This window comes from Lycium barbarum, chromosome 8 (assembly GCF_019175385.1).
Source record: "Lycium barbarum isolate Lr01 chromosome 8, ASM1917538v2, whole genome shotgun sequence".
In the NCBI taxonomy this organism is placed as follows: domain Eukaryota; kingdom Viridiplantae; phylum Streptophyta; class Magnoliopsida; order Solanales; family Solanaceae; genus Lycium; species Lycium barbarum.
The window spans coordinates 47681886-47753974 of record NC_083344.1 but is presented as its reverse complement, the minus strand read 5'-3'; positions in this window follow the sequence as shown (position 1 = coordinate 47753974).

Here is a 72089-nt window from a genome sequence, read left to right as displayed (position 1 = left end):
TTGTCTCATAAATTCTGTTCGGTTAATGTTTTCCATATATTACAACAATGGCTATTAGGGTTCGCCACTCAATCGACACGGTCATAAATGGGGGCCCTACACATACATATATATATCACTACCATTGCTTTTACAATACATCTTCAATCACTTATTCATTCTTACCCTAGTTGCGGAGTTGTGCTGCTTTTCCTTCCCTTTTTAGCAATCTAACCCGTCTCAGCTCGTGTGGCCCCTATAAGGTTTCTAGCCATATCACACATCCTAATTCCCTTTTGGTTACCCAGAATTTCCTATTCGTCTCTCATATCTAAGTTTGCGAAAAATTTTGTACATTTCCCAGGGGGTCACCCATCCCAGAATTGCTCTGGCCCCGGCACGCTTAACCTTACAACTTTAATGAATTTAGGCACGTTAAGGCCGGTATAATTGCACCGATTGCCCCACACAGCCTTTGTCACGTAATTTAAGACAAATCGGGGCCTTAACAACTTTTCAAAATGTCCTCGTAGCGGGTCCCACCCCGGCCTAACGAGAATTCTATTACTTTTCTGACTTTATGATTACCGTGTCGCCCCTTGTAAATCCTCAATATTTACCTTCATGCGTATATATATAATTTCAGACAGCCCACAAGTTTAAATTCATATTCCACAAATTCCATCTCCAATTAGTCGAGAAAAAGCTAATAAAATATTACTGTAGGATATCTTCCGACCACCAGCAAAAGAAAGCTAGAGTCCGACGAACCTCGCGGAATCTTTTAGTACTTAATTCACATAATTACCTCCACGTTTATATATATACATATATATATATATATATATACATCCATATATATATATATATATACATATATATATATATATATACATCCATATATTGGAGTCGAGAGCGAACCGCTCAGTTCCCGACTGCTTGTCATACGCTTTGTATTCTTTCAATTAGAGGAAACTTGGTCGTCGGACATTTTTGCTCTTCACATGGGCTGTGCTAAAACAAAATGGGTTGGAACATATTTCTGGTCCCTCCAAATAAGTTACGAATTTGCTACTCGTATATGCTTCCCCGAGATAGAATTTTTTCCCGATAAGGGTAATACTTCTTACAAATAACATGGAGGGTACCTCTTAAACTTTTAATCCACCATAATAGATTTATCATATCGGTATCGACCTTCAAGACAGGTTAAGAATTTATATCTCATTTCCCTTTTCGTATTTCTAGAAAAATTTGGGCAGAGGTTCCTCTGTATTTCTTACTATCCCAAAACCTGTACACAGGAAATACCAACCATGCCTCACAGGGCCAACATATATACGTACATACATATCATATCATATCGCATCATAGCCACACGGGGCTAACAATTACAGATAGAAGTATACAGATGTCGAGGCTTACCTCACATGCCCAATTCAAACTGCACCTGCTACACTTTCCCGTTTATTTCTCTTTTCAATGTCCGACTTTATGTTTTAATCGTACTTCAGAATACCTTACCCAGCATACGTCTTTCATACCATTGCTTACCTGAGTACTGTGTAGCTTCCAATATCAGCAGTCGTTGTCTTACGTCGATACCGCTGTCCAGCTGCAATCAAGGGTTAGAAAGAAAGGAATTCATTTCCTACAGCTGGCTCTATCGCACGATCTAAGAATCAAAGAAAGACAACACCCTAAATGTCTTGTAGCCTCCTGTTTATAGATGTGGTGCACAACACACCAATAAACAAGACTCTACTAGACACGGCCTGTAGACATTCCGAGGACAAACCGCTCTGATACCACTTTTGTCACGACCCAACCCCGTGGGCCACGACTGGCACCCTACTTGGGCACCCAGCCAGACTTACATATCCAATTATCATATCCAAACTTAGCTCAGAGTTCACAATAGTTATGCTAAACATAATTTAAATCAAAACTGGTCTTAAGCGGTCGTGCATACCAAAATATCATATCGGAACAGATAGAAGCGGCGGAATGCACATCGCCGATCATATGTACAAATATAGACATAAGGGCCATTTTGGCCACCATAACAGACGGACCGCATTAAGACACAGATCGTAATCAAACAGACACATACAGGACCCTCGACCCACAAATATGACTACAGGCCTCTACAAATACAAAACGAAAACATGGGACGAGACAGGGCCCCGCCGTACCCCAAATAGTCAAATATACAGATACATATACATCACAAAAGATATATACCGACATATGGGCTCCGAATCGAAAGGAGTACTCTGTAATAGCAGGACGGGGAGCTTACAGTGGTGGATCACCGGCGTCTGTACCTGCGGGCATGAAACGCAGCCCCCGAAGAAAGGGGGTCAGTACGAAAGATGTACTGAGTATGTAAAGCATAGAGTGCAGAAGTGTAAACCATAACTGAAAACAAACAGGATACAAAAAGGGGAATACTGACCAGTATATCAAAATCTGTACCAAAAACATATGTACATAATGCAGATAAAAATCATGCAAAGCTCAGGAACGTGGTCACCCCTCCGACGCAGGTGCCACACACAGCATAACACCAGAAGGTTCAAATCTCAGTACATCCCCGAACACACATATCATCATAACATATCACCAGCCATATCACAGCATAACTCCAAACGGAACCTGGCCCTATGGCGAGGCCTCGGGAACCGTAACACAGCATACGACCGAATTTATCATAGGGCGCACGAACCATAACCGGCCCGGGAACCGGTGGACGAAATCATAATAAGGGCACGAGCGGAGTCGTGAGCAAACAGTGCAATTTATATATCAAAATACTCTTGCAAACTTGATAAAATCATATGTTGACTCATTAGTCAAAATAGTTCGAACAATTAATCAAAACGGGGTTCATTTCACAAAAGTATTTCCAAAATGGTAATTATGGTTCAAAATATAATTTAGGATATCGTGGCAATCAAAATATTATTTTTCGATAGCCAAATTCACAAACGAAAATCCTTTGCCGACATTATACAAAAATGAGACTAATAGAACAAACAAAAGAGTCTCGGAGTTAGCGGGCCCTCCTCGGGTCAAGTCGAGGTGGCGGACATGAATCGCAGACATTTGGGGTCTATGGAATCATACATGGAGGTTTCGGAGCAAATCGATTACATTTACAAAGGTTTTGAACATATGGTCACTTTCCAACAAAATATGAGTTTTATAGTTCAATTCAATTGAATGAAGAGTACTCGATTTCCATTTCGGATTTCAAGGAACAGAATTGCCCCCGGGGCTCCAATATCGACCTAGTATACCAAGGACATGCCAAAATAAGGAAAGAGGTAGCCTTACATACCTTTCTCACTTCTTACGCTCGTTCAAACTCGATTCCCGTTTCGTCCAAAATCTGCAATTGGTCATTGTTACCAATTAGGAATTGCAAAACTTAAGAATTCACTTAACTTCATGTTTGTCTGCCGAAATTTCGGCAGCACCTCCCCTATACATATAACATCCCCGAGGCTTAGCTCGACTCAATAAATATCAACAACACAACCCACAATACCAAAGTTATCACGAATCACATCAAAATGGTTCTAACGTCAATATTCTTCTTTTCTACATAAAGCAATACTTCCATTTCAAATTTCAAATTTCCAAACAAGTCTCAAGGATTTCACATTCATCATTAACCAAAATCATCACAATATAATTTGGAAACACTTCATATCATTTGTACGAAATATTCATTCGATATACAAAATATACAACTTTCCACCAAAGTCATAATTCATTCAAAACTTCTAATCTTTAACATACTTATTCATAACATGCTTCCATATCCCAAATTCATCAACAATCATCATAATTTGCACCTTAACAACTCCATTTTCATAATGTCATAAAATCATACTAAAACGACATAAACTTCTACATTCCATTTCAATGAAAACTTATATCATTTCATCTTCATTTGCATTGCAAGCATCACAATAACACAACTAACATGTCAAGCCAAATTAATTCATTCTCATTCCAAACCTCAAACATCACACGGCCACATATACATTTTCCATCTTCCATCAAATTCGTTCAACTTTCATTCTCAATATGGATTCCATCATACACACAACTAGAATACAATATAAACTTCAACTCATCATATGCATACAACACATATACACACGGCCACATACTACACTTTATACCCACTTTGCAAACTTCCATGTTTTCATGAATTCTACTCATTTCCATATACTATAACACAAACAAACCTTCATAACACAATAACATGGAATAAATTCTTACCTTTTTCTCCAATCTTCTTCACCCAAACATGTTGTCATTTTGAAGGAACTAGTGCTCTATTCTCCCAAACAATTGCCCCATGTTGTAGAGGGACCTTGAATTAGTATAAATACCACAAGAAAACAATTTTGGAAGCAAGATTTCAAGGGGGTAAAATGGAGGGGTATGGCCGAATGCCTCCCTCTTGCTCTTCTTATCTTCTTTGTTTTTCTCCTTCTATTCTTTCTCTTGAAACTTCTATTATTTAAGACCAATTTAAGCACATGGAAATTATTAAGGGACCATGGGTTGGGCTAGCCATATGGCCGGCCACCCATGCTCCCTTTGGGCCTCATTCTTTTCTTTTTAATTATTTGGCCCAATGGATTAAAATCCTTGTTTTATAATTCCCGAAACTAATTTCCAAAATTCCAATTTTTGCCCTTGGCCTCCCTCGGAGTTTCTACACCAATATTTTTCATGAAAAACACACACATTTATTAATTCAAACCAACATATGACCTTATTCCTTACAAATCAAAATTATTCTGAATTTTCCCGAATACACGAAAATACGGGATATAACATCCGGCTGCCGACCCGGATGGCTGGTTCCTACCTCTACCCTGTACTGAGGGGCAATCACGCATGATATGGCCTGGTTGACCACATGAATAGCAACCATCCGAGCCCAATCGGCATCAACCCCAATGCAACTTCCCACACTGGGAACATCGTGGTACAGGTGGCCTTGACTGGCCTGAATCATCTTTGAACTGAGGTCCTGAAAAACTGGGACTCGGACCTGAACGAGCAGATCTATCGAGGCTCTAGCTTGGAAACCGAGGAGATGCACTGGTCATAGAATAGCCTGAATGTCTAGGGAACTGCTGCCTGTGTCCGCCTCTAAACTCGCTTGTCGGACCTGAAGATCTAGCTTTCTTGCTATGTCCCCGATCTTGCTCACGCTCACTCCTCCGCTGTTGTAGGCTTTCTTCTAAGTTCTGAGCATGTCCCTGAATGCGTGCAATATCCATACCGTCCTGAAGGGACGCAATCAAGCATTTATCCATCAAGTGTGGCCCTAGGCCCTTTACGAATCGGTGTACCCTGTCGCCCATATTTGCCACCATGGCCGAAGCATACCTGGCCAAAGAGTTAAAGTGGAGGCTATACTCTAGGGCACTCATACTACCTTGCCTCAAATTTAAGAATTTCTCGGGCCTTGCTCGCCGAACTTCTGGAGGCATATAGTGACGGAGAAAAGCATCAACAAACTCTTGCCATACCGGGGGAGGTGCATTGGCCCCCCGTGAAGCCATCCACACCGTATACCACTGGATCGAGACATCTCTCAATCTATATGACGCTAGCTCTACCGACTCGGTGTCTGAAGCATGTATCAACCGGAGCGTCCTTAGCATACCATCAATAAAGTCCTGGGGATCCTCCTCCGGTTTTGACCCAAAGAATTCCGGAGGGTTCAAAGTAATGAAATCACGGGCTCTTGCACTAACAGCCCTATCACCATACCCTGAACTTTGCCTCTGAGCCTGGGCCGCAACCAACTGGGTCAACAAATTAATGGCCTCTTTCACATCTTGGCCCGAAGCATCTGGTGGAGGAGCTGGAGGTGCTGGAGCTGGGGCTGAGGCTCCCTCACGTTCCTCAGTAATAGGCACTGTCTGGGAGGACTGAGATTGAGCCGCACTCTGGGACTCACTTTCCTCTACTACTGGTGGCGGTGCTTTCTTAGCCCGCTTCTCTGCCACCGTCTTGCCCTTTTGGGCTGCCGTAGCCTTTCCCTTTTTAGGCATCTCTGAAATACACAACACACAATTTAGGAGCAATAATTTCCTACATCATAGCTCTATCACACGATTCTTATGAAGAAAGAAGGTCATTTATTCCTAAAATGTCCGCAGCTTCTTGTTTATAAGTGTGGCGCGCATCACACCCATAACCAAGACCCTACTAGACACGGCTCGTAGACACACCCTAGGACTGAACTGCTCTGATACCACTTTTGTCACGACCCGACTCGGGGCCGCGACGAGCACTCGGTGCTAGCCCACCCGAGCACCCTCTTAGCTTACTCTTATACTTACATCTAGGTGAGCCACATGATTATACATACATTTCCATTCATTCGTCAACGAGTCCCAATTGGACAACAGTACATTTATATCACCATAGGCATCTATGCCACATCAATGTACATGGGCCAACGTGGCCGACAAATGATACACAAAACATAGGCCGACAAGGCCGGACATGTCTAACCATATACACATGACTACGAGCCTCTAGGAAGAGTATAACACATCACATGAGCGGGACAGGACCCCGCTATGCCCATAAATATATACACAAAAGAATAAGTACCCAAAAGCTATGGCTCCGAAGGAAATGGAGCTCCGCTATGTAATATCTGAATAAGCAGCTATGGATCAAGTCTGTCTCCCTGTGCACCTGCGGGCATGACGCAGCGTCCACAAACAAAAGGACGTCAGTACGAAGAATGTACTGAGTATGTAAAGAATGATCAACATCAATATAGAAGCGTCATAGACAATATATGAAGTGGCATAGGAGGGAAGACAATAATATCATCATCATGGCACTTACCTGCCTTTCATAGGAACTTTCCATTTCTCATGCGTATTTCATAATAGTGCTCGTATTCGTATACATGCCCCTATTCGCATTCATATACATAGTCTTTTCACATTCATATTCATATTATATACATAGCCATACACTTATATACATACATAGCGTACCCGACCATAAGGTTCGATGTTTCATACATACTTGGCCAACCAAGGCTTAATGTTATTTTTACCTGGCCCTACCAAGCCTTCAGGGTTATCCGTACCATCTGCACTGTGTGCGCGCGTTATGTAATCATATACATACATATATATATATATATATATATATATATACGTCCATATACATATATTCTACCCGGCATTATAAGCTCGGGGTGTCATTATAGCCCTTCATAGCCACATGTGAATATAATAGCCCGTAGGCACCTTTAGCATCATTATTATTATCATCATCATCACTAACATCGTCGTTTTCGCTACATCTCTGTCTTGTGCTTACTCGTCAAATGGGGTGCGTAGTACATTCGTAGCACTTATCGAGGATCGTGAGCTTATGGACTCGGAGTGTTAATCGTTTGAATACAACATACTCATATAGAGGGTTCAAGAGTTTGGCCAAGGAACCATGCCTTATGAAAAAAAAGGGTTAGCCTTACATACCTTTTCGTCGGACTATTCTACACTTGCACGCTTCCTTCCAATGCTAGCGTCTATACCTTCATTAATATCATAACAATGGCCATTAGTCATCCACGTTATCCACATTATTTAGATTCCTTAATTTGCCTTTAATTCACCCATATTCATGGTCATAACATCCAACTTCGTCCATTCATCTAAAGTGTCTAGTTCATGATCTTAGTACCATTTATAATGTTTTCATATCACAACACAACAACATTCATGATTCAATTCAAACTATTCCTCAAAATGTCACTATTCATCATTCATGACCTACTTGACCATATTTTCTACAATCCATGTATTTTAACTCTTAAATACCTTAAACATCATGTAAAAATCATGAATCTTACCTTAGAAGTTGTAGGAACAAGCTTTGGTTAATAACACTCCACCTTGAGCAAAACCCTAGTTTTTCTCCATTTGCATTTCTTGACTTGAATGGTATTTAATGGCTTGCTTACACTTGCTTCACTTGTTTATGTTGTTGGTGACTTATAATCCTTGAAAACTTATGAAATAAATGTAGAGAGATGATTCTAGAGAGAAATGGTGTAATGTAGAAATGAAATAAAACAAGTCTTGGTCCTCATATTTAATGAATTGAAATTCTGTGCTGAGGTGTACAGTGGTCGTCCATGGAGGTTTACGGTCCGTATTCCAGTTTACGGACCGTCCCTCGTGGTCGTCTTTAACCTTAAGCAGAACCAGAAACTTTGGCTGCATGCATGGTGATTTACGACCATGGTTTACGGGCCGTAAATCACATTACGGTCCGTCCACCTGGTCGTATTTTACCACTTCTCAATTGGGCAGAAAGTTGAAACCTTGCATGGCAATTTACGACTGCCAGTTTACGGACCGTATTCCATTTTACGGTCCGTATTTTGCACTTTACGACCACTGGGCAGTTTTGTCAACTTTCAACATTTCAAATTTCTCGACTTTTCATTCTAATCATTCTCGTCCATATACGCACATTGCTCATGAAACATTATACACTCGCACTCCTCGCACACATCACTAGTTCGTTTACTTGCGTACCATCGGGAAATTTTCCGAGGTGCAACAGGTTTAGTATGAGAATGTTATGGACACTTTTACCACAGAACCTCTATGAATGTTTCCAAGCAATCCAAGACTGTGTACAAAAGTTAGAGGCATTAATACTTACAGAACCCTTTCGGGGACATGAACTCTTTATGCTTTACTCGTTGTTCAACCATACAATAAGCTGAACTATATCGAGCGTACTCATGTCAGAAATAAATAAGAATCATAGACAAACTCGGAAACATATCAAATAGAGCTTCGGAAATCATAGATACGTATCAAAACCATATGAAATAGCTCATGGAAATCAAAAATATTAGCCATCCTAGTGGCTCTAAGAATAGGAGTTTCTTTGAAATCATACATATACTTTGTATGTTCGTTTCACAAGGATCATGCCATAAGAAAGAAAGGGTATGCCTTACATACCTGTCCCACGTCCTATTAGCTATGCTTATTTATCCAAGCTTGCTAGTCTACATTCAAAATAATTCACACAATCATTAGATTCGTCGTCATACACTTGCTTTAGTTCTTCAAATGGATTCATTTATAATCTGCCGATATTTCGGCAGCGTTTCCCCTGTAAATACACCATCCCCGAGAATTCAACTCGGCCAATTTATCAACAACAATACCGGCAATAATATCTCCAACTTCAACAATTATTTCAAATGCATTCTAACACTAGCAATCCTTTCTACACAATTTGACGGCATTTCATTTAAATTCAATTCAATCACATATAATCAAGCCAACATCAATGCTTACATGTTCAAATACTTGCCTAAGACCTTACAAACAAAATTAAGAACACTTCAAACAATTCACACAATATTCAAAACAACCCAACCAACATACTACTTCACCCGAATCCTTCAAATTCAACAAGAACAATTACAACATATTTCCTTCTTTCAAATTCATAAACTACACCAACAATCTATACATCAACATCTTCATTCTCATAATTATGAGAAACCATACTAATGTCACATTAACTTCTTCAACAATCCCACAACAATTACAACTTCATTTCAAGCCATCAAATATTCATTTTTATCATGGAATTCACAACAACAACAATCAAATTACTAAATAAAATCAATTCATCACATCTACACAACACTACCTCTATGTACATTTTCGGTATTTTTTCATGATGTATATGCTTTGATTGATCCGGGCTCCACATTGGCATACATTACTCCATATATTTCGGGTCGATTTAGAGTCGAACCGGAGTCGATCAAACCTTTTGAGGTGTCCACACCCGTTGGTGAATCGGTAATAGCTAGCCGAGTATATAGAAATTGTGTATTGTGATTTGTGATTGTCGTACCATGATTGGTTGGCTTATTGCTATGCCAATGTTGATTGTAGAATGAAAGTGGTTCGTTTCCAATTTTCGGGAGAACCAGTTCTAGAATGGAAAGGGAATACGGCGTCACCAAAGGGTAGGTTTATTTCCTATCTAAAGGCAAGGAAAATGATCACAAAAGGTTGCATTTATCACCTAGTTCGGGTTCAAGATGTAGAAGCTGAATCGACAACTCTTCAGTCAGTTCCCGTGGTAAATGAATTCCCGAATGTGTTTTTGGAAGAGCTTCCAGGCCTTCCTCCCGAGCGGGAGATCGATTTTGCCATTGATGTATTGCCAGGCACTAAGCTTATATCTATTCCTCCGTATAGAATGGCACCCGCAGAATTGAAAGAGTTGAAGGAGCAATTGAAAGACTTGCTTGAGAAAGGCTTTATTAGGCCTAGTTCATCCCTGTGGGGAGCACCTGTATTGTTTGTCCAAAAGAAAGATGGCTCCTTGAGAATGTGCATTGATTATCGACAATTGAATAAGGTGATGATTAAGAACAAATATCCTCTTCCGAGGATTGATGACTTATTTGATCAATTGCAAGGTGCCATATGGTTATCAAAGTTCGATTTGAGGTCCGGGTATCATCAGGTGAGAGTTAGGGAGAAATATATCCCTAAAACAGCCTTCAGAACAAGATATGACCATTTTGAGTTCCGGGTAATGTCATTTGGGCTAACTAACGCACCGGCAGTATTTATGGATTTGATGAACAATGTGTTCAGACCCTTCCTGGATTTGTTTGTGATTGTATTCATCGACGATATCTTGGTGTATTCTAGATCCGAGACGGAACATGTGCAACATTTGCGTACTGTCCTCAGAGTTCTTCAAACTCGAGAGTTGTTTGCAAAATTTTCTATGTGTGAGTTTTGGTTGAACTCAGTGACGTTTTTGGGGCACATTGTTGCAGCCGATGGTATTCGAGTGGATAGCCAAAATATTGAGACCGTGAAGACCTGGCCAAGACCCACAACTTCTACGGAGGTTCGTAGCTTTTTGGGCTTAGCGGGATATTACAGGAGATTTGTTGAAGGTTTCTCTTCTATTTCGGCACCACTCACAAAGATGACCCAGAAATCATCTAAGTTTCAATGGACAGATGCTTGTGAACGTAGTTTCCAAGAGTTGAAAGATAGATTGACTTCTGCCCCAGTCCTGACACTTCCAGAGGGATTGGAAGGATATGTTGTTTATTGCGATGCTTCAAGCGGTTGGGCTAGGATGTGTATTGATGCAACATGGCAAGGTGATTGCGTATGCTTCAAGACAATTACGAAAACATGAGAAAAATTATCCAACCCATGATCTAGAATTGGCTGCAGTGGTTCATGCATTAAAGATATGGAGACATTATTTATATGGTGTCCATGTGGAAATTTTTACAGATCATAACAGTCTTCAGTATATCTTCAAGCAGAAAGATTTGAATTTGCGGCAACGACGATGGTTGGAATTGCTAAAAGATTATGATGTTGATATCTTGTGTCACCCCGGAAAGGCAAATGTTGTGGCTGATGCTCTTAGCCGCAGATCTATGGGAAGTGTGTATGATGTACGACCAGAGAAGAGAGAAATGGCTCATGAGCTCCAGCATTAGCTAGCCTAGGAGTTCGAGTACTGGACTCAGGTAGCAGGGGAACTACCATTCAGGATTCAGCAGTCTCGTCGCTAGTAGTGGAAGTAAAAGAGCGACAATACGAAGATCCCATGCTAATGCATTACAGAGATACACTCCCTCAGAAAGAGGAGTCATCATTTGAGATTGCAGGAGATGCAGTTCTACGATGTCAAGGCAGATTATGTGTTCCGGATGTGGAAGGTCTACGCAACAAAATTTTGAGAGAAGATCATTATTCCCGTTATTCTATCCACCCTGGAGCAACGAAAATGTATCATGATCTGAAGTCTATATACTGGTGGAATGGGATGAAGAAGGATATAGCAGAATTTGTAGCTCAATGTCCCAACTGCCAATAAGTAAGAATCGAGCACCAAAAGCCGGGCGGATTGTTGCAACTATAGAAATCCCAACTTGGAAGTGGGAAGTGATTAACATGGACTTCATTACAGGCTTACCCCGTTCTCGACGTAAGTATGATTCCATATGGGTAATTATGGATAGACTCACTAAGTCAGCTCATTTTTTACCAGTCAGAATGACGTATGTGGCAGAATACTATGCAAAGCTCTATGTTAAAGAGATAGTGCGACTTCACGGTGTTCCAGTATCTATTATCTCAGACAGAGGAACCCAGTTTATGGCTAATTTCTGGAGGTCCTTCCAAGAGGGTTTGACGACTCAGGTAAGCCTTAGCACGACATTTCACCCGCAGACTGATGGACAAGCCGAACGTACCATTCAGACCCTTGAGGATATGTTACGGGCATGTATGCTAGATTTTGGAGGTAACTGGGATGATCACGTACCACTCATTGAATTTTCTTACAATAATAGTTATCATTCTAGCATTCAAATGGCACCGTATGAAGTGTTATATGGGCAAAAGTGTAGATCCCCAATTGGGTGGTTTGAAACAGGAGAGGCTAAATGTTATATCCCGTGTTTTTGCGCACTTGAAAAATTTGGAGCAATCTTGTCTTGTAGGAAATAAGACTATGTTTTTATTTTATTTAACATATGTGTGATATTCATGGAAATTATCGAAGCGAAAGTGCGGAATAAGGCCAAGGGCAAAATTGGAATTTCCGGAAATTAGTTCCGTGAATTATAAAATAAGATCTTCAATGATTTGGGCTCAAATAAAAAAAGGAGAAATTGAGGCCCAAGTACAAGGGGTGGCCGGCCAAGAGGCCTTTGGCCCAAGCCCAGCATTAAATGGTCCATGTGATTAATTAATATAAGGGGTCCTTAGTCATCTTCTAGTAGAAGATTCAAGAAACAAAAAAAAAAAAGATAAGACCATTGAGAGCTCAAGGAGACTCTCGGCCAAACCCCAAAAGAATAAATAAATAAATTCCTAGCCTCTAAACTTGATCCAAAAATCTTGGTTTTCTTGAAATATTGATAAGTTTAAGACGCTCTCCAACGCGGTATAATTAGTTAAGTGAGAGAACAACGTTTGCGGCAAGTCGAAGTTTGAAGAAAGAGGTAAGAAATCTATTCTTTTATATTATGGAATAAGTATATATGTTGTAAGGATTGGAATTAGATGAGAATTATGGAGTTATGATGTGTGTGTGCATAGTCGTGTGTGTGTGAATTGGTGTGTGTGGCCGTGAGCCATTGTGGGGTGAAGGAGAGGTGAAGTGAAGTTCATTTAGTTGGTTAGTTATGTCGTTGTGACCTTTGTGACGTAAATAAGGGTTTAACGATTTGAGTTAGCATTGAAATTGGTTGTATGTTATTATGGGAAATTATGTGATTTTTATATAATTGTGAGAGTGAGATTCTAAATGTGAATTATGGTTGTTGTTAATGAATTTGGAAGAAAACAATGCGAGTTGATAGTGTTGTTGCATTCGTTGAAGTTTCGGATAGAATATGGAATTGGCGGAATTGTTTAAATCCTTGGGTATTGATTGGAGTGGTATTGAATTATGTTGGAATAACCTTGAGTTAGTAAATGAATATGAGAATGTTGATATTAGCTTGATATTGTGAACTTGGAATGGAAATTGTCGCTTTAGGTAGAAAAGAGGACTATTTATGTTATAGTGCGTTTTGTGACGATTTTTGATGTTGTTGGCATTGTTGGGTTGTTGTTGTTGATATATTATGGCCGAGTAACCCTCGGGGATGTTGAATTTATAGGGGAAATGCTGCCGAAATTTCGGTAGACAATATGAATTTAAGACTTGAAATTCTTAAAAGCTTGCAACTCATATTTGGCAACTATGACCAATTGTAGATTTTGGGCGAAACGGGGATTGAGCTTGGACGAGCGTAAGGCGCAAGTGAGGTATGTAAAGCTATCCCTTTTCTTCTCTTGGCATGTCCTAGATGTACTAGGTTCGAGTTTGAGCCTCGGGGATTATTCTACTCATAGAAATTCGAGTTTACTTTTAGTACTATTCCATTCAGTGAAGTTGAATTAGAAACTTATGCTTTGTTGAAAAGAAATGTTCAAACTTTCGTAACTTTCGTAAACATGATCGAATCACCCCTAAGCTTTCATGGTTGATTCCATAAGGTTAAATGTCTGAAAAAGTTGTACGCCGCCTCGACTTGGACCGAGGTGGGCCCTCTAGCCCCGAGTCTCCTTCGTTGCCCTAGTTAACTTAACTCTGTACGATATCGGAAAGAGACATTTTCTTATGACTCTAGTTATTAAAGAATGATGTTTTGATTACTCCATGATATTCTGATTTACATTTTGAACTATGAATACGATTTCAGAAGTACTTTTGTGAGATAAACTCCGTATTGATCAGTTGTCCGGACTAGTTTGCCTAATGGGTTGTCATATGATTATATCAAGTTTTATAAATGTTTTGATATGTAAATTGCATTAGTTTCCGCACTACTCTGCTCGTGACCATTATTATGATATCGTTCGCCGGTTCCCGGGCCGGTTTTGTGATCGTGCGCACAATGATATATTCGGCAGTATGCTGTGTTACGGTTCTCGAGACCTCGCCATAGGGCCGGGTTCCGTTTATGGAGTTATGCTATGATATGGCTTATGATTTGTTGTGATGATGTGTTATGTACGGGGTTGTACGGAGATTTGAAACCTTCTGGAGTTATGCTGTGTTGTGGCACCAGCGTCGGAGTGGTGACCACGTTCCTGAGTCTTATGCATGATTTTGATTTGCATTACTTATACATATGATTTTCGTACCGGTTTTGATATACTGATTCGGTATTCCCTTCTGTACCTTATGCTTCAGTTATGGTTGGATTTCTGTATCTTATGCTTTGCATACTCAGTACATATTTCGTACTGACCCCCTTTCTTCGGGGGGGCTGCGTTTCATGCCCGCAGGTACAGACGCACAGTTTGGTGATCCACTAGTTTAGGACACCCTCTTTTGCTGCTTGGAGTGCTCCTTTTATTCTGGAGCCTACATTTTGGTATATATCTTCGTTCGTTGTATATGTATATATTTGTTCCGGGGTATGGCGGGGCCCTGTCCCGCCATATGATTCGGTTGGTCTGTTTAGAGGTTTGTAGACGTATATGTGGGTTGTGCCTACTTCTGTATAGGTGTGTTTGTATGATCCTACTTGCCATGGCCGCCTTGGCGGCGTGCATTTGTATATGTTTTGGGTCGTTGCGCCATTTGATAGCCTTGTCGGCTTCTGATATATATATATATATATATGGTTGTGTTTGAAATGTGTCTGAGACAGTTTGATATAAATTGAGGCAGCGTGTGATATTTGTGCCCATATACGCTATCTGTATGTGATTCGGATTGGATGAGTGTGTTCGGGTGCCCTGTTCGGGTACTAGTCACGGCCTACGGGGTTGGGTCGTGACACTAAATTGATAGGGCCAGACTTGGTCCAGCAAGCTATAGAGAAGTTTAAGCTCATACAAGATCGGTTGTTAGCAGCCCAAAGTCGTCAAAAGTCCTATGCGGATAATCATCGAAGGGACTTAGAGTTCCAAGTTAAAGATTGGGTATTCTTGAAAGTATCGCCAATGAAGGGCGTTATGAGATTTTGCAAAAAAGGGAAGCTTTGTCCCCGATACATTGGGCCTTATGAGATTGTGCGCAAAGTAGGCAAAGTGGCCTATGAATTAGATCTACCTCCGGATTTGGAGTTAGTCCATCCAGTTTTCCATGGCTCGATGCTTTGAAAATGTGCTGGAGATCCTGCTAGGATCGTGCCAGTAAATGATGTTCAAGTGACAGAAAGGTTAACTTATGAAGAGATACCCATTGTCATACTAGATAGGCAAGTACAGAGGCTTAGAAACAAAGAAGTGGCCTCAATTAAAGTTTTGTGGAGAAATAATAACCGCGAAGAGATTACATGGGAAGTGGAAGAAATCATGAAATCCAAGTACCCACACTTATTTCAGCCCTCGAAAGAGGGCCAAGACGAGACATCGAGATCATAAGGTATGTATGTTTTCCGTTTTATGCATTTAGGTCGTGTGTGGCCAAATTCCATTGCTATTATGTTGTGGCCCTGTAAGGCATTGTTATTGTGGGTTGTTGTGACAGGATGGTAGTGCCATATTATAGGGGAAACTCTGGCAAAGTTTTCGTAGAATTCCCGAGTGCTTAACATTCGAGGGCGAATGTTCTTAAGGGGGGAAGAATGTTACACCTCGGAAAATTTCCCGTTGATGCACAGTGAATGGGCTAACGAAGAGAACGAAGTGTATGGTATTTAAATAAGTAAATAATGACATTTGATGACCCTAAGTAGGATTTCAAAGACATTCGATGTTAGACAAGAAAGTTGCCAAGAGAAGGCAAGGCATACGACAGGTATCGGACGAGAATGATGAGTAACAAGTTGATGACGGCTTAATGATGTGTTGGGGAAGAGTTAAAATGTCCCTTAGATTGTTAATGAAGTGTTGAAAAAGTGTTAAGAAGATTCCATAAGGATTGGAGATCAAACGAAGTAGCGAGAACAAGTTCAGTGGACTGATGGGTTATACGACTCATTATACGGACCGTATAATGTTATACGGATCGTATAATGGACCGCAGAACCATCACAGCGAAGATCACTCACTGGTGGGATTATACGGTCAGTTATACGGTCACAGAGAAGACTGAATGAAAGGTCCATTTCACGGTCCCTTATACGGACCGTATAAATTTATACGACCCGTATAATGGATCGTATAATGTCCCGACAGATCAGATTTTTGGGTTATTAAAAAGGGGACCAAGTTCATTATTTCATTTCCACATTTCACCCCTTCTCTCTAAAAAATCTCTCTACATTTATTTCACACAAATTCAAGAGATATTAGTGATCATCTACATCAAACTAAGTGCATCAAGTGTAAGAAACCCATTAAAGCTCATCCAAAGCAAGAAAACCAAGTAAAGGTGAAACTAGGGCTTTTCCCAAGTGAAGTGTTTGCACCCAAGGTTCATTTCTACACCATCTAAGGTAAGTTTGATGATATTCCCTTGTTGTTTAAGGTATTTGAAAGTCGAAACATTTGGATTATATAAGGAAATAGGAAATGGGTCATGAATGTGGGAATAGTGTCACTTGTGAGAAAATGTTTGGATTGAGTTATGATTCTTGATACATTATGACTATAATCATGTTATAAATGACATTGAGAACGTGGAATAGACATTGTATATGAACGAACGAAGTCGTGTGTTATGACAATGAATATGGGTGATTGGAAGAATTGAGAAATATAGATAATGGGAATGCATAAAGACTATTGTTATGATACTATGAATATATTAATGACGTTTGGAGTTGATTTACGGTATGGAGGAATGTCATATAAATAAAGGAGATGCTATCCGATTTTCTCTAGCTTAAGTCATATATGCTAAGCTATCAATTCTCTAATATTAGTATGCACTCTAATGAAGGTAGAAACGTGAGCATTGAAGAAGCACATGCAAGTGATAGATTAGTTGAACGGAAAGGTATGTAAGGCTAACCCCTTTCTTTCATAAAGCATGGTTCTTTGGACAATCATCTAAATCTTCTATAAGTTTATGACGTATTCCAAATAATTCTATCTTCAAAGCTACTAAGCTTATGATTCTCGATATGTATTACGATTGTACTAAGTTCCTCATATGACGATAATAACGATGACGATGATGATAGTGGTGTTAATAGTAAGGATTCTTATGAGCTATTATGTATATGTATCTATGTAGGACTATTATGGGACCCCGAGGTTATAAGGCCGGGTAGAGTATGTATATGATTATGTAACGCGCGCACACCTCTATAGAAGGTACGGATAACCCTGAAGCCTTGGTAGGGCCACGTATATATAACCCTGAAGCCTTGGTAGGGCCAGGTAGATGTAAACCTGAAGCCTTGGTCGTCAGGTATGTGTAACCTTGAGCCTTCGTTGGCCAAGTAAGTATGAAACACCGATCCTTCATGGTCGGGTATGCTATGCAAACGCTATGTATATGATATGATTATGAATATGATATAGATATGAGTATGAATACTAATATGGTACTAATCTGAATAAGACTATGTATATGAATACGGCGATGAACGCAACGTAAATGGGTACGAATATGAGTACGGACAAGGATATGGATGAATGCACACAAATACGCATTAGAAATGGAATGTTCCTATGAAAGGCAAGCAAGTGCTTATGACGATGATATTATGATCTCCCATCCTATGCTATTCCTTATGTTGTATATTATGCGTCTATGTTGATATTGATCATGCTTTACATACTTAGTACATTCTTTGTACTGATGTCCTTTTGTTGTGGACGCTGCGTCATGCCCGCAGGTGCACAAGGAGACAGACTTGATCTATAGCTACATTCTAAAGGACTACATAGTGGAGCTCCATTTCATTCGGAGCTATAGCTTTTGGGTACTTATTCTTTTGTGTACATAATTATGGGCATAGCGGGGTCCTGTCCCGCCTATATGATATGACATACTGTCCTTATAGGCTCATAGACATATGTATATGGTTAGATATGTTTGGCCTTGTCGGCCTATATATTGTACATCATTTTGTTAGCCTTGTCGACTTATGTACATTGATTTGGCATAAATGTCAATGATGATATAAAGGTAATGTTGTCCAATGGGACTAGTATGATTGATGAATAAAAAATGTATGTTTAAATACGTGGCTCACCTAGATGTAAGTGTAAAGGTACGTTAAGGGGTGTCCGGGTGGGCCAGCACCGGGTGCCTGTCGCGGCCCTCCGGTTGGGTCGTGACAATGACACTTGGGCTTACTCTATATTAGGGATTTGCATTCTCCAAATGTGAGTTCTGGTTGAATTCCGTGACTTTTCTTGGATATATTGTATCAAATGAAGGAATCCGGGTTGACACTCATAAGAAAGAGGCCGTAAAGACTTGACACCGACGGAGGTTCATAGTTTTCTAGGGTTGGCAAGATATAACAGGATATTTGTAGAGAGATTATCCTCTATTTCAGCGCCATTGACGAAATTGACGCAGAAGGCAGCTAAGTTTCGGTGGACAGACGCTTGTGAGGGGAGTTTTCAGGAGTTGAAGAAGAGATTGACTTCAGCACCAGTTTTGACACTTCGAGAGTGATCAGAGGGTTATGTTATTTATTGTGACGCTTCGGGTGTCAGATTGGGTTGTGTGTTGATGCAACACGATAAGGTTATTGCTGATGCTTCGAGGCAGCTAAGGAAGCATGAGAAGAATTGTTCGACCCATGATTTGGAGTTAGTTGCGGTGATTCATGCGATTAAGGTTTGGAGACATTATTTATATGTTGTTCATGTTGATGTTTATACGGATCATAAGAGTTTTCAGTACATCTTTAAGCAGAAAGAATTGAATTTGCGTCAGAGGTAATGGTTGGAGCTGTTGATATTTTATACCATCCGGGGAAGGCGAATGTAGTAGCCGATTCCCTTAGCCGTAGATCTATGGGTAATTTTTCTTACTTGCGAGCACAGAAAAGGAAGCTTGCGCACGAGCTTCATCAGTTAGCCAGCCTAGGAGTTCGATTATTGAACTCAGGTGATGCAGGAGTTACAACTTAGGATACAGTGACATCATCATTAGTAGCTGAGGTTAAGGAACACTAGTATAAGGATCCTTCTCTGATTCGGTACAAGGAGACAGTCCCACAGAAGAAGAAGTCACCCTTTGAGATTTTCAGAGAGGGATTCCTGAAGTATTGAGGTAGATTATGTGTTCCGGATGTTGCAAAGTTACGTTAGCAAACTATGGCAGAAGCTCATTATTGTCGCTATTCTATTCATCCAGGGTTGACGAAGATGTACCATGATATTAGAGAGTTTTATTGGTGGAATAGTATGAAGAGTTCGCGGCCCAATTCCCTAATTGTCAGCAAGTAAAAGTTGAGCATCAGAAGCCTGGTGGGTTGTTGCAGGATATAGAGATTTCAACTTGGAAATGGGAGGCAATTAATATGGATTTCATTACAGGCTTACCTCATTCTCAGTGCAGGTGTGACTCTATATGGGTGGTTTTTGATAGGCTTATGAAGTCAACACATTTTCTACCTATCAGGACTACATATTCCGCCAAAGATTATGCGAAGGTATATATTAAGGAGATAGTGCGACTTCATGGTGTTCCAGTATCTATTATTTCAGACAGAAGTGCACAGTTTACATCTAACTCTTGGAGATCCTTCCATAAGGGTTTTAGGGCATAGGTGAACCTCAGTACAGCATTTCATCCCCAGACAGACGGGAAGGCTGAGCGTACTAGTCAGACGCTTGAGGTTATGCTACGAGCATGTGTGATAGACTTTGGAGGTAGCTAGGATGATCATTTGCCACTTATTGAGTTTGCATATAATAATAGCTACCATTCTAGTATCCAGATGGCCCCAATGAGGCCCTATATGGACGGAAGTGTAGATCTCTTATCGGATGGTTAGAAGTCAGAGAATTAAAGTTGATAGGGCCTGATTTGGTTCAGCAGGCGGTGGAGAAGGTTAAGCGCTTTCAGGAAAGATTGCTAGTAGCTCAGAGTCGCCAGAAGTCTAATGCAGATAATAGATGACGAGACTTGGAGTTCCAGGTAGATGACTGGGTGTTTCTAAAGGTATCACCTATGAAAGGTGTTATGAGATTCGGTAAGAATAGCAAGCTTAGCCTTAGATACATTAGCCCTTACAGAATTGTGCGTAGAGTGGGCCAAGTAGCCTATGAGTTGGATTTAACTTCAAACTTGGAGTCTGGACATCCGATTTTCCATTTATCCATGCTCGCAAGTGCTATCTTAGATCGCCAGGTTCGTAGGTTGCGAACCAAAGATTCCGCTTCTACAAAAGTACTTTGGAGAAATAAGAATGTAGAAGATATGACTTGAGAAGCCAAAAAATATATGAAGTCTAGATATCCTCATTTGTTTTTGGCCCTAGAGTAGATGTAGACTACGGTACCATCGTCTTCAGGTATGTATTTTTATTAGCTACTCTTGTTGGTCGTGTGGGACCATTGTTATTATTGATTGTTGTAGCCTTGTGTGGCATTGTACTGTGTTGTTGGGCTGTGTGGCATGTTGGTAGTAGTGCGATTATAGAGGAGACTCTGCCAAAATTTTAACATTTGAGGATGAATGTTTCTAAGGGGACCTGGGGGAAGATGTGACACCCCGTATTTTTGTTAAGTTTCTTCTTGAGTTGGTTGCTATAGATTTGGAAAGCGAAAGTACTTTTGGGATACGTGAGATTAGACTTGTTCATCTTGAGTATACGAGGGTTTAAGTTCATGTTTGGTAAGTGTTGGAAGGATTAGAGGATGAATGAATCGAAGAGAATACGTTTCGTCAAAAGTTAATTTTGGCAAGCACAAATACGGTCGTATATGGGAAATACGGACCGCACTTGGAAATACGGTCCATACTTCCATTCATAGAGTGGATATTTTCAGCCTGAGAATTACGGTCTAAGACACATACCATATTTAGAAATACGGTCCGTACTTGTAGCCGTATTTTTAAGTCAGTTGTAGTTTTTATTTTATATATTTTGTATGCTTATCATTTTGGTTCATTTTTTCCACTTCCTCTGACCTCCAACATTCTAGAAAACCCTCTCCATCATATCCAATCAACTCCTAAGAAAAATCAAGGACCAAAAGAGAAGATTAAATGTTTAAAGGTTCTAAAGTGATCATGGAAGCTCGTTTCTCCTCTTGGTAGTGGTTTTGAAGGATACTTCAAGGTGAAACACTCTTGGAATTGATGTGTTCTTGAGTTTTGAGGTAAGATTTTATCTTAACTTCATGTTTATGAGTTTATATAAAGGTTATGCTATGTTTGGAGGGACATGAGTTGGAAGAAAGGTTCAAATATGAATTTGAGTTTATGTTAAGATGTAATCTAACTTGAGTCGTGTTGTAAAAACCTTCTTTAAGGATAGTAGTTGGTGTTAAGATAGTATTGAGGATGTTATACTTGGTATAATTGGAAGAAGAAAGTGTATAAGTGTTGTATACAAAGTGTATATTGGGTTGTTTTGATGTACATCTTGGGGCTAGTAATGATGTGGAATTAAAGGGACTTATATGAGGTTGTTGTTATGTTGTTGACTATTAGGTGTGCTGTAGGGATTAAGAAGATTGGACTACTAGCCTGACAATTTTATTGTGGGATTTCTGTTGACGACTTGAGGTATGTTAAGGCTAATTTTCTTTCTTTTGGCATGATCCACATGAACGAAACGTAAACGTAACGCTATTCCATAATGATTCTATTCTTAGTAGCTAGGGATGTTCCATGTTTATTCATGTTCTAGCTTGTTGTTTTCAGTAAGTCCTTCAGATTCAGTATGATTCATAGAGTCACTTATTGATCAAAATGCTATCTCATAATGATGTTCGGAGGTGTAACGACCTTACATCACTCCGACAGATACCGGATGTACTCTTATCATGTTCATGCATTGCATTATATATATATATATATATAGACCTTTAGCCCCTCAAGCATTATATACGGGTGTATTATGTATTATCTATTTAGGGTATGGGGAAGGTGATTGTCACGACCCGACTAGGGGCCGTGACGGGTACCCGGGGCTAACCACCGAGCACCACTCATATCCTTACTCGTCATAATCATTATACACGTATTTCCCATTTATATACTTATAATCATAAGGCAACCATTTTTCATTCGAAAACTAAATAAATTTTTATATACGTAAGCCTTTTGGCTATCAAAATAATATATATATACAATCGTAGCATCATGAGACCATACTACCCACACATGCGTATCTACGAGGCTCTACTAGAGTACTAGACATATGGACGGGACAGGACCCCGTCGTGCCCAAAATATACATGTATACACAAAAGAATAGTCAAAGCCACCTCCGGAATAATGGAGTGCTCTCAAATCAGCTACTGGCTCCTACGAGTCTGGATCAAGCTCACCTCCCTGTCTACCAGTGGGCATGAACACAGCGTCCAAACAAAACGAACGTCAGTACGAATATTGTACTGAGTATGTAAGATAAGAACGAAATAAACATAATAGAATAGTCATGAGCCATAACAGGAAAGTATAACCTGCATGAGTTTCATAGGTGCATACATTCATACATATATCGTATATTTATATAGTCATAGTACATATGTCATCACAGCGCATATATCATCACATCATAATCCTCATCGTTAACCCGCGTACGGGTACCCATCATATGCCGCCCACTAGTGGTGATCATGTCCGGCCTTCTAGGCACGGTGTATACATAGCAGCCTGTCTTAACGGTGACATGCCCGACCATTTAGGCACAGTGTAATCATAAGCAGCCCGCATTAGCGGTGACATGTCCGGCCATCTAGGCATGGTGTAATCATATCATCATATACCCATCGTAACTCAAACTTTTCATACATAGCATAGGTATATCATAAACTTACATTTTTGAGCATCTCATAGACATATCATGACTTAGCATCATTATACATTTATCATTAAGAACATACACTAGAATTTGGAGGCAACTATGGCTACGTCGGGGTGACATAAGGTCGTGAACCCCCGATTATATTATGGAGTAATCATCAACATCATATCTCAACTTGAAGGAACTAACAATTTAAGGTGAGTGTACGCAAAGAGAAGCATCGATGAAAACATACTTAGAATTATTAGCTTCATGGACATCTTAGAATACTCTAGGATTCCTCATACTTATATTCATCATCATCATTATCATGCTCGTATCGTATTTCCTTTCTTAATCATGTGTGTATGTAGCTTTGTATATTCATGGGCTCATGGTCTCCATCGTGTAGGATGATCATGGGGAATTAAGAAGATTCATGCCTTAGAAGGAAAGGATTAGTCTTACATACCTTTTTCGTTTAACTAATCTATCGCTTGCTTGTTCTCCCTCAATGCCCACGTTTCTACCTTCAAGAGAAGTCGCATGAACATTAGCTAATCGAGTACTTAAACGTACTTACTAAAGCTAAAGAGAATTGGGCAGCATTTCCTTTGTTTATACAACTTTTCCCAAATTCTATATCAACTCCAAAACATTCATAACAACATTCACAATATAATAGACAACAATCATCATTCATCTACATTATCCGCATTTCACAATTCCTCTTCAATTCCTCCATAATTGTGGTTATAGCTCACTATCGCGTTTTCTCATATATAATACTTATTCTATGGTCTAAATGTAATTCACAACATAGTTATAACCACAACATACCAATATTCATAATTCAATCCAAACCTTCATCCAACAATGTCACTATTCCCACATTTATGACCCACTTTCTATATCTTTCTACAATTCCTGTGTTTTTAACTTTAAACACCTTAAACAACATGGGAATACCATGAATCTTACCTTAGATAGTGTAGGAATAAGCTTTGGGTGGAAATACTTCACTTGAGCAAAACCCTAGTTTCACTTCCCATGGAATTTCTTGACTTGGATGAACTTTGATGTGTTTGTTACACTTGTTTCTCTTGATTTGATGAAGTTGAGCATTAATTTCACTAGGATTCTTGTATAGGAAGAGTTTGGAAAGTTCTAGAGAGCTATTGGGTCGTGGAGAGAAAATAAAATGAATTATATGAACTTGGGATATTCTTTTATAAATGCAAAAGTTGTCCCGACATCATTATACGGACACTTATACGGTCCGTATAAGTGACCGTAAAACTGTTCCAGTGGCCACCCCTTTCGGTGTCAATTTGACGGCACATTATACAGTCCGTATAAGTGACCGTGAAATCACCCCCTCAAAAACTTCATTCTGTGACCATTATACGACAGGTTATACGGACCGTATAATATTATACGGACCGTATAATCGATCGTATAATCTGCCTCTTCTCTGATTTTGGTTCTCGTCACTTCGTTTGACCTCAAATCCTTGTGAAGCCTTCTTGATACTTGTTTAACACCTTTTTAACAATCTAAGGGGTATTATAAATCTTCTCCAAAACATTACTAAGCCATCATTAATTCGATATTCATAAATTTTGTCTGGTACGCAACATATATCTTGCTTTCCTTATCAACTTTCATCTCCTATCTCAAATGTCTCTGAAATCTTAATTAGGGTCGTCAAACATCACTCCTTTCTTATTAAAATATCGTATACTCGTATTCTTCGTTAGTCTATTTGTTGTATGTTAATGGAAATTTTTTCCAAGGTGTAACATTATTCCCCCTTTTTGGAACATTCGTCCTCGAATGTTAATCAATCGGGAATTCTACGAAAATTTTGCCAGAGTTTCCCCTGTAATATGGCACTGCCATCCTGTCATAACAACCCATAATAATGTTGCCTCACAGGGCCACAACACAATAGCAATGTAAATTGGTCACACATGGCCAAAAGTATGAAAGGAAAGCATACATACCTTGTAATGTTAGTGTTTCATCTTGAATCTCTCCTGAGGGTTGAAGTGAGTGCGGATATGTGGATTTCATTTTCTCTTCCGCCTCCCAAGTCATTTCTTCTCGGTTGTTGTTTCGCCACAAGACTTTGACTGAAGTTACTTCCTTATTTCGAAGTCTTCGTACTTGCCTGTCTAATATGGCAATGGGCATTTCTTCATATGCTAGCTTTTCTGTCACTTGCACATCATCTATTGGGACAATTTTCGTGGGATCTCCAAAAAAATTACGGAGCATCGAAACATGGAAGACTAGATGGACTGATTCAAGCTCCGAAGGCAAGTCCAACTCGTAGGCTACATGACCCACCTTGCGGATAATTTTATAGGGTCCAATGTATCGAGGACTTAACTTTCCTTTCTTGCCAAATCTCATCACCCCTTTCATTGGTGACACTTTCAAAAATACCCAATCATCAACTTGAAATTCCAAGTCTCGCCGGCGGTTGTCCGCATAAGATTTTTTGCGACTTTGGGCTGTCAACAATCGATCTCGGATCACCTTGACCTTTTCTACCGCTTGCTGAATCAATACAGGGCCTATCAGCTGTACTTCTCCTATTTCAAACCATCCAATTGGGGATCTGCACTTCCTTACATATAAATCTTCCTATGGGGCCATTTGAATACTGGAATGGTAGTTATTGTTATATGCGAACTCAATCAGGGGTTGGTGGTCGTCCTAGCTACCACCAAAATCTAGTATAGATGCCCATAGCATATCTTCCAAGGTCTGAATAGTACGTTCGGCTTGTCCATCGGTCTGCGGATGAAATGCCGTACTAAGTTTCACTTGAGTACCTAGACCTTCTTGGAAGGATTTCCAGAACTTGGGTGTAAATTGCGCTCCTCTATCTGTGATAATAGATATTGGAATACCATGGAGTCGCACAATTTCTTTAAGATACAACCTTGCATAGTCTTCTGCTGAGTATGTGGTTCTGATTGGAAGAAAATGAGCTGCTTTCGTGAGTCTGTCCACCATCACCCATATAGAATCATACTTGCCTCGGGAATGAGGTAATCCCACAATAAAATCCATGTTGATAACTTCCCATTTCCAAGTAGGGATTTCCATTGCTTGCAATAATCCTCCTGGCTTTTGATGTTCGATTTTCACTTGTTGGCAATTTGGACATTGAGCTACAAATTCTGCTATGTCTCTCTTCATGCCATCCCACCAATATATCAACTTGAGATCTTGATACATCTTTGTTGCACCTGGGTGAATAGAATACCAAGAATAATGGGCTTCTTCTAGAATTCGTTGGCGCAATTCTGCAACATTCGGCACACATAGCCTACCTCGGTATCTAAGAATTCCATCCATAGAAGTTTCAAATGGAGACTTCTCTTTTTCATGAACTTCGTCTCTATAATGGCTCAACTGAGGATCTTCATACTGACGCTCTTTTACTTCCATACTCAGGGACGAAACTGTGGGATCATTAATAATAATCCCTGCACTACCCGAATCAATCACACGTACTCCAAGATTCGCTAGTTGGTGGAGCTCATGAATCAGTTCTTTCTTTTCCGGAGGAACTTCACATAAGCTGCCCATTGATCGGCGGTTAAGCGTATTAGCTACTACATTTGCTTTTCCAGGGTGGTATAAAATACTCACATCATAGTCTTTCAATAATTCTAACCATCGCCTCTGCCGCAAATTCAACTCCTTTTGTTTGAAAATGTACTGAAAACTCTTGTGATCTGTATAGATATCGACATGCACACCATACAAGTAATGTCTCCACATTCTTAATGCATGAATGACTGCAGCCAATTCGAGATCATGAGTTGGGCAGTTCTTTTCATGTTTCCGTAGCTGTCTCGAAGCATATGCAATAACTTTACCGTGCTGCATTAACACGCATCCTAGCCCAACGCCGGAAGCATCACAGTACACCACATAACCATCTGGCCCTTCTGGAAGTGTTAAGACTGAAGCTGAGGTTAGTCTGTCCTTCAACTCTTGGAAGCTGCGTTCACAAGCATCATTCCACTGAAACATAGCTGACTTTTGGGTTAGCATCGTCAATGGGGCCGAAATAGGCGAAAACCCTTCTACGAACCTTCTATAGTAACTTACCAATCCCAGAAAACTACAGTCTTCTGTAGGCCTTGGCCAAGTCTTCACAACTTCGATTTTCTGAGTATCAACTCGAATACCATCATCTGAAATAACGTGACCCAGAAATGTCACAGAATTCAGCCAAAACTCGCACTTTGAGAATTTTGCATACAATTCTCGGGTTCGAAGAATTCCAAGAACGATACGTAAATGATCTGCATGTTCTGATTCTGTGCGAGAGTATACCAGAATATCATCAATGAATAATATCATGAATAAATCCAAGAGTGGCCTGAATACATTATTCATCAAATTCATGAACACTGCCGGAGCATTAGTCAATCCAAACGACATCACCCGGAATTCATAGTGGCCATATCTCATTCTGAAAGCTGTTTTGGGAATATCTTCTTCTCTAAATCTAAATTGATGATAACCCGACCTCAAGTCTATTTTAGAAAACCACTTGGCATCCTGTAGTTGATCAAACAAATCATCAATCCTTGGAAGAGGATATTTGTTCTTTATCGTCACCTTGTTCAACTGCCTATAATCGATGCACATTCATAAGGAACCATCTTTCTTTCTCACGAACAAGACTGGTGCTCCCCACGGTGATGAACTGGGTCTAATAAACCCCTTTTCAAGCAAATCTTTCAACTGTGCCTTTAGCTCTTTCAATTCTGCCGGAGCCATTCGATACAGAGGAATAGAAATAGGCTTGGTGTCCGGCAACACATCAATGACGAAGTCAATTTCTCTTTCTAGAGGAAGGCCTGGAAGTTCATCTGGAAATACATCCGGAAATTCATTCACTACCAGAACAGATTGGAAAATTAGCGACGTTGCTTCAGTGTCATGTGCTCGGACTAAGTGATAAATATAGCCCTTGGCTATCATCTTTTGTGCCTTAAGGTAGGAAATAAACCTACCTTTTGGAGATGCTGCATTACCCTTCCATTCAAGCACGGGCTCTCCCGAAAATTGAAATCAAACTATTTTCATTCTGCAATCCATATTAGCATAGCAGGAGGCCAACCAATCCATACCCATAATCACATCGAAATCTAACATTTCCAGCTCAATTAAACCAGCTTTGGTCTGGCGATTGCATATCACAAGTACACAATTTTTATACACTTGTCTAGCTATCACGGGATCACCAACCGGAGTAGATACCTCAAAATGTTTAATTGGCTCGGGTTTCACCCCAATACGACTAGCAACATACGGAGTAATATAAGAGAGTGTAGAACCCGGATCTATCAATGCATATACATCATGGGAAAATATAGATAATGTACCTGTAACCACATCCGGGGAGGACTCAAGATCCTGCCGTCTGGCTAACGCATACACACGCGGCTGAGTGGCACCTGAAGTAGATGCTCCCCCTCTGCCTCTACCTCTACCTCGACCCGCTGAAATCTGGGGAGTCTGTACCGGGCGCACTGAAGAGGAAACCGCTGCTGATCCTGTGGGCTGAACCCCACCTCTACCATACCTCGAAGGATAATCTCGCATCAAATGCCCAGTCTGTCCACAAACATAGCAAGCATCTGTGCCCTGGTGACATGGCCTTGAGTGTAATTTTCTACACTGGCTACATCGGAGAACTGGTGGTCTCCTCTGACTATAATCACCCCCAAACTGGGAATCCGAAGCTCTCGAACTTTGACCCTGTCCTAAAGGAAAGGAGCGATCAAATCTCCTGTCTGCAAATCGTGGAGGCGCACTAGTCACCGACTGGCCTGAATGTCGGGAATAAGTCTGCCTCGATCCCCCTCTATAATCGCTACCTGTCCCCATAGATCTGGCCCTCTTGCTTTTCCTTCTATCAATGTCGCGATCACCCCTTTGTGGATATCGTTGTCCTTCTAAATTCTGGGCATGGGCTTGTATTCGGGAAATATCCATCCCTTCTTGTAACGAAGCCGTCAAACAATCCCTGAACAAATGTGGCCCCAAGCCACTCACAAAGCGATGCACTCTATCTCCCATGTCGGCCACCATGGTCGGAGCATATCTAGCCAAGGAATTAAATTGAAGGCTATATTCCCGGGCACTCATGTTTCCTTGCTTTAGATTTAAGAACCTATCCGCTCTAGCTCGGCGGACCTCGGGTGGAAAATAGTGACGGATGAAAGCATCTACAAACTCTTGCCACACGGGAGGAGGCGCATTTTCTTTTCTTGATGCTAGCCAATTATTGTACCACAATACCGCCACATCCGGAGTCTATAAGATGCCAACTCCACAGATTCAGTCTCGGAGGCATGAATAATCCTCAATGTTATCAGCATCTCATCAACAAAACCTTGTAGGTCTTTATCCGGCTTTGACTCGAAAAATTCCAGAGGATTCAAACTCATAAAATCACGGGCTCTCGTACTAGCTGCCAGATCACTTGAACTCACATTCTGCCGTTGTGCCTGGGCGGCAACTAATTGTGTCAATAGATGAATGGCCTCGGTCACTTGATTACCTGAAGCAACCGGTGGAGGAATTGGAGCTGAAGCTCCTCCTTGTTTTTCTACATTGGGCGGGGTAGAGGAAGTATTAGATAGGGCCTCATTATGTGACTCGCCCTCTTCTACATTCATTGGCGGCTCTCTTTCTACCCGACTTTTAATCGTAGTCTTGCCCTTCTGGGCGGCTATAGCTTTTCCCTTTGGCGGCATTTCTGAAATCCTAACACACTATTAAGAAGGAAAAATTCTATAACACGGCTCTATCGCACGATCTCTTAAGATGAAAGACAGTCATTTTTCCTAGATGCCCTATAACCTCTTGTTTATTAGTGTGGCACGCAACACACCATAAACAAGACTCTACTAGACACGGCTCGTAGACACTTCCTAGGACTGAACTGCTCTGATACCACTTTGTCACGACCCGACTAGGGGCCGTGACGGGTACCCGGGGCTAACCACCGAACACCACTCATTTCCTTACTCGTCATAATCATTATACACGTATTTCCCATTTATATACTCATAATCATAAGGCAACCATTTTTCATTCGAAAACTAAATAATTTTTTATATACGTAAGCCTTTCGGCTATCAAAATAATATATATACAATCGTAGCATCGTGAGACCATACTACCCACACATGCGTATCTACGAGCCTCTACTAGAGTACTAGACATATAGACAGGACAGGACCCCGTCGTGCCCAAAATATACATGTATACACAAAAGAATAGTCAAAGGCACCTCCGGAATATTGGAGTGCTCTCAAATCAGCTATTGGCTCCTACGAGTCTGGATCAAGCTCACCTCCCTGTCTACCTGTGGGCATGAACACATCGTCCAAACAACACGGACGTCAGTACGAATATTGTACTGAGTATGTAAGTGTCACGACCCAACCCCGTAGGCCGTGACTAGTGCCCGATCTGGGCACCCAAACCCATCTATCAAATGCATTCAAGTATATATCAGAAGCCGAAGAGGCTATATTCCAAAATTAGATAATTTCCAGAAAAATTTCGGCAGAGTTTCCTTTGTTTTTCGGACTATCCAGAATAACCCTGTACACAGCAAACACCAACAAAGGCCACACAGGGCTAACAAAGCAACGTATAAACATATGCGGACCGGCCGCCTCGGCGTATGGGATTGCCCAAACAACATATACACATAACCATACAGAAAGACCATAACCCACAGACATGTCCACAGACCTCTAAACTGACCGACAGAACCATATGACGGGACAGGGCCCCGCCGTACCCAAATAGTCAGATATACAAAAATATATACATGGCAAAAGATATATGTACCAAATGTAGACTCCGGATCAAAAGGAAGTACTCCGAAATAGCAGAAAGTGGAACCTACAATGGTGGATCACCGGCGTCTGTACCTGCGGGCATGAAACGCAGCCCCCGAAGAAAGGGGGTCAGTACGAAAGATGTACTGAGTATGTAAAGCATGGAGTATAAAAATATAGACCACAACTGAAAGCAAACCGGATACAAAAGAGGAGTTCTAAACGGTGTATCAAAATCTTATATCAAAATCATATGTATATATATAATGCAAACCAAAATCATGTAACGCTCAAGAACGTGGTCACCACTCCGACGCTGGTGCCACACACACCATAACACCAGAAGGTCAAATATCCGTACATCCCCAAACACACACATATGAGCGTATCGCATCACAGCCATATCACAGCATAACTCCAAACGGAACCCGGCCCTATGGCGAGGCCTCGGGGAACCGTAACACAGCATATGGCCGAGTCATCATAGGGCGCACGAATCATAACCGGCCCGGGAACCGGTGAACGAAGTCATAATAAGGCACGAGTGGAGTCGTGAGAAAACAATGCAATTTGTATATCAAAATAGCCTTTCAAAACTTGAGTACTTCATAAGTCATTTCATTAACCAAAGTAGTCGGATAATTAGTTAGTACGGAAGTTTATTTCACAAAAATGTTTCCAAAGTGGTACGTATGGCTCACAACATAGCTTAGTATATCATAGTAATCAAAACATTATTTCATAGAGGACAATTTCAAAATCGGAGATTCTTTATCGAAACTTATCCAAAAAAAGAGAGCCTAAAAGAACGAATAAGGCATCTCGGGGTTAGCGGGCCCACCTCGGGTCAAGTCGAGGTGGCGAACATAAATTACGAACATTTAGTGTCTATGGGATCATACATAAAGATTTCGAAGTAATCCGATTGCATTTGCATAAGTTTCGGACGCTTACTTGCTTTCTAGCCAAAATAGGGTCATTAGGTTTCAATTGAATTGAATGAATAGTAGCCATTTTATAGATCGGATTCCGAGGAGCAGAATTTCCCCCGGGGTTCCGATATCAACCTAACATACTAAGACATGCCAAAAGAAGAAGTGGGGAGGTTTACATACCTTATAAACGTCTTATGCTCACCCCAAACTCAAATCCCGTTTCGTTCAGAATCTGCAAATGGTCAAAGTTACCAATTAGAGATTTTTAAGCTCAAGAATTCCTTAACTTCATTTTTGTCTACCGAAATTTCGGCAGCACTTCCCCTATATATATAACACCCCCGAGACTTAGCTCGGCTCAATAAACATCCACACAACAACCCAAACATCACAAACATCATAAGTCATAACCAAATCACTCTAACTTCAATATTCTTCCTTTTTCTATAAGTTGACAACTTTCATTCAAACTTCACAATACCAAGCTAATGTCCACATTATTGTATTCATACTCATTCAAGGTTATTCAAACACATCCCAATTATGTTCCAAACAATATACATAAGTTCTAGGAGTTCGTCACTTTCCATATTTCATCCGAAATGTCAACAACTACGACGAACATACTAACTCGCATTGTTTCATTTCAAGTTCATTAACAACAACCATAAGTCGCATTTGAAGTCTTAATATCATAATTATACAAGGATATACACGAATATACCAAAGTCATATACTTTCCATAAGAACCTGCAACCATTTTCCAATGCCAATTCAACTCGTTAAACATTCATTTACGCCATAAATGCCACAACGACGCAATTAACAACTAAACAAAAATCAAATTCACCTCGCCTTCTACTTCACATAACTCACGGCCACTACACCATATTCACACACACCCACGGTTTCATAAACACACCAAAACTACGAAGTTCTCGTCTAATCTCAATCCTTATCATATTCATACAAATTCCATAACATTAAAAGAGCAAAATTCTTACCTTTACTTGAAATTCCGACTTGTCGCAAACGTGCTCCTTTCGCCAAACTAATTGTATCCCGTTGAAGAGCGTCTTGAGTACACTACATATATGGGAAGAACAAGATTTTTGGATCAACAACAAAGGCTAGAGAATTTTTTTTTTTTTGGAAAAATGGGGTTCGGCCGAGAGAGAGTATTAGAGCTCAAAGTTGAGTTGTTGTGATTTTTCTTGATAATTCCAAAGGAAAACATTGATATATATCCAAATTAAGGGTCACATGTATATCACATGACCATTAAAAAGGGGCTTGGGCCTTGCCTTATGGCCGGCCACCCCATGGTCTTTGGGCCTAAATTTTTTTTTTGTTTAATTTTTCTTGGCCCAATTCCTTAAAATCTCGTTTTGTAATTCCCGAAATAAATTTCCGAAATTCCAAATTTACCCTCGGCCTTCCCCAATGTATTTACACCAATGGTTTCATAACCAACATAGTCATATTAACTCGAATCAAAATATTTCCTCATAACACACAAGTCATAATTATTTTTCTCGATTTCCAATTATGCGAAAACACGGGACATAACAGGAAGCTAACCAGTCCATACCCAACATGGACCCCATATAAATAATGCCGCCAAATCTTCAAAGCGTGAATCACCGCGGCCAACTCAAGATCATGAGTGGGATAATTATTCTCGTGCGGTCTGAGCTGCCGGGAAGCATAGGCTATGACTCGACCGTGCTGCATCAACACGCAACCTATCCCAATACCAGAGGCATCACAGAAGACAACATACCCGTCTGATCCTTCTGGAAGAGCTAACACTGGGGCTGTAATTAATTTTTCTTTCAACAGCTGGAAACTGCGCTCGCAGGCATCGGTCCACTGAAATTTCGCTACTTTCTGAGTAACCATCGTCAGTGGTGCCGCAATAGAAGAAACATTTTCCACGAACCTGCGATAATATCCGGCTAACCCCAGAAAAATGCGCACCTCTGTCGGTGTAGTAGGCCTGGGCCAATTCTGTACAGCTTCAATTTTCTGCGTATCGACCCGAATACCGTCTGCTCCGACAATATGCCCCAAGAAAACCACAGAAGTTAACCAGAATTCACATTTGGAAAATTTAGCATATAATTTCTATTGGCGAAGAATACCAAGTACCGTCCTCAAATGATCTGAATGCTCCTCTGCTGATCGCGAGTAAATCAGAATATCATCAATAAACACAATCACGAACATATCCAAGAAAGGCCGAAATACTCGATTCATCAGATCCATAAATACTGCTGGAGCATTAGTCAACCCGAAAGACATAACTCTGAATTCATAATGCCCGTACCGGGTCCTGAAAGCAGTCTTCGGGATATCTGATTCTCGCACTCGCACCTGATGATAACCCGAGCGCAAATCTATCTTTGAAAAATATTTAGAACCCTGCAACTGGTCAAACAAATCATCAATCCGGGGTAGGGGATATTTATTCTTTATAGTCACCTTATTTAGTTGCCGATAATCAATACACATTCGCAGTGACCCGTCTTTCTTTCTTACAAATAATATCGGCGCTCCCCAGGGTGATGTACTGGGTCTGATAAAGCCTTTATCTAACAAATCTTTCAGCTGCTCTTTCAACTCCATCAATTCAGCCGGCGATATTCTGTACGGAGGGATAGATATAGGCTGCGTATCCGGCAACAAGTCTATAGCGAAATCTATCTCCCGTTCAGGCGGAAGACCCGGAAGCTCATCTGGAAACACATCTGGGAACTCGCTAACAACCGGAACAGACTGAAGAGTAGGTGTCTCGGCTGTAGTGTCGTGCACACGAACCAAGTGATAGATATAGCCTCTCTGAATCATCTTCTTAGCCTTGAGGTACGAAATAACTTACCCCTCGGCGATGTTGTAGACCCGAACCACTCTATAACTGGTTCCCCTGGAAACTGAAAACGGACTACCTTTTTCTGGCAGTCAACATTAGCATAACAGGAAGCTAACCAGTCCCCAACCGGTGTAGCTACCTCAAATGGCTCTATAGGCTCAGACACTATCCCAATTTTACTAGCAACGAGTGGGGAAATATATGACAAAGTAGAACCAGGATCAATCAGTGCATATACAGATCTGGAGAAAACCAGTAAACCTGTGACGACATTCGGCGAAGCCTCCTGATCCTGGCGGCTGGCCAATTCGTATATGCGGTTCGAGGGACCGCTAGAACCTGAAGCACTGCCGCGGCCTCGATCGTGTACCGCCGGTGCCGGCATACCTCGCCCTGCAGGGCGTGCAACTGATGGAGCAGATGATGAACCAGCGGCTGACCCCGTCGGCTGAGCTACACTACCAGAACCGCTCGCCAACGGACAATCTCGCATAATATGGCCCTGACCGCCACATGAAAAACAGGCTCCAGTAAGTCGATAACACTCTCCCGGGTACGATTTCCCGCAATTGGAACAACGGGGCCTGGGTGGTCTGGGCTGGCTGGGACCTCTAGCTATCTGTGACCCTGATGCTCTGGAGCTCTGACCGGCCCCAGACTGTCCTGCACTGTCAAATCTCCTACCGGCTGGCTGTGTACCCCGGCCTAACGGAGGAGGGTGTCTGCCTGACTGCTGCTGCTGAGGCTGTCCGCCTCGAGAATCTCTAGAATAACCTGCGGATCTAGCCCTCTTGGGCGGCCTCCTGTCCCGATCTCTGCTAGAATAATCAGCTCTATGTCGGTCCTCCATACCCAGGGCATAAGCCTGTAGTCGGGCAATATCCATGTCTGCCTGCAATGCCACCGCCATACAGCCATCAATCAAATAGCGGTCTAACCCCATCACGTATCTGTGCATCCGATCGGCCATATCTGCTACTATGGCAGGTGCATACCGGGCCAAAGAATCAAACTCCATATTATACTCACGGAAGCTCCGACCCCTCTGCTGCAGATGCAAAAATCGGTCAACCCGCGCCCGCCGTAACTCTGGGGGCAAAAAGTGGTGAGTGAAAGCATTCACGAACTCGTCCCAAGTAGCTGGGGTAGCACCCTCACCCCTGGATAGCTCCGAGGACTCATACCAGTGAGCAGCAACATCCCGCAGTCTATGCGAAGCCAACTCAACAGACTCAGTCTCTGAAGCTCTGACCAAATCTAGTGAGCGCCGCATCCCCCGAATAAAGTCATGGGGGTCCTCGTCGGGCTTAGACCCGAAAAACTCTGGAGGGCCACGTAATAGGAACTCTCGAACCCTCAGGCTGTCACGCCTGTCGTCATCATCATCATCTCTCCGCCCGCGTCTGCGAGCCTGTCCCGCTACCAGAGTGGTCAATAACTGCACAGCCTCTCTCAGTGTCCTGTCCTCCGCCCCTGACTGAGGAGCTGGAGGCTCGGGTGCGGGTACTCGGGCCCCTGGAGCTGCTGATGGACCTGCTCCAGGCTCCGCCGGTGGTGGTGTAGCGGATCCCTCTGAATGGGGCACAACCTCGGGCAAATCATAAACACGAGCCCGGGTAACTCGCTGTGCCTGACTAGTGCCTGCCATCTCTGCCTTGCCCTTCTGGGCCGCCGTTGCCTTCTTCAGAGGCATCACTGCAAACAACATAACGAATCATATCAAAATCATCCTAGTAGCACAGCTCTAACGCACGATCTAAGATTCCAAAGAAAAGTAACACCCTAAATGCCCTGTAGCCTCCTGTTTATAGATGTGGTGCACAACACACCGATAAACAAGACTCTACGAGACACGGCCTGTAGACATTCCTAGGACAAACCGCTCTGATACCACTTTTGTCACGACCCAACCCCGTAGGCCGTGACTAGTGCCCGATCTGGGCACCCAAACCCATCTATCAAATGCATTCAAGTATATAGCAGAAGCCGATAAGGCTATATTCCAAATTTAGATAATTTCCAGAAACATTTCGGTAGAGTTTCCTTTGTTTTTCGGACTATCCAGAATAACCCTGTACACAACAAACACCAACAAAGGCCACACAGGGCTAACAAAGCAACGTATAAACATATGCGGACCGGCCGCCTCGGCGTATGGGATCGCCCAAACAACATATACACATAACCATACAGAAAGACCATAACCCACAGACATGTCCACAGACCTCTAAACTGACCGACAGAACCATATGACGGGACAGGGCCCCGCCGTACCCAAATAGTCAGATATACAAAAATATATACATGGCAAAAGATATATGTACCAAATGTAGACTCCGGATCAAAAGGAAGTACTCCGAAATAGCAGAAAGTGGAACCTACAATGGTGGATCACCGGCGTCTGTACCTGCGGGCATGAAACGCAGCCCCCGAAGAAAGGGGGTCAGTACGAAAGATGTACTGAGTATGTAAAGCATGGAGTATAAAAATATAGACCACAACTGAAAGCAAACAGGATACAAAAGAGGAGTTTTAAACGGTGTATCAAAATCTTATATCAAAATCATATGTATATATATAATGCAAACCAAAATCATGCAACGCTCAAGAACGTGGTCACCACACCGACGCTGGTGCCACACACAGCATAACACCAGAAGGTTCAAATCTCCGTACATCCCCGAACACACACATATGAGCGTATCGCATCACAGCCATATCACAGCATAACTCCAAACGGAACCCGGCCCTATGGCGAGGCCTCGTGGAACCGTAACACAGCATACGGCCGAATCATCATAGGGCGCACGAATCATAACCGGCCCGGGAACCGGTGAACGAAGTCATAATAAGGCACGAGCGGAGTCGTGAGCAAACAATGCAATTTGTATATCAAAATAGCCTTTCAAAACTTGAGTACTTCATAAGTCATTTCATTAACCAAAATAGTCGGATAATTAGTTAGTACGGAAGTTTATTTCACAAAAATGTTTCCAAAGTGGTACGTATGGCTCACAACATAGCTTAGTATATCATAGTAATCAAAAATTATTTCATAGAGGACAATTTCAAAATCGAAGATTCTTTATCGAAACTTATCCAAAAAAAGAGAGCCTAATAGAACGAATAAGGCATCTCGGGGTTAGCGGGCCCACCTCGGGTCAAGTCGAGGTGGCGAACATAAATTACGAACATTTAGTGTCTATGGGATCATACATAAAGATTTCGAAGTAATCCGATTGCATTTGCATAAGTTTCGGACGCTTACTTGCTTTCTAGCCAAAATAGGGTCATTAGGTTTCAATTGAATTGAATGAATAGTAGCCATTTTATAGATCGGATTCCGAGGAGCAGAATTTCCCCCGGGGTTCCGATATCAACCTAACATACTAAGACATGCCAAAAGAAGAAGTGGGGAGGTTTACATACCTTATAAACGTCTTATGCTCACCCCAAACTCAAATCCCGTTTCGTTCAGAATCTGCAAATGGTCAAAGTTACCAATTAGAGATTTTTAAGCTCAAGAATTCCTTAACTTCATTTTTGTCTACCGAAATTTCGACAGCACTTCCCCTATATATATAACACCCCCGAGACTTAGCTCGGCTCAATAAACATCCACACAGCAACCCAAACATCACAAACATCATAAGTCATAACCAAATCACTCTAACTTCAATATTCTTCCTTTTTCTACAAGTTGACAACTTTCATTCAAACTTCACAATACCAAGCTAATGTCCACATTATTGTATTCATACTCATTCAAGGTTATTCAAACACATCCCAATTATGTTCCAAACAATATACATAAGTTCTAGGAGTTCGTCACTTTCCATATTTCATCCGAAATGTCAACAACTACGACGAACATACTAACTCGCATTGTTTCATTTCAAGTTCATTAACAACAACCATAAGTCGCATTTGAAGTCTTAATATCATAATTATACAAGGATATACACGAATATACCAAAGTCATATACTTTCCATAAGAACCCGCAACCATTTTCCAATGCCAATTCAACTCGTTAAACATTCATTTACGCCATAAATGCCACAACGACGCAATTAACAACTAAACAAAAATCAAATTCACCTCGCCTTCTACTTCACATAACTCACGGCCACTACACCATATTCACACACACCCACGGTTTCATAAACACACCAAAACTACGAAGTTCTCGTCTAATCTCAATCCTTATCATATTCATACAAATTCCATAACATTAAAAGAGCAAAATTCTTACCTTTACTTGAAATTCCGACTTGTCGCAAACGTGCTCCTTTCGCCAAACTAATTGTATCCCGTTGAAGAGCGTCTTGAGTACACTACAAATATGGGAAGAACAAGATTTTTGGATCAACAACAAAGGCTAGAGAATTTTTTTTTTTGGAAAAATGGGGTTCGGCCGAGAGAGAGTATTAGAGCTCAAAGTTGAGTTGTTGTGATTTTTCTTGATAATTCCAAAGGAAAACATTGATATATATCCAAATTAAGGGTCACATGTATATCACATGACCATTAAAAAGGGGCTTGGGCCTTGCCTTATGGCCGGCCACCCCATGGTCTTTGGGCCTCAATTTTTTTTTGTTCAATTTTTCTTGGCCCAATTCCTTAAAATCTCGTTTTGTAATTCCCGAAACAAATTTCTGAAATTCCAAATTTACCCTCGGCCTTCCCCAATGTATTTACACCAATGGTTTCATAACCAACATAGTCATATTAACTCGAATCAAAATATTTCCTCATAACACACAAGTCTTAATTATTTTTCTCGATTTCCAATTATGCGAAAACACGGGACATAACAGTAAGATAAGAACGAAATAAACATAATAGAATAGTCATGAGCCATAATAGGAAAGTATAACCTACATGAGTTTCATAGGTGCATACATTCATACATATATCGTATATTTATATAGTCATAGTACATATGTCATCACAGCGCATATATCTTCACATCATAATCCTCATCGTTAACCCGCGTCCGGGTACCCATCATATGCCGCCCACTAGTGGTGATCATGTCCGGCCTTCTAGGCACGGTGTATACATAGCAGCCCGTCTTAACGGTGACATGCCCGACCATTTAGGCACGGTGTAATCATAAGCAGCCCGCATTAGCGGTGACATGTCCGGCCATCTAGGCATGGTGTAATCATATCATCATATACCCATCGTAACTCAAACTTTTCATACATAGCATAGGTATATCATAAACTTACATTTTTGAGCATCTCATAGACATATCATGACTTAGCATCATTATACATTTATCATTAAGAACATACACTAGAATTTGGAGGAAACTATGGCTACGTCGGGGTGACATAAGGTCGTGAACCCCCGATTATATTATGGAGTAATGTTATATCCCGTATTTTTGAACCTCGGAGTATCTGCTGGGGTGGGGCCCACACACCGAGATTTTTTTTGGAACATCTGAAAAGTCATATGAATCACATATGTAAAGTTAAACACAACTCATGAAGTACCCTTGGACCAAATCAAAGTGGAAACCCTCCAAACGAATATTTTTAAGAAAACGTTTTCGGGTGACCTGACTTTGGGGGGCAAAACCTGTATTATAAGTTTGGAATTTCGAAAATACCTTGAAATAGAAGTTGTAGAAAATTGAATTAGCTTTCCATCCATAGGTCGTGGGTTCCCAGGTGACGTCGGTACAAGGAGTTATGAACGTTTTAAGGTCGAAAGGTCAGTGGGCTAGGCCCAACTCGGGACCAACCGAGTTGGCCCCAAAAAAAAAAACAAAATTAGGCCCAATGTTTAAGGGGTGGCCGGCCAAGTGAGGCCTAACCCATGGCTTTAATGAATATTTCCATGTGCTAATTAATTATAAAGGGATCACTATCCCTTAGAAGGTTCAAGAGACTTAGAAGAGAAAGAAGAGCAAAACAAGAGCAAAAAAAGAAGGCATTTCGGGTTTGGTGTGGAAAATTCACCACCAAAAATCTTGCTCCTAAAATTTTTCTTTTGTGGTTTTCCTACTAAGTTAAGGTTCCTTTGTAACTTGGTATAGTTGGATTGGAGTGGGGAGCATTAGAATCACCAAAGTGATCACATCTCCAAGTGAAGAAGACTTGAAGAAAAGGTAAGAATTTCTACCTTTTTATTGTGTTATGAAGTTTTGATTGTGTTGTAGTATATAGAAATGTGTTGATTGTATGGAAAAATGGAAGTTTGCAAAGTGGGTGTGTGTTGTAGGTGTGTAGCCGTGGGTATGCACAATTGTATAGCCACAATGTGTTGAATTTATGTTATATTCTAGTTGTGATTGTGATGAAATGCATATGGGAATTGAAAGTTGGATGGATTTAGTTGATATTGGAAAGAATAGGCATATGGCCGTAGGGTGTATATGGTTTGGGATAGAAAGGAATTGAGTTGTTTAGTGTGTTAAAGTGTTGTTGTGATGTTTGTAATGTAAATGAAGTTAGAATGATATAAGTTTGTATTGAATTGGAATGTAGAAACTTATGTCGTTTTAGTATGATTTTCCGACATTAAGGAAATGAAGTTGTTTGGTTGCTAATAGTGATGATCATTGATGAATTTGGAAGTTGGAAACTTGTTATGAAGTTGTATGCCAAAGATTTGATGTTTTGCATAAGTTATGACTTTGGCGGAAAGTTGTATATTATGTATATCGAGTGTATATCTTGAGGAAAACGATATGAAATGTTTCTAGAACTATATGGTGATGATCATGATTGTTGTTGAATGTGAAATTATTGATCTTAGTTGAAAGTTGGGTTGAATTGAAGATTATGTCAACTTGTGAGAAAAATGACTAGTTGAAGGATATTTATGTTTTTAATGTTCATTGTTGATATTGATGTTGTCGTTTGGGTTGTTGTTGATGATTTCTAGCCGAGTTGAATTCTCGGGGTGCTATATGTATAGGGGAAGTGCTGCCGAAATTTCGGTAGCCAAATATGCATTAAGTTGAAACTTTGGTATTCATAGCTTACAATTGGTAAACTTGACCAATTGCAGTTTTTCGACGAAACGGGAAGTGAGTTTGGAAAGGCTTAAGGAGCGTGAAAGGTATGTAAAGCAACCCCAATTCTTCCCTTGGCATGCCCCTAGTGTGTTAGGGTCGGATCCGGGCCTCGAAGGACCTCTTGGCCCTCGGAATCCGCAAGACAAAATTTCAGTTTTTCCTTCAGTAGAATTGAACCATTTTGATACGCTTTTTCTGAAATTATGCAATTTTGCTCTAAATTATTCAGAAAGTCATAGAATGTTTGTATAACCTTTTTAGGTGATACTATATGCTTAGAGGGCACAATTTGAGCCCGCCGCCTTGTTTGTCCCAAGGCGGGCCCGCTATTTACGGTTTTGCCCCTAATGTGTTAAAGCTTCCTTTTTAAGCGATTTTTGAAAGAAATGTTTTAATTACCCTACTAATCGCTTAACGAATATTATTTTAAATATTCTGTTAAATATTATAAATTATTTTGACACTCGGAATGACTTCGGGAAAGTTATACTTCTGTAATTTATTATGATATCCGAAATACATTTATTATGATTCCGTCCGACCCCATTGGATTTGTTTGTCTTTGATACGCTTCATCGAGTCTTTGAAAACATTTATTATATTTTTAAAATGCATTAGTCTCTCACTACTCCATTCATGGATGTCCCAATGTTTCCCACGCTGAGCCCGGGCCAGGATATGTTGTCAAGCATAATTCTCTGCATTGTTCGCCGCGTCCCGATGTGAGGGGGCAGGTATACGCGTACATGGGTCTGTGGAGTATGATGTGCCATGTCCGCCTATTCTGATCTGATCTGTATGGCCATTTTGATATGACATTATATGATACGGGGCCACGCCCCTTTTTCTGATTCCTCTGTATAGTGGCACCAGCGTCGGGAGGGTGGCCACATTCTGTCTGCCGAGTCCCGTGTCAGGGACCGGATATGATATGATATGGCATATGTTTCTGTACGCATTCTGTCTGTTTTGGAAATATGCATTTGACACTCTGGATTCTGTACTCATTTTCTGTAACCATTATGATTTGACTTCTGTGATTCCGCTTTACATATTCAGTACATATTTCGTACTGACCCCCTTTCTTCGGGGGCTGCGTTTTCATGCCGCGCAGGTACTGACGACAGGTTCGCTGATCCACACGTTTAGGATCCTATTTCTGCTATTTGGGGCGCTCTCTTCTACAGAGCCCATCTTTTGGTACAGTCTGTCACTGCTATCTGGATATGTACTTTGTTCAGGGTATGACGGGGCCCTGTCCCGTCTTATGATTGTGATATGTTCTGTAGAGGTCTGTGGATACATCTGTGTGGGTTCTGTACATATGTTTGGGATATTCTGTTCTGTGATGGCCTTATCGGCCTATGTGTGCCAAGTCTGCTTTTCTGCTAAATTCTGTAGCGACCACTAATATTATTATTATATTATTATTCTGTTAATATGCTAATTTGGGGTATCGGGTACGTATAGGTGCCCAGCTCGGGCACTGGTCGCGGCCCACGGGGTTGGGTCGTGACAAAAGTGGTATCAGAGCGGTTCGTCCTCGGAATGTCCACAGACCGTGTCTAGTAGAGTCTTGTTTATCGGTGTGTTGTGCACCACACCTATAAACAGGAGGCTACAGGGCATTTAGGATACTACCCTTCTTTCTGTCTTAGATCGTGCGATAGAGCTGTGTTATCAGGATGACCCCTTCCTAACGAGTGGCTATATTTGCAGATATGCCTCCAAAAAAGGCGACAGCGGCCCAAAAGGCCAAGTCAGTTGCCGTAGGAGAGACTAGCCGGGTCCAGAGGACTACCAGGGCCCAGGTATATATTGCTCCGGAGACTTTGCCCCAGACAGAGGGTTCGTCTACACCGCCACTCGTGGAGGAGATTGGGGCGGCCGCAGCCGCAGATCGGGGGGCGGCTCTACCGCCAGCTCCCGCAGTTCCAGTACCTGAGCCTCCAGCTCCACGGCCAGGCACTGAGGATCAGCCTATGAGGGAGGCAGTCCAGTTGCTGACTAGACTTGTGGCAGGGCAGGTTCAGGGGCATGTACTGGGAGGTGACCGGGCAGTCAAGCGTGATAGTTCGAGAGCCCGTGAGTTTTTGACTTGTAACCCTCCAGAGTTCTTTGGGACAAAGCCCGAGGAGGATCCTGAGGAGTTTATCAGGAAGATGCGACACACTCTAGATTTGATTAATGCTTCCGAGACAGAGTCAGTCGCGTTAGCTTCGTACCGGTTATATGATGTGGCGGCAAACTGGTACGAGTCATGGGGGCTATCCAGGGGGGACGGCGCTCCTCCAGCAGCTTGGGGCGATTTTTCTCAGGCATTTCTTGGACATTTTCTGCCCCCAGAGTTGCGACGAGCTAGATCTGATAGATTCTTATTATTGAGGCAAAAGGGCCGCAGTATCCGGGACTATAGTTTGGAGTTTGATTCCTTGGCCCGATATGCACCTACTGTGGTGGCTACTATGGCGGACCGGATGCACAGATATATTATGGGGCTGGATCGGTATTTTGTTGATAGCTGCTTAGTATTGGCTGCTCAGCCCGGTATGGACATTGCCCGTATCCAGGCCCATGCCCAGGGTATGGAGGATCGGGGCAGCGGGGGACACCAGCCTGACAGGGGCCAGGATCGGAGATAGCCCAAGAGGGCCAGGTCATCTGGAGATTTTCGGGGCAGACAGCCCCAACAGCCGCAGCAGCCTAGCAGATTTTCATCTCAGCCGGCGCAGAGCGCGCCTCCCCAGCCTACAGGTCGCAGATTCGATAGCCCAGGGTATTCAGGAGCAGGCCAGAGCTCCAGGGCTTCAGGTTCGCGGACAGATAGGGGTTCTGGTCAGATGAGGCCACCCAGGGTTCAGTGTTCTTTTTGCGGCAGATACCATACGGGAGAGTGCTACAGAGCCACCGGTGCATGCTTTTCTTGTGGCCGTCAGGGCCATTCTGTGAGAGATTGCCTGTATAAGGGTAGTTCGGGTGGTGCAGCGCAGCCTACCGGATCAGCCGCAGGGTCTTCATCTTCGTCAGTGGCTATGCGCCCTACGGGGCAGGGTATTTCGGCACCAGCGGGTCGCGGCAGAGGCCGTGGTGGAGCTTCTGGTATTAGCGGTCCTTCGAACCGTATTTATGCTTTGGCCAGCCGCCAGGATCAGGAGGCATCTCCTAATGTCGTTACAGGTACTTTATTGGTCTTCTCTCGGTCTGTGTATGCATTAATTGATCCAGGTTCAACTTTATCATATATTTCACCTCTTGTTGCCGGTAAAATTGGTATTATGTCTGAACCTATAGAGCCATTTGAGGTAGCCACACCGATAGGGGACTTTATTGTAGCGAAACAGGTTTATAAAGACTGTTCTGTGATTGTATGTGGCCGTGATACTAAGGCAAATCTGGTAGAGTTAGATATGACTGAATTTGATGTTATTATGGGTATGGACTGGCTAGCTTCCTGTTATGCTAATGTTGACTGCCAGAATAAGTTGGTTCGCTTCCAGTTTCCCGGGGAGCCAGTTTTAGATTGGGCTGGAAATACAGCATCGCCGAAAGGTAAGTTTATTTCATACCTTAAGGCAAAGAAAATGATTAGAAAGGGTTATATCTATCATCTGGTACGGGTGCAAGACTTGGACGCAGAGACGCCGACACTTCAGTCAGTCCCCGTGGTTAATGAGTTTCCAGATGTTTTCCCCGACGAGCTTCCAGGTCTTCCTCCATAGCGGGAGATAGATTTCTCTATTGATTTACTCCCAGACACTCATCCTATCTCTATTCCTCCGTATAGAATGGCGCCTGCAGAATTAAAGGAGTTGAAGGAGCAGCTGAAAGATTTGTTGGATAAGGGCTTCATCAGACCCAGTACTTCGCCTTGGGGAGCCCCGGTATTATTTGTGCTTAAGAAGGACGGGTCGCTGCGTATGTGTATTGATTATCGGCAGCTGAATAAGGTAACTATAAAGAATAAATACCCCCTCCCCAGGATTGATGATTTGTTTGATCAGCTGCAGGGCGCTAAGTGTTTTTCGAAGATAGATCTTCGATCCGGTTACCACCAGGTGCGAGTACGAGAGGCCGATATCCCTAAGACAGCTTTCCGGACCCGATATGGGCATTACGAGTTCAGGGTTATGTCTTTTGGGCTTACTAATGCCCCCGCAGTATTCATGGATTTGATGAACCGGGTATTCAGGCCATTCTTAGATATGTTTGTAATTGTATTCATTGATGATATCCTGGTTTATTCTCGGTCTGAGGTAGAGCACGCAGATCATCTGAGATCGGTATTAGGGGTACTCCGGCATCAGAAATTATATGCGAAATTTTCTAAGTGTGAATTCTGGCTGTCTTCAGTGGCTTTCTTGGGGCATGTTATTGCAGCTGATGGTGTCCGGGTGGACACACAGAAGATTGAGGCCGTGAAGAATTGGCCCAGACCTACGACGCCCACAGAGGTACGCAGTTTCCTGGGGTTAGCAGGCTATTACAGGAGATTTGTGGAGAAGTTTGCTTCGATTTCAGCGCCTTTGACAAGGCTGACTCAGAAGGGAGCTAAGTTCCTGTGGTCTGACACTTGTGAACGGAGCTTCCAGTTGCTGAAGGAGAAGCTGATTACAGCCCCAGTTCTGACTCTTCCAGAGGGACTGGACGGGTATGTTATTTATTGTGACGCTTCTGGCATGGGGTTGGGCTGTGTATTGATGCAGCATGGCAGAGTTATAGCGTATGCTTCCCGGCAGCTCAAAAAGCATGAGAAGAATTATCCTACCCACGATCTGGAGCTCGCAGCGGTGATTCATGCTCTGAAGATATGGCGTTCATGTGGATATCTATACTAATCATAAGAGTCTCCAGTGTATTTTCAGACAGAGAGAGCTTAATTTGCGGCAGCGGAGGTGGCTGGAGCTTCTGAAAGATTATGATGTAGATATTCTGTATCATCCGGGCAAGGCTAATGTTGTTGCAGACGCGCTCAGTCGGAAGTCTATGGGCAGTTTAGCCGATTTACAGCCAGACAGGAGAGAGATAGCCCGTGATGTTCAGCAGTTGGCTAGTCTCGGGGTTCGTCTGGCCGATTCTGGAGATACCCAGATTTCTGTTCGAGGGGTTTCTGAGTCATCCATCAGGGACGATATTAAGCGGCATCAGTTCGAGGATCCTGTCTTAGCTCGGTACAGGGACACAACCTATGATAAGGAGAGGACTTCGTTCGAGTTTTCACCGGACGACACTATGTTATACAGAGGCAGGTTGTGTGTACCTGATATTGCAGGCCTTCGGCAGCAGGTCATGAGCGAGGCACATTATGCTCGCTACTCGGTCCATCCTGGGTCTACGAAGATGTACCATGATCTCCGATGCTTATACTGGTGGGACGGCATGAAGCGGGATATTGCAGAGTTCGTCGCCCAGTGCCCTAATTGTCAGCAGGTCAAGATTGAGCATCAGAAGCCGGGTGGACTGTTGCAGGAGATGGAAATCCCGACTTGGAAGTGGGAGGTTATTAATATGGACTTCATTACAGGTTTTCCTCGCACTCCACGGAAGTATGATTCCATCTGGGTCGTTGTTGATAGGCTGACGAAATCAGCCCATTTTCTTCCCGTCAGGACTACCTATTCCGCCGAGGATTATGCCAGGCTCTATATTAAGGAGATTGTGAAGCTTCACGGAGTTCCTATATCTATTATTTCTGACAGAGGCGCCCAGTTTACGGCGCATTTCTGGAGATCTTTTCAGGAGGGACTAGGGACTCAGGTGAGTCTGAGCACCGCATTTCATCCTCAGAGCGACGGGCAGGCCGAGCGCACTATACAGACGCTGGGGGATATGTTGCGGGCCTGCGTTATTGATTTCAGAGGCAGCTGGGATGATCACCTGCCGTTGATTGAGTTTGCATATAATAACAGTTACCATTCCAGCATCCAGATGGCTCCGTATGAGGCTTTATATGGCAGGAAGTGCAGATCGCCAATCGGCTGGTTTGATATTGGCGAGACAGAGTTGATTGGCCCAGATATGGTCCAGCAGGCCGTGGACAAGGTGAAACTTATTCGAGAGCGACTGTTGGCAGCCCAGAGTCGACAGAAATCATACGCGGATAAACGGCGTCGACCGTTGGAGTTTCAGGTAGGCAATTGGGTATTTCTGAAGGTATCGCCTATGAAAGGCGTGATGCGGTTCGGCAGAAAGGGTAAGCTCAGTCCGCGTTATATTGGGCCTTATCAGATTGTTCGGAAAGCTGGAAATGTCGCCTATGAGCTAGATTTGCCATCTGATTTGGAAGCGGTACATCCGGTATTTCACGTCTCTATGCTTCGTAAATGCGTCGGTGACCCTTCCAGAATATTTCCTGCTGATGATATTCAGGTGACGGAGCAACTATCGTACGAGGAGCAGCCCGTATCTATTTTGGATCGTCAGGTAAGGAGGCTTCGGAATAAAGATGTAGCCTCTGTTAAGGTACTGTGGCGGAACGATAATAGGGAGGAAATGACATGGGAGGCCGAAGAGGAAATGAAGAAGAAATATCCTCATTTGTTCCCTATGCCCACAGGTAATCTAAAATCCTTGCTTAATTATATTCAATAATGAATGTGTAACATATGTGCTGACCATAAAAAGAAACTCCCCCGAAGCATTTTCAGACCCTATAAGATTAATTTAACATTCGAGGACGAATGTTCTAAAGGGGGGGAGGATGTTATATCCCGTATTTTTGAACCTCGGAGTATCTGCTGGGGTGGGGCCCACACACCGAGATTTTTTTTGGAACATCTGAAAAGTCATATGAATCACATATGTAAAGTTAAACACAACTCATGAAGTACCCTTGGACCAAATCAAAGTGGAAACCCTCCAAACGAATATTTTTAAGAAAACGTTTTCGGGTGACCTGACTTTGGGGGGCAAAAACTGTATTATAAGTTTGGAATTTCGAAAATACCTTGAAATAGAAGTTGTAGATAATTGAATTAGCTTTCCATCCATAGGTCGTGGGTTCCCAGGTGACGTCGGTACAAGGCGTTATGAACGTTTTAAGGTCGAAAGGTCAGTGGGCTAGGCCCAACTCGGGACCAACCGAGTTGGCCCAAAAAAAAAAAAAAAAAATTTAGGCCCAATGTTTAAGGGGTGGCCGGCCAAGTGAGGCCTAACCCATGGCTTTAATGAATATTTCCATGTGCTAATTAATTATAAAGGGATCACTATCCCTTAGAAGGTTCAAGAGACTTAGAAGAGAAAGAAGAGCAAAACAAGAGCAAAAAAAGAAGGCATTTCGGGTTTGGTGTGGAAAATTCACCACCAAAAATCTTGCTCCTAAAATTTTTCTTTTGTGGTTTTCCTACTAAGTTAAGGTTCCTTTGTAACTTGGTATAGTTGGATTGGAGTGGGGAGCATTAGAATCACCAAAGTGATCACATCTCCAAGTGAAGAAGACTTGAAGAAAAGGTAAGAATTTCTACCTTTTTATTGTGTTATGAAGTTTTGATTGTGTTGTAGTATATAGAAATGTGTTGATTGTATGGAAAAATGGAAGTTTGCAAAGTGGGTGTGTGTTGTAGGTGTGTAGCCGTGGGTATGCACAATTGTATAGCCACAATGTGTTGAATTTATGTTATATTCTAGTTGTGATTGTGATGAAATGCATATGGGAATTGAAAGTTGGATGAATTTAGTTGATATTGGAAAGAATAGGCATATGGCCGTAGGGTGTATATGGTTTGGGATAGAAAGGAATTGAGTTGTTCAGTGTGTTAAAGTGTTGTTGTGATGTTTGTAATGTAAATGAAGTTAGAATGATATAAGTTTGTATTGAATTGGAATGTAGAAACTTATGTCGTTTTAGTATGATTTTCCGACATTAAGGAAATGAAGTTGTTTGGTTGCTAATAGTGATGATCATTGATGAATTTGGAAGTTGGAAACTTGTTATGAAGTTGTATGCCAAAGATTTGATGTTTTGCATAAGTTATGACTTTGGCGAAAAGTTGTATATTATGTATATCGAGTGTATATCTTGAGGAAAACGATATGAAATGTTTCTAGAACTATATGGTGATGATCATGATTGTTGTTGAATGTGAAATTATTGATCTTAGTTGAAAGTTGGGTTGAATTGAAGATTATGTCAACTTGTGAGAAAAATGACTAGTTGAAGGATATTTATGTTTTTAATGTTCATTGTTGATATTGATGTTGTCGTTTGGGTTGTTGTTGATGATTTCTAGCCGAGTTGAATTCTCGGGGTGCTATATGTATAGGGGAAGTGCTGCCGAAATTTCGGTAGCCAAATATGCATTAAGTTGAAACTTTGGTATTCATAGCTTACAATTGGTAAACTTGACCAATTGCAGTTTTTCGACGAAACGGGAAGTGAGTTTGGAAAGGCTTAAGGAGCGTGAAAGGTATGTAAAGCAACCCCAATTCTTCCCTTGGCATGCCCCTAGTGTGTTAGGGTCGGATCCGGGCCTCGAAGGACCTCTTGGCCCTCGGAATCCGCAAGACAAAATTTCAGTTTTTCCTTCAATAGAATTGAACCATTTTGATACGCTTTTTTCTGAAATTATGCAATTTTGCTCTAAATTATTCAGAAAGTCATAGAATGTTTGTATAACCTTTTTAGGTGATACTATATGCTTAGAGGGCACAATTTGAGCCCGCCGCCTTGTTTGTCCCAAGGCGGGCCCGCTATTTACGGTTTTGCCCCTAATGTGTTAAAGCTTCCTTTCTAAGCGATTTTTGAAAGAAATGTTTTAATTACCCTACTAATCGCTTAACGAATATTATTTTAAATATTCTGTTAAATATTATAAATTATTTTGACACTCGGAATGACTTCGGGAAAGTTATACTTCTGTAATTTATTATGATATCTGAAATACATTTATTATGATTCCGTCCGACCCCATTGGATTTGTTTGTCTTTGATACGCTTCATCGAGTCTTTGAAAACATTTATTATATTTTTAAAATGCATTAGTCTCTCACTACTCCATTCATGGATGTCCCAATGTTTCCCACACTGAGCCCGGGCCAGGATATGTTGTCAAGCGTAATTCTCTGCATTGTTCGCCGCGTCCCGATGTGAGGGGGCAGGTATACGCGTACATGGGTCTGTGGAGTATGATGTGCCATGTCCGCCTATTCTGATCTGATCTGTATGGCCATTTTGATATGACATTATATGATACGGGGCCACGCCCCTTTTTCTGATTCCTCTGTATAGTGGCACCAGCGTCGGGAGGGTGGCCACATTCTGTCTGCCGAGTCCCGTGTCAGGGACCGGATATGATATGATATGGCATATGTTTCTGTACGCATTCTGTCTGTTTTGGAAATATGCATTTGACACTCTGGATTCTGTACTCATTTTCTGTAACCATTATGATTTGACTTCTGTGATTCCGCTTTACATATTCAGTACATATTTCGTACTGACCCCCTTTCTTCGGGGGCTGCGTTTTCATGCCGCGCAGGTACTGACGACAGGTTCGCTGATCCACACGTTTAGGATCCTATTTCTGCTATTTGGGGCGCTCTCTTCTACAGAGCCCATCTTTTGGTACAGTCTGTCACTGCTATCTGGATATGTACTTTGTTCAGGGTATGACGGGGCCCTGTCCCGTCTTATGATTATGATATGTTCTGTAGAGGTCTGTGGATACATCTGTGTGGGCTCTGTACATATGTTTGGGATATTCTGTTCTGTGGTGGCCTTATCGGCCTATGTGTGCCAAGTCTGCTTTTCTGCTAAATTCTGTAGCGACCACTAATATTATTATTATATTATTATTCTGTTAATATGCTAATTTGGGGTATCGGGTACGTATAGGTGCCCAGCTCGGGCACTGGTCGCGGCCCACGGGGTTGGGTCGTGACAAGTAATCATCAACATCATATCTCACCTTGAAGGAAGTAACAATTTAAGGTGAGTGTACGCAAAGAGAAGCATCGATGAAAACATACTTAGAATTATTAGCTTCATGGACATCTTAGAATACACTAGGATTCCTCATACTTATATTCATCATCATCATTATCGTGCTCGTATCGTATTTCCTTTCTTAATCATGTGTGTATGTAGCTTTGTATATTCATGGGCTCATGGTCTCCATCGTGTAGGATGATCAGGGGAATTAAGAAGATTCATGCCTTAGAAGGAAAGGATTAGTCTTACATACCTTTTTCGTTTAACTAATGTATCGCTTGCTTGTTCTCCCTCAATGCCCACGTTTCTACCTTCAAGAGAAGTCGCATGAACATTAGCTAATCGAGTACTTAAACGTACTTAATAAAGCTAAAGAGCATTGGGCAGCATTTGCTTTGTTTATACAAATTTTCTCATATTCTATATCAACTCCCAAACATTCATAACAACATTCACAATATAATAGACAACAATCATCATTCATCTACATTATCCGCATTTCACAATTCCTCTTCAATTCCTCCATAATTGTGGTTATAGCTCACTATCACGTTTTCTCATATATAATACTTATTCTATGGTCTAAATGTCATTCACAACATACTTACAGCCACAACATACCAATATTCATAATTCAATCCAAACCTTCATCCAACAATGTCACTATTCCCACATTTATGACCCACTTTCTATATCTTTCTACAATTCCTGTGTTTTTAACTTTAAACACCTTAAACAACATGGGAATACCATGAATCTTACCTTAGATAGTGTAGGAATAAGCTTTGGGTGGAAATACTTCACTTGAGCAAAACCCTAGTTTCACTTCCCATGGAATTTCTTGACTTGGATGAACTTTGATGTGTTTCTTACACTTGTTTCTCTTGATTTGATGAAGTTGAGCATTAATTTCACTAGGATTCTTGTATAGGAAGAGTTTGGAAAGTTCTAGAGAGCTATTGGGTCGTGGAGAGAGAAAATAAAATGAATTATATGAATGCAAAAGCTGTCCCGACATCATTATACGGACACTTATACGGTCCGTATAAATTTATACGGTCAGTATAAATTTATACGGTCCGTATAAGTGACCGTAAAACTGCTCCAGTGGCCACCCCTTTCGGTGTCAATTTGACGGCACATTATACGGTCCGTATAAATTTATACGGTCTATATAAGTGACCGTGAAATCACCCCCTCAACAACTTCATTCTGTGACCATTATACGACAGGTTATACGGACCGTATAATCGGTCATATAATCTACCTCTTCTCTGATTTTGGTTCTCGTCACTTCGTTTGACCTCAAATCCTTGTGAAGCCTTCTTGTTACTTGTTTAACACCTCATGTTACTCTCATGCCTTACATACTCAGTACTTTGTCTGTACTGACGTCCCTTTTTCTAGGGGCGCTGCGTTTCATGCCCGCAGGTTCAGGTAGACAGGTTGACGGTCCACCTCTGTAGGTTGCTGTTCAGCTGATATTGGAGCACTCCTCTTGTTCCGGAATTACTGTTGTGTTTTTGGTACGTTATACTTTTGTGTACATATGGGTATGGCGGGGCCCTGTCCCGACCTTATTATGTCATATACTACAATAGAGGCTTGTAGACTGTCGTAGGTTAGTTAGACGTTTCATGGCCCCCTCGGCCTATATTTTTGCTGTATAATATTCCATGACGGCCTTGGCAGCTTGCATAGTTTTATCCAACATAGTCATATAGTATTTCTCTTCGGGCTCATCCCTTTTTTCAACATATTTCTCTTATGATTTAGCAGATTTCCATCTAATGACCCTCGGGCTTCACTATTGTTTATGATTATGATATGAAAGTATGATTAGCGGTGCTCAGCAGGTAGGGCCCGGGTGCCCATCATGGCCCTCTAGTTTGGGCCTTGACAGACAAGCCAATTTATTTTTTCTTTTTTTAGTTCCTCTCTGAGATTTTTAGTTGGTGGGCTAAAACGTGTCTTTTATTTGGGCCTATTGGCTACTTCGGGTCATTTGCTTAGAATTGGGCCTTTTCATTTTGCTGGTGGCCAAACCATGTCCTTTTCCCAATTTTATTATGATAAGAAATTACAGGAACCTTTTTGTTCCAAAGACCAATATTATGCTACTACACCTTCATCCTTCTTTACTCTTTTGATGTATGTTGCAATCGGTTGTCCATCATTTGTCGCTAAGCAATTCATCTTTCTTCTTCACTCATTCAATTTTGTTCAAAAGTTTAAGATTTTTCTTGTAAATATCTTTTGCAATGTCTGATTTCTTCCAATTTGAAGAACACTAAATGCATTTCCTAGTCCTATGCGTTTTTTCAAATTTTAAAATATATGTTCTTTGTTCAATATACAAACATCAATATCAATAAAGAAAGTTATATCATTTGTGCGCAAACTGGTATCATATTACGGATAATATCACAGGACAAGTTGTTGGCAGAGCCCAACAAGTATTTTATTATGGGAGAGGCCCGTAGTTTTTTTATTAGGTGAGAGGGATCCCTTTTTATTAGCCTTAATTAAACACGCAGAAGTTATCTGAGCCTCAAAATCAACCCCCTAATTTTAAAATATATATTTTTGTCCAACGATTTAAAAAATAAAATAATTACTTATCCAAACTTCCAAACCAACCCTCAAATTTTTAAAGATGCAATGTAGTCCAAAAATTGTTAATAATTTTCCCCAAAATAGGAAAAAAAATTCAGCTGCCCCAACTACTACTTCTTCTTCTTCACTACTGTTGCCATTAATTCGCTTCCCCCCACCTAGTTCCAGATTGTAAAATTGTTTAAATTCAGCCATGTCCCCTTCGTCCTGCTCGGATTGGTCTCCCTCAACTCCCTTTATTCGTGCCCTTCATCCTGCTCGGATACCTCCATTTTTGTTCTGGTAATTTTCCTTCAAATCATCGAAATTGATCATCAATTTATGAGTTCAGTTGCTTGGGCACTAATTCAATAACTATAGTCGTCAATACTTGCACCTAATGAGTTGTAAAATATGTTGTTGCTATGTATTATTGAGGAGTTAATTTTGTGGTTATGCATATTTCTACAAATTCTTTTTAATAAACAATTTTTTTTCCAGTTATTTCGTGTTTAATCAACCATAGTGTACAAGTTTTATTTGGTTGAAGTTATTATAGATGAGTTATTATTTTATTAGCTTAGTTTTGTTGGTATGGAGGAAGGGATAGTAGGCGGAGAGCATTTTGGTAAATGGGTCTAGACTTCAAATTGCAGGATTTGGCATTAGAAAACAAAGGTGATAGTACCAATTAAAATTTAAAGGGCATATACATATAAATAGTTGATTGAAAGAGTCATTGAAAGTGGTCAGTTGAATTGCTTGCCAAGCAACATGTTGATGAGTTATACGATTAGTGTTGCGTCTACAAGGAAAAAAATAGCTTCTACATGCAAAAAGACAGATTATCATGCCCCCCCCCCCCCCCCCCCCCCCCTCGGTATCTTCTTGATATTGCTACTGATAGTTTTAGGCCCATCCTAATGATAAATGTGGTGAGAGTTCTGTTGGAGGTTCAAATGCCACAGCAGCAACATCACCCCTACAACCACCATCATTTGTTGAAGAATATATGAATAATCATTTTCCATAAAGGACGATGATTTTACCGCTGGTTTCAACAAATATGATTCATCACAATATGCTACCACATATCTCAGTCAAAGTTTTCTTGATGCCACATGTTTTTTTCGTGGGCAAATATTAATGATCACAAAGACGTTTGTAAATGAATTGATGCTACCTTTAATGAAAATAAATCATTGATCGCGGAAAAGGGGTCGAAGTCATAGTATGGATAGTGGAGAAGCATTTGTATCAAGGAAGAGGAGATATAAATGTTGAATGTGTAAAAAGTATGGCCACAAGAAGACTACCTGCCCAAAAGTGTTGTCACACAATGGAGGCTGAATTGTTTTCGTTCAAGTTGTTATAATAATCTGGTATGTTGTGTTCTGATTTTTTAATTTGAACTTCTTTCAATTTGTTGTGTTGTTGTTGTGAGCTTCTATGGTATAATCTGTTGGTATTATCAAGATATTGGATTAACTAAACTATTTTGGGTTCCTGTTATTTAGATGTTCAAGATTAACGAAATTTTTTATGTTCTTATGATGTTAAATATTTAGAACTGATGATAGGCAAACTAAGCCACTAGACCGCCTCTATGTTATAATAGATGAAGTGTAAATTCTAATTTAGAATTGCTGAAGATATTCAATAGTTAAAGTTCAAACCGAACCACTAGACCTCCTCTACGTTATAATAGACGAAGTGTAAAGTCTAATTCAGGACTGAACATAGGCGAAATAAATTTATACTGAAAACACCATTTGACCTGATCTATGGGGCTCTTTGGTCTCTATGGGACTCGCCCCGCGAGCTCCAAAGCCATCTCTAAGGTTACTATGGGGCTTGTCACGCGAGCTCCTCTGAGTCCTTAGAAAAACGTACATAACTTTTTGTTTAGACCTCCGATTTACTTTATATTTATATGGTTGGAAAGGTATTTTAAAGATCTTTTTCATGCTTTGAGTTTTCCCAGATCCCTTAACTATTTTCACGTATACTTGTTTGAAGTGAGGTCTTGTGCAAGCTAAGTTGGAAAAATATTCGATTTACATGATCTTCTGAACTTGTTTTGGCCTTAGGCTGCCCTTACACCTCAAATTACTTCCAAAGCACATTGCATACTTAATATTGATCTTATAAGATATTTCTATTGGTCCGGGTCATTCTTGACACGCAAAATAACACCTTTCGCATTCGACGATATGACTAGAAGTCTTTAAACTTAACAAAATTTGTCAAACCACTTTCCTCCATTTTAAACCACTCTCATCACTTTAAAATTATAATTCACATGTGTGCACTTATAAATACTAAGGTTTGGGTCTAACCACATGCTTTTAACGAGTTCAACCCTAACTCGAAGGAACGAAGTGCTACAATTAGTGCTATCACACTAGTCCGAATTTATGGGGTCTTAAATACTCCTTTTTCTTAATCTTTTGACGTATCCTTCAATATAAAATACTTTTTGCACCCCAATTTAAGTGTATTAGTTTGATTGAACACTAAGTTTAAGAAATAAAAAGAGATTTTTGAATTTTGTGATTTTAAATTAAAAATGTGTGTAGTCCTTTAAATCTTGTAGACTTACATTTGCCTTGTCGAATGTTGAATTGAAAACTTACTAAATATAAAAGAGGTGAGATCACAAAATACTCTTGCCAACGATATCACAAAACATGGCAATGATATTAAGTTGATGCTGCTGTACATATTAACAGGATAATTTTGTCCCAATAAATCCACATGAAGGCATCTCGTCATTCATATAAAAACATACAGAGTCAGACTATTCAATTGATATAGAGTTGGGACATATTAGAGGCCGCTAATGTTTTTATGCCAACTTTGCAATCATTCACTTCTTCTATCCCACACGTCTTTTTAATTCTTCTTCGTCTACTATTTTCTGATAATTGTTCTCCATTACGACTTTCACACATCTAAGTTTTTTAATTTCTTATTGATATTTTTAACAGACAAGACAAATAATAGTTCTCCTAACAGACAAGACAGAGCAATGATTGCTGAGACACTTAAGGAGAGCACGAATATATGGTTTCTCTAATCACGTTCTGTATTTCCTAATTATTGAACTTTAAAAAAGGTTGTCCCTTCCGTCTCCTTCAAGTTAAAGATGTTTGATTAGGCTGGAAATTAAATAATATAAAGAAGATCTTTTATATTCAAATTAAATATATGCAAAATATCAAATAATTCTCTAAAATTAGTGGTGGTGAGAGTTTCACGTACCTTTTTTTTCTTCTCTTAATTAAAGAATGGACTTTTATATCAAGTAAGTCCCAACAAGCTTGTTATTAAAGATAAAATGGGGGATATTAAGATTAAATAGCTTCTCGAAAGATAAAAATATCGTTCTTTTTGTAGCATGCTAAAATGTGTGCGCTCTAAAATGAGAAAAAGAGAGCATATTGCAGAAAATAGAAAAGGGCCGAAAATGCCCTAAAGTTTATGAATTTGTCTTAGACATAACTTTCATTAACCTATCAGCAAGCCCTAACTTATCTTGTATCTCAAATACACCCTCGAACAATTAAAAAGGTCAAAATATGTCTGCACGCTAATGGTAGAAGCCTGGTAGGGGGATATATATATTTTGTTAAAAACTATTTAGGGGTATACTTTGTCCTTTTCAATTGGGGTGTGTGTGTGTGTATATATGTATGTATATATATATTTGTGTGTGTAATGCCTCGTACTCTCGGGATAAGGATTGAACCGTTGAACCAAAAGATGTAGAAAATAGTCTAACTAATGGACTCAGTCAAGCCTCGTGACACGAGGCCTATAGCACCAATGTTTGGCACAGTGGTGGTCGCGGCATGGTGTACTTCTTCTGGGAGTTTTGGAAATTTTGCTAAGTATGGGAATGTGGAAAGTCCATCCTATGCAAAGCCCAATGTGTGGCACTTGTCCGCGATAGACCACGCGACGTGAGAATTATCGTGACCAAGGTTCATGCTATGGAGCTCGGGGGGCGGTCAAGGGGTGATTTTGTCCCAGGTCTATAAATACGACCCTTGTGCTTTTATTGTGGTTCTTGCATTACAGATTTCGTTCTAAAGTCCTAAGCAACAGTTCTCTCCTCCTTCCATCTTCCCACAACAAGGTAAGATGTTCTATCGATTTATACACCTTTATGAAATTAATTCATGGTTAATTAACATGATTCATCAACCAAATCGTAGGATTTCAAGGTGGATTCCACCAAGAAGTTCAAACAACGGTTTTAGAGGTTCTTCGTCAAGAATTATAGTTTGTTCATTAGATTGAAGTGATTAAAGATATGTCGGGCTACTCTCTACATGCGGGAACATTATTGTTCTTCCCCATGCCACGTTCAATTCATGAAACTCATGAATTCTTCTCAATGCGAATATTATGAGAGATTAAGTCTGGTGTTAGAGCTTGAGCCAGATGGTGAGCCAAAACATCAGGATCAGGTATTTAATTCAAGCCAAAGCTCTGATACCATAAAAAAAGTAAACATAGGATAAACTTAAAATAATTTTCTCGATGTTTTCTTATGTTCTGTACGTTCGGTGGTCCACATATACAATAGGAATAACTAAGGGTCGAGTGAATAATTTAAAAGGTCATTCAACTATATCAAATTCACTATCAAAGTTACTTATGTTTGTTTCATATCAATAAAGTCACTCAAGTTAGAGTAGTATATGTTGACACCTAATTTTTGACCTCCCATAATTTAATTTAATTACTCAGAGTCCTTGAAAAATGAATAAAATAAGCTATGCACCTTAAAGGGTGTAAATGATTTTTATAAATTGTTCAGAAAAATACTTTGCTCCTTTAAATCGATGAAAGGGTTTTCATGACATCACAAAGTTGTTTAGAAATTAATTGGTATTTTTATGACATTTATGAGATATATTTTTTTTTATCAAAACAACCAACATTATGTTAGCTGTGGTTTTATTTAAACAAAAATCTGTACAGAATCTGAAAATACAAGGCCAAAAGTGCCTAAACCATGCACTAAGCAGAATAAGCAAACTAACAAAGCCTAAATAACTACTAATTATCCAAGTCTTGATCTGATTTCACCAGAAGCAACCTCAGAGCTCTCACCAGAAGCTATGAAATCAATAATGTTAGTAGACTCCTTCTAACTTGGGTTTTGAGTATGTTAAAGACGTGTTGTTTGCTCATCTGCATGTACTCCATGAACCTGCATTGTGTTATATATACCTCAGTACACATGACTTTCCATTACTATACAAATTCTTCCAATAGCCTGAACATCAAGTTAATACCATAAATTGGATAGAACATGCATAGTAATAGAAATCATAGTTACTGATCTTCCCTTTTGATCATCTTATCTCTGATGTTGCTGCCTTTCTTGTGCAGTTACTTCCTTATCAGCTTGTTGCAGTTTTACTGCACCATGCGGAATTGTCCTTGCAAATCTTCAATCTAGTTCTCTTGCATATACTGTCTTGAATCTGAATAATGGAATGTGCATTTTATCAATGTTAACCAGTTTCATTACAGCTACTGGCAGTTCTTGAAAGTTATTATAATTCAGTGTACCTGCAAAATAAAAAATATAGCTAGCAAAAAAATCAGCCAGCTGGTTTCCTTCTCTCATGACATAGCCAAGGTGTATCAATCCTTTCTTCCTCCATTCCAGGATGTTATGAACCTCCATACTGATTGACCATGGAACTTCCCATTCATCATGGAACTTCCCATTCACCTTCAACTATCTTCACCAGAGATAATGAATCTGTCTCTACATATAGTGGCATCAAATGATTATTAACACAGTAAACTATGCCATGGTACATTACTTTTTTCTCAGCAACAAGACAGTGTGTATCTACTATTCTCCCAGCACTAGCATGAATGAACTCCCTACACTGTCCCTAACACAATATGTAGATGAGCTAGGTCCAGGATTCCCTTTTGCTGCACCATCACTGTTACACTTAAACCATCGTAGAGGTGGACTTGTCCACTGAACCAAGTAAATATCATCTAAGGTCTGTAATCTTCAAGTTGTTGCACCAGATGAGGGCATGAATTGGACAGGTTCTTCATCCAGGGGTATTTGGTTCTTGCCATGTTATATCCCGTATTTTATACATTCGGATATTTCAAGGTGGTCGTGGTAGGTTAAGGGCAAGACTATGTTCCAAAATTATTTTAATATACAAGTTGTTTATTAATATGGAAATATTGAAAAAGGTTAAGGGTAAAGAGAGAAATTCACAAAATGGCTCATGGTAATATTGTGGAAGGATAGGGGCAAAATGGGAATTTCACAAAATATCCAAGAACGTTCTTGAAGGGGCCATGTTGGCCGTGTGGTTTGTCCATATTTTATTAAATGGGGCTAATTATGATTATATGGACCAAAGTTTATAAAATAAGACAAGTGGTCATCTTTGTTTTAATTTAAGAAAGTTCAAGAAAAAGGGAGAAGGGACATGTGTCCACTTATTACTTGTGGGAGGAACCTATATATATATATATATATATATATATATATATATTAGCAAGAGACAATTATCTAGAGGTTTCATTTTCTTACAACATAAGAAGACTTGGAAAAAAAAAAAAAGGAGAAGAGAGGGCCATTCGGCCAAGACTCCAAAAATGCCAAGTAAGAAGACAAGTGGAGGAAGGTAAGGTTCAATCTTCTTTTATATACGTTATGGATGGTTTATGCATGTTGTTGTATGTAGAAATGGATGGAATTCATGAAATATGTATGTGTATGGTTGTGGCCGTGTGAGTGGTTGTTTGTGTAGAAATGATGAATTAATTTTATTTAGTATTTTGATTGTTGTAGTTGTGGATTTTATGATGAAAATGAAGGTTTGATGAATTGAAGTGAATTTAGAATCATTGTGGGGTTGTTGGAGAAGTTAGTGTGACATTGGTATGGTTTCTTATATTTGAGGAAATGATATTGCTAATGTGTAGGTTGTAAATATAATTCATGAATTTGGAAGTGAGACATGTGTTTGGAAGATTGTAAGTTGGGTTGTTGTGATTGAATTTGAAAGAAGGGAATATGTTGTTATTGTTCTTGTTGAATTTGGAAGGTGTTGGGTGAAGTAGTATGTTGAGTGAGTCGTTTTGAATGTTATGTGAATTGAATTGAATATAAATGAAATGTCGTTGAATTGTATGACAAAGGTTGTTAATGTTAGAATGTGTCTTGAATTGATTGTTGAAGTTGTTGGCACGATTGTTGGTATTGTTGTTGATAGTTTGGCCGAGTTAAATTCTCGGATTGTTGATTGATGATTTGGGCCGAGTTAGATTCTCGGGGATGGTATATTTACAGGGGAGATGCTGCCGAAATTTCGGCAGATCATAAGTGAATTTATTTGAAGGATTAAGACACGTATATGATGATGAGTCTAATGATTGTGTCAATCTTTTTGAAGGTAGACTAGCGATAGCGAGCTTGGACAATTAAGCGTAGCTAATAGGACGTGGAGTAGGTATGTTAAGGCTCGTCTCTTTCTTTCAAGGCTTGATTCCGATGTTATGATTTCATAATTGCTTCCATATTTTCCTTGTTTTCAAAAGTTAGACGTTTATGATTCCAAGGCATGATTCTCTTCCCGATAACTCGTAAATGTTTTTCCAAAGTGTTCGTATTCTATCAAAACAGAGGTTTATGATTTTGTAAGATCTTATGACAATAACGATGGATATGTTTCACGATGACAATGATGATGTCAAGGATGAGAATATTTCTATGATGACTATGATAAGAATGATTTTCCAAAAATGGCTTCTGAAACGTTTGTAGAATGTTCTGTACTTCAAACGCTCATAACTTTTTTATACTAAATCGGATTGACCCGAAACTTGTTTCTGAGCTTTCAGGTGTCGATTTATGTACGTACCCATCGAGTCTTAAAAATTTGTTCCATGTACATATGTGTATGAAGCGACGCCTTATGAGACTTATTATCTTATGCCATGTTCTCTTAACGCTGTTATTCGTTGCTAGTCTCATCTTATAATGATTGTTCCTTCAAGGTGAGAGAAAGTTATGATGATTATTCCATAACGAAATCGGAGGTTACCGACCTTACGTCACTGCGATGGAGTTATAGCTTTTGATTGGGCTCTTATGCATGCTTAAGTTATGATGATTACACTGCGCCTATACGGCCGGGCAGCACCGCTAAGGCGGGCGGCTTATGGATGATTACAGCGCGCCTATACGGTCGGGCAGCACCGCTAAGGCGGGCGACTTATGGATAATAACACCGTGTCTATATGGCACGGGCAGCACCACTAGTAGGCGGCGTGAGATGATTACCCCGGACGCGGGCTAATGATGATATTTGACTCAGACAGCTTATGTATGCATGAAAGTGAAAGTGAGCATGCATGATTCCGCCTTAAGAGGCAAGCAGTTACAGTCATACCTTTTCTTTTATCTTCCATATTTCCTTATTATATTGTTGTTCATGTTCTGTCCATATTATCATGTTATCATTTATGCCTTACATACTCAGTACATTGCTCGTACTGACGTCCCTTCTTGTGGACGCTGCGTTTCATGCCACGCAGGTACACCCAGATGAGTAGAAGATGTTCCAGCGGAGTTGGCAAGCTCCATTTGCTCTGGAGTGTTGCCGGGTCAGAGTGCTATGCTATGATGTCTTGTTCGAAGTTAGAGACTTTGCAGACAGAGTCGTGGGTATAGAGTGTCGGTATTGTAAGCGGCTCCACCAGCCGAAGTGTTACTATGTTTCATGTTACGAGTTTCATGTGATGATAGATCTTATTTGAATTGAGTACAATGAAAATAAGCTTTGCTATGTATTTCATTTCTGTCTGATTTAAGAATTTCAAGAGATTATGTATGTAATACGAGCCAGCGAGTTCGCTCGGCTCCGAATATGGGGTCGGGTGCCCATCACACCCTAGTAAGATCGGGGTGTGACAAAGTGGTATCAGAGCAGGTTGTCTTAGGGGTTTTCTGCAAAGTCGTGTCCAATAGAGTCCTGTTTATGGGTGTGAAGCCGGCCACATTTATAAACAGGAGGCTGCGGGGCATCTAGGGATTGTTGACCTTCTTTCTGTCTTAGATCGTGCGATAGAGCCAAGTCATAGGAGAATGAAATTCTTTATATAAGCCTTACATACGACGGAAGGAGGTAAGTGATGATATGGAAAGTTATAGAAGTAAGTCTTGATATTTTGTTCTGTTACCTGAAATTGGAAGCTCTGGGTGGCTGGAATATGTCGTATGACTGTATCCCCTGTGAGGCATTATTGATACTTGCTGCGTGCAGATTTTGAATAGTAGGAATGGTAAAGGAGATTCTGCCAGAATGGGTACGCCTAACTGGAAGAAGCGTGGGAAGGAAATACTATAAATAGGCAATAAGTGAGATGCGTTGTTTCAGAAAGGTTATGGATTTGACATGGCGGGGAAGGTGCGCGCACTACCATCGGGAATCTCGAAGCCCAGGACAGGAAGTAGTCATACACACAGGTGGGAGGTGAACATTGGGAATTGAAAAGGGTAAAATAGTAATAGTAAAAGAAAGGACGTGTTAAGAAAATGTCTCGGAACCTGTAAGACTTCAATTTGCTCTAGATCATGTAATAAAGGTAATGTGAGGAAGCGGACACGATTATATCAGCATTAAGGCACCGGATTCCTTCAAAGTTTCGAGGTTAAGCGTGTTAAGGTGGGAGCAATTTTAGGATGGGTGACCCCCCTGGGAAGTATGCAAGAAATTCTATATATCCAGACATAAGAGACAAATGAGAAGTTAGAGTAACCTAAGGGAAACTAGAGTATACGGAATGGCTGGAAACCTTAAGAGGTCGCGTAAGACGAGGTAGGCTAGACTGAAGAAGAGACAGAAAGTGCGTCACAGCTCTGGAAATTTGGATAGGCTTGAATAGTGTTTGGAAGTATTTTGTGGGCTAGTTGATAGTAAATATGTATATATATATATATGAATGCGTAGGATATCCCACATATGATTGTATCGATGGACATGTGAGTTCCAGCAACCGGCGCTACGGTAAGGAAGGTATTAATCACGTAAGGGTACCGAAGATCGGGTGACAGCAAGAATAAATGATATAAGTGTTACAAGGTAAATTGATGTCATTTTCACTACAGGTTAAGATTGGAAAGTTTTAAAACAGCGATATTTGGAAAAGAAAGAGAGTGAGTAGATGGAAAACAAAGAGATCAAAGTGTCGGAAGAAGGTGAAAGGTAAGAAACCTCAGTGAGTGAAGCTCCCGAGAGAAACTACCGGCAAAGCACGAGACTATTTGGGTAAGAACTCAGAGTAGGCATGTGAAAAGGGATAGAGTGTGGTAAAAGGAAACAGGAGAGGAGTGTATGAGGTTCGAGAACCGATTTCGATAAGTGGGGCTAAAGGAATAGTGACTAGGATAGGGGGATGTGAAGTAAGAGAAAGAATGCTTAGGCTTGTGATGATGTTGAGGTGAGAGATCTATAAAAGAAAAAATGCGTAGCTATATTAATGTAGTTAAAGGTTCGATGAACAAGGATAGGGAGAGTGAAAGTTGTAAGGATTCTGTGCTAAGAACAAAAGTAGCGGGACGCTTGAGAAATATGGACGCACATCTACAACACAAACACGTAGTTAAAGAAGAATTACGAGTAAGTGAGCTAAGCAAGTGAAAGGACAAATAGTGGATGGAAGGGTATAGAAATGTTGACAAAATGATGACATAGACAGAAAGTAAAAGAAAAACTTAGGATAAGAAGTTTTCGATATGTTAGGCACAGAGTTGGAAGGAAGATGAGGAATAAGGTACACACGAAGACTTCATAAAAGGACTGTTGGCATATAAGGATCCCCTTAAAGGAGGGGGGGGGGGGGGGGGGAGACCATATTATATTAGGCCAAAAAGGGATCACAATATTTTCAAGTACCAGAAAAGGAAACTTATTAGCTCGGGGCCAAAGTTTAAAACATGTCGGCACATCGGAAGTAAGTAAAGAATGTTTCGAATGATGACGACTATTATAACGAAAGTATCAACAATTGGTCGTCTGAGGATTTTTGGAAAGAAAGAAAGAACTGTCACGACCCAACTAGGGGCCGCGACGAGTACCCGATACTTGTACCGAGCACCCCCTATCTTATATAGTATTCTTGTTACTAAGTGGGCCGTATGAACTGTACCATATATATATATATATATTTTTTTTTTACTTACCATTAACACTAGTAGCATAGTTATAAACATAGGCTAACAAACTCGGCTAGCACTTTATACAATAACGAGGACCATCAAAAGTACAAACATCTAACTGTACATATCTGTCTACGAGCCTCTAAACATAGTACACATATACATAGGAAGGGTCGAGTACTACTGTGCCCGAATATATACACAAAATAGTACCAAGGGACTGAGGCTCCGGGACAACTGGAGCGCTGCCACTTACTGCTGATAGAACTCCTAGGAATCAGGTCCGTCTACCTGCTGACCTGCGCGACATGAAACGCAGCGTCCACAAGAAGGGACGTCAGTACAAATAGTGTACCGAGTATGTAAAGCATGGAAGATAATAAAACAGAAACGTAAAGCATGATTATCAGAATCATAGGGTCATAGGACATATAATGAGACGAGAAAGTAACCTGTACATCGGAATACCTTTTTCAGGCCAGATACCATGCATGCTTGTCTGTCTTTGGAAAATATTTCTTTTTCATAGTCATAGAAAATAGAGCTTATATTATGTCATGTCTTATTATATCATATCATATCGTATCGTATCATATGAGATCGTGTCATTTCATATCGTGTCATATCATATCATGTCAAATCATATCAGGTCATAGCATATCAGGTCATAGCATAGCAGGTCAGAGCATAGCAGGTCATAGCATATCAGGTCATAGCATAGCAGGTCATAGCATATCAGGTCATAGCATAGCAGGTCAGAGCATAGCAGGTCATAGCATATCAGGTCATAGCATAGCACCGAACAATGTCGGTTCGCCCATATAGTACTGAAATACATTAGCTCGCCCATATATCCAGCATCCGGGCATCCCGCGTCCGGGATGATAACGCCAGCTGACCAGGTGGCAATGAAACATGTTTCCCTTCCCATTCCCCATGTATCCCTTCCTCCACCCCATGTACATATTCATATCGCATATACATATGTCATATAAGCATGCAGGAGAGCCCAAAGAAAATCATGTATCCATCGAAGTGACGTAAGGTCGGTGACCTCCGATTACATTATGGAATGACCGTGGTCACTTTGTCTCACCTTGAAGGAACTAGTATCATAAGGCGAAACTATCAATGAAGAATATCATTATGAGAAAACATAAAATAGGGTCATAAGGCATCGTTTCATATGCTTGGAACCTTTAAAGTAGTCATTACCCATAATAGAGTTGAGATATCAAGAAATAGTTTAACATTGTCATATTGTCATATTCGTAGTAGGAACATATCGTCAGCATATCTATCATAGACATTTTCTCATCTTTGACTTCATCGTTGTCCTCATAAGATCATATTCATCATCTTAGTCATAAGAGCTTCCTATCTCTTAAAACTTGGCTTTTGAAAAATATGGACATTATAAAAAAACAATTATGAACTATTAGGAAATTACTTATACCTTGAAGTTATAGACTTATAGCTTTTGCAAGTAACTAAGATATAAGAAAAACATTTGAGACTTTACGACTTAGGGATCATGCCTTTGGAATCTTTAGAAGATAGTGTCATAACCAAGGAATAGAATATAAGATCAAGAACTACTTTGATACTTTCATACTCATATTCATATTGGGTCCTTAGCTTAAGACTCTTAGTCATAGAATCATTCTTGTCATACTTACCATAGACGTATTCGCTTCCTTAGCATTATCGTTATCATGGTCATCATATACATATTCCATTAGAATAGTACAGTACTTATCGTTTGATAATCGGAACAAGGATCAAAAGTTTCCTTTGGATTCTACTCCAAAATAAGTCAAACGGAGCAATAGGGAAAATTCGGGAACAATGGGCCCACCTCGGGTCAAATGAGGCGGCGTACCAAATTTACGTACATTATATTTCATGACGTCACTTGTGAGGATTTTGAGGTAGTCGGGTCATATTTATGCAAGTTCTATATGTTTAGGAAGGTTTTCCAACATTTTACACAATTTCTAATTCAATTCTACTGAATGAAAAAGGGGAAACTTTAGGTGCGGATCCCGGAGAATGGAGTTGTCCCCGGGGCTCGTATCCAACCTAGTATGCCTAAGACATGCCATAGAAGGAAGGGTGAAGCCTTACATACCTCTTTCCGCTCCTTATGCTATTCCAAATTCAAGTTGCAAATCCGCCAAAATCTACAAATTGGTCACATTTACCAAACTTTGGTTAGAGCATTTAGAATTGGAATCTTAAGATAATACTTGGCTACCGAAATTTCGGCAGCACTTCCCCTGTAAATACTCCATCCCACCAAGTTCAACTTGGCCAATTGCAATCAACAACAATCCCGGGAATTCAACCCGGCCAAACTGTCAACATAATTTCAACAACCATACTAACAATTTTCATATTCAATCCAAGATACATTATAACAACTTAATCAATTTACTACTTCTTTCAAAACCTTCCAACTCCAATAAAAACAATAACAACCTTATCATATATATATTCCAACAACACCATACTAATATCATTATCTTCCATACATGTAAGAACATAATATTCAATTTACATAATCTTCCAAGACAAGCCTCCAACTACTAATACTTCACTAAGCTCATTAGGCTTTTATTTGCAACATAAAATCCACAACACAACAACCAACATACCAAATAAAACTTGCTCACATCCCTTCATGATTCACCAAATATACACGGCTATACATCATGCATATACAACTACAACCTCTCCAAAATCATTCCACTTCCATTATCAACATAACATTCACAACAATAACAACCAATTACTAGATAAAATAATTAAAACATGATTTCCACACACACACATATAGCACACCTCACGGCCACAACATAGTTTTTCTCTTCCATGAATTTCACTCACTTTTGCATACTACAACATGCATAAAGATCCATAACATATAAGAAAAGAGTTTCACCTTACCTTTTTCTCCACTTCTTCACTTGATTAAAATTGGTAACTTGCAAGAATATGAAATCTTCTTGTTCCAATGAACACTCCACCTTGCTAGGAATCCTTGAATTGGTAGGAAATGATTTTTGAAGAATTTTTTTTTTTTGGTCTTGAACTTGGCCGAAAATGGCCTATGGAGAAGTTTCTCCTTCTTTCTTTTCTCTCTTCTCTTGAAATGTCTAGAAGATTATGGGACTATTTAGAAGACTTAGTCTTCTTTTAATCCCATAAATTTTAATTTCCCATGGGCTTGGCCCATCAAGAAGGAAGTTGGATGGCCAACCTTGGCCTAAAGTGATCTAGCCCATTTTTTTTTTTTTTTTGCAATTCATGAAAAATTATTTTCCAAATTCCAAATTTGCCCTTCATCCTCCTTATATTTCCACGTGTCATATTGCGAATTTTCCCTTTATACCCTTGACCTTTCTTAATATTCCCACTTCAAAATTTTCATAAACCACTTATGCACCCAACAAGATCAAAATTATAGTCTTGCTCTTGACCTTTCGCCACTATCTCGAATTATCCAAATACGCAAGAATGTGGGATATAACAAGAACGCAGTGCCTATGAATGAAACAAAAGAGTTCATCGGACACTAGAAAATAGTTCATGGACCATTAATTGTACGGAGCATGAGAATGTACGCTATGGAATTGCATGAATCATCGACGTGAAGCGATACTCAATCATGTTTGTAGGGGATCCACACCGGAGAGCCAACAAGAAATAACGATGGACGAAACGAGCGCCAATACAAAGAAATCAAAGACAAGTATACTTGTGTCAAGAAATGACCTGGGAAGGACAAGGATAATGAGATAGCACAGTGGATTAGGAAACCCATGACGTGGAATGAGGACTCGTGTAAAGACCCAGGAGTTCGAGTATAAGGAGAATAGGGTAAGGGATAAGGAATGGGCATAAAGAGAATAACGACTATAAAAGGGACCCTCCCGAAGTATTATGACACCCCATAAGATCAGTTGAACATTCGAGGACGAATGTTCTAAAGGGGGGGAGGATGTTATATCCCGTATTTTATACATTCAGATATTTCAAGGTGGTCGTGGTAGGTTAAGGGCAAGACTATGTTCCAAAATTATTTTAATATACAAGTTGTTTATTAATATGGAAATATTAAAAAAGGTTAAGGGTAAAGAGGGAAATTTACAAAATGGCTCATGGTAATATTGTGGAAGGCTAGGGGCAAAATGGGAATTTCACAAAATATCCAAGAACGTTGTTGAAGGGGCCATGTTGGTCGTGTGGTTTGTCCATATTTTATTAAATGGGGCTAATTATGATTATATGGACCAAAGTTTATAAAATAAGACAAGTGGTCATCTTTGTTTTAATTTAAAAAAGTTCAAGAAAAAGGGAGAAGGGACATGTGTCCACTTATTACTTGTGGGAGGAACCTATATATATATATATTAGCAAGAGACAATTATCTAGAGGTTTCATTTTCTTACAACATAAGAAGACTTGGAGAAAAAAAAAGAAAGAGAAGGAGAAGAGAGGGCCATTCGGTCAAGACTCCAAAACAATGGTGTCATGGAATTGATCAAGAAAAATTATTTCTTATAGCATTTCAAATAATTGGAAGGTCCCCATTAACGTGATGGAGTTGTTGGAGTAAGCCAAGTATTAATTTGGGAGATTTACAAACCCTAGCCAAGTAAGAAGACAAGTGGAGGAAAGTAAGGTTCAATCTTCTTTTATATATGTAATGGATGGTTTATGGATGTTGTTGTATGTAGAAATGGATGGAATTCATGAAATATGTATGTGTATGGTTGTGGCCGTGTGAGTGGTTGTTTGTGTTTGATGAATTAATTTTATTTAGTATTTTGACTGTTGTAGTTGTGGATTTTATGATGAAAATGAAGGTTTGATGAATTGAAGTGAATTTAGAGTCATTGTGGGGTTGTTGGAGAAGTTAGTGTGACATTGGTATGGTTTCTTATATTTGAGGAAATGATATTGCTAATGTGTAGGTTGTAAATATAATTCATGAATTTGGAAGTGAGTCATGTGTTTGGAAGATTGTAAGTTGGGTTGTTGTGATTGAATTTGAAAGAAGGGAATAGGTTGTTATTGTTCTTGTTGAATTTGGAAGGTGTTGGGTGAAGTAGTATGTTGAGTGAGTCGTTTTGAATGTTATGTGAATTGAATTGAATATAAATGAAATGTCGTTGAATTGTATGACAAAGGTTGTTAATGTTAGAATGCGTCTTGAATTGATTGTTGAAGTTGTTGGCACGATTGTTGGTATTGTTGTTGATAGTTTGGCCGAGTTAAATTCTCGGATTGTTGATTGATGATTTGGGCCGAGTTAGATTCTCGGGGATGGTATATTTACAGGGGAGATGCTGCCGAAATTTCGACAGATCATAAGTGAATTTATTTGAAGGATTAAGACAAGTATATGATGATGAGTCTAATGATTGTGTCAATCTTCTTGAAGGTAGACTAGCGATAGCGAGCTTGGACAATTAAGCGTAGCTAATAGGACGTGGAGCAGGTATGTTAAGGCTCGTCCCTTTCTTTCAAGGCATGATTCCGATGTTATGATTTCATAATTGCTTCCATATTTTCCTTGTTTTCAAAAGTTAGATGTTTATGATTCCAAGGCATGATTCTCTTCCCGATAACTCGTAAATGTTTTTCCAAAGTGTCTGTATTCTATCAAAACGGAGGTTTATGATTTTGTAAGCTCTTATGACAATAACGATGGATATGTTTCACGATGACAATGATGATGTCAAGGATGAGAATATTTCTATGATGACTATGATAAGAATGATTTTCCAAAAATGGCTTCTGAAACGTTCGTAGAAGGTTCTGTACTTCAAACGCTCATAACTTTCTTATACTAAATCGGATTGACCCGAAACTTGTTTCTGAGCTTTCAGGTGTCGATTTATGTACGTACCCATCGAGTCTTAAAAATATGTTCCATGTGCATATGTATATGAAGCGACGCCTTATGAGACTTATGATCTTATTCCATGTTCTCTTAACGCTGTTATTCGTTGCTAGTCTCATCTTATAATAGTTCCTTGAAGGTGAGACAAAGTTATGATGATTATTCCATAATGAAATCAGAGGTTACCGACCTTACGTCACTCCGATGGAGTTATAGCTTTTGATTGGGCTCTTATCC